This window comes from Eutrigla gurnardus (assembly GCF_963514095.1).
Source record: "Eutrigla gurnardus genome assembly, chromosome: 18".
NCBI lineage: Eukaryota > Metazoa > Chordata > Actinopteri > Perciformes > Triglidae > Eutrigla > Eutrigla gurnardus.
The window spans coordinates 15,080,520-15,141,467 of NC_139929.1; the positions used below are offsets into that span (position 1 = coordinate 15,080,520).

The 60,948-nt window shown below is 42.5% G+C and overlaps 3 protein-coding genes across 4 annotated transcripts; all 3 read left to right on the forward strand.

Moving 5' to 3' along the window:
* Positions 1 to 40,929: 40,929 nt before the first annotated feature.
* LOC311029270 (leukocyte elastase inhibitor-like) lies at positions 40,930 to 48,091 on the forward strand. Its single transcript, XM_084034340.1, has 8 exons — positions 40,930 to 41,128; positions 43,463 to 43,603; positions 43,874 to 43,991; positions 46,331 to 46,467; positions 46,570 to 46,647; positions 47,086 to 47,175; positions 47,249 to 47,429; positions 47,638 to 48,091. The coding sequence occupies exons 1-8, from the start codon at positions 40,952 to 40,954 to the stop codon at positions 47,862 to 47,864; spliced, it is 1,149 nt and encodes a 382-aa protein (XP_083890466.1). The 5' UTR covers positions 40,930 to 40,951; the 3' UTR covers positions 47,865 to 48,091.
* Positions 48,092 to 48,797: 706 nt separating this feature from the next.
* LOC311029269 (leukocyte elastase inhibitor-like) lies at positions 48,798 to 55,428 on the forward strand. Of its 2 annotated transcripts, XM_084034338.1 has the most exons (10): positions 48,798 to 48,936; positions 49,477 to 49,658; positions 51,672 to 51,782; positions 52,673 to 52,813; positions 53,058 to 53,175; positions 53,267 to 53,409; positions 53,804 to 53,881; positions 53,974 to 54,063; positions 54,236 to 54,416; positions 54,539 to 55,428. In XM_084034338.1, exons 2-10 carry the CDS (start codon positions 49,482 to 49,484, stop codon positions 54,760 to 54,762), a joined length of 1,263 nt encoding a protein of 420 aa, XP_083890464.1. In that variant the 5' UTR covers positions 48,798 to 48,936; positions 49,477 to 49,481; the 3' UTR covers positions 54,763 to 55,428. The 2 variants fall into 2 exon arrangements, with proteins under 2 accessions (XP_083890464.1, XP_083890465.1); XM_084034339.1 differs by lacking the exon at positions 51,672 to 51,782.
* Positions 55,429 to 55,968: 540 nt separating this feature from the next.
* pigm (phosphatidylinositol glycan anchor biosynthesis, class M) lies at positions 55,969 to 59,823 on the forward strand. The gene is made up of 8 exons (XM_084034028.1): positions 55,969 to 56,373; positions 56,834 to 57,007; positions 57,582 to 57,702; positions 57,836 to 58,085; positions 58,377 to 58,480; positions 58,722 to 58,876; positions 59,328 to 59,429; positions 59,585 to 59,823. Exons 1-8 carry the CDS (start codon positions 56,203 to 56,205, stop codon positions 59,750 to 59,752), a joined length of 1,245 nt encoding a protein of 414 aa, XP_083890154.1. The 5' UTR covers positions 55,969 to 56,202; the 3' UTR covers positions 59,753 to 59,823.
* The last annotated feature ends 1,125 nt before the right edge of the window (positions 59,824 to 60,948 follow it).

Here is a 60,948-nt window from a genome sequence, read left to right on the forward strand (position 1 = left end):
CCCCAATAACCCTGACACGTGCTACAAGTGTGGTAGAGTGGGCACACTATACCATTGCCTATGGGACTGCCCATTGATTCAGGCCTTTTGGAGTGAGGTGATGAATATGATTTTGCAGGTTACAGGTATAAAGCTAATATTAGACCCCAAACTTTGTATTCTTGGTATTTTACCGATAAATCTTAACCTTAACAAGGCAAACAAATCTATGATTATTTTTTGCATGTTACAAGCCAAATACACTATAGCCAAGTCATGGAAATCCACTACTAAACCAAGTATCAGTGTCTGGCTCGCAGGACTATCAGACTCGCTGGCACTGGAAAAACTCACCTTCACGTTAAAGGGTAAATATCTAATCTTTGACAGTATGTGGAGATCTTTTATGGTGTTCTTGGAGGGGAGGAAAGCATTGGAGGCTTGTTCCCCCTGTATGTAGGCCATCAACAAACGTAATTACCATGTATTTATTATACGTCTGTTTGTTTGTTTTTGTTTTCCGCTCCTTTTATTTCTATTTGAAATGCTTTTCCCCAAGTGAGATGATGGATTATTTATATTTTGGAATTTGTAAATAACACATGCTACTGCCCTGTGATGTTTGTACCATTTAAGATGAGCCATACTGTGACAGTTTTGTTCTGCACCTGTATTTTACTTGTTGTTGTGTGAATATTTATTCTGAAAAATTTAATAAACACACTTGTTTAAAAAAAAAACCTGCCACAGTGGCTGGTGGCCAAACTCTCTGAGAGTTTATATAAACTACATTTGAGTGTACATGTGAGACCATTGAATGTACCGAAAGAGGACCCCACCTGGAGCTTTTTCGCCTCCAATCCCACTCTTCAATCGCTATGAGGCCCTGTCGCAGCTGGCAGGCGCCCCGGGCGATGATCGGGGTCCGGGCTCGGCTCCTCCGACCGGCGCGGTGTCCACAGCTCCACTCCCCGGTGGCGCACCGCCACCCAGGCCCGCGGGTCCCTCGCCATCGGGGGGAAGCAAGGCAGCTGCCCTGCACCACCAGGTCGGTTTAACATCACCCCCGCTGTCCTCTGGAGGTCCCAAAAGCCGCTCTGCTGGGGCCTGTGTTGTTCCCCCGCTGACAGACACCACAGCCTTCCCTCCACTCACGGCTAGCTGCCCTCCAGCAGGTGGGTGTCCAACTCGGGGCTGTCCGCCTCCCCCGTCCTGCTCCTCATCCCAGCGCAGGCGGCTCGTCAAGGACGCGGTGCGCTGGCACTCATCCAGTTCCCGTTCTCCCCACCTGGCGAGGGATCACACCCGGCGTCCTGGCGCGGGTGGCGAGGTGGCTGAGCTGGCTTGCCCCCCTGAAGACCGAGCGGTCGCTCCCACAACCTTGGTCATCGGGGACTCGATTGTGAGGCACGTCCGCATGAGGGGGGCGTTCACCATGGCGTTTCCCGGAGCCACCGTTGCGGACATAACCGGGAAAATACCTGACATCCTGAGCGCACAGAGCAGGTGCCCGCATGCTAGCTGCCAACCTGGCATACGGGGTTCAGCATCCCAATCACCCTAAACCCGCACCAGCTGCTTTGTCCGCCACAAATTGATGTCCCCCAGGTCCATGCTCCTACGATTTCAGTTCCACCTCTGACCACTATACATACAACACCGGATTTGGACCTTATATTCACACCAACACTTCACCCATTCCCGTAATTATTACACACCACCACCACATCAGACACTACCACACCCACTCTGTGAACATTCATAATCTCAGACCACTCACAGAACAATCCACCACTCCAGTCAACAAACCACCTGTCACCATAAACTTGGCACTTTTTAATGTTCGCTCTCTTTTAAAATGATGTGATTTTAGATAACAAGTTAGACTGTCTTCTTTTAACTGAGACATGGCTTGGCACTGACGCACCTGCTGTTCTCACCGAGGCTTCCCCACCAAATTTTAATTTTTTATTTTCTACTAGAGAGGGTAGAAGAGGAGGAGGGACGGCATCGATTTTAGATAACTCATTGACCTCAAATGGAGTGTTTTTTAACAGTTACTCATCATTTGAGCACCATGCCTTTACTTTTAGCAGTCCTCCAATTCTTTGCCTTACTGTTTATAGACCACCCCATCACTCTAGCTCTTTTATCAGTGAATTTTCTGAACTTTTATCAATTATCCACACTTCTTTTAGCAGGATTTTAATAACTGGTGATTTTAATCTACACGTTGACGATATCTCGGATCCGATATCCAGAGAGTTTTTAAATATTTTAAGTTGTCTTGATTTTAAGCAGCACGTCGCACAGCCAACTCACAACAGAGGACACACCCTGGACCTGGTCATAACCCATGGCCTGGCCATCGGTGTGTCCTCTGTTGTCGACCTGGCTGTGTCTGACCACTACTCTGTATTTTTTAACATCACCAGTTTTAACCAAGAGGAGGCCCCGGTGAGAACGGTGAGGAGGCGCTACCTTACTTCTGAAGTGGCTGCAAATTTTATGGAGATTTTACAGAGCACTCCTGCTGAAGTTCTACCTGCACCTTGTGATTTTATCGTTGATAATTTTAACAGCAGACTGAAGTCAACCTTGGACTCAGTAGCTCCACTTTTAACTAAAACAATAAAAAGAAAACGTATACCCCCGTGGAGAAAAAACATTGAAATCAGTGAACTGAAAAGAAAATGCAGGAGTGCAGAGAGAAGATGGAGGAAAAGTAAACTGACAATTCATTACGAGATTTTACGTCAACAACTCAAAACCTACAATAATACAGTCAAAAAGGCACGAATTTCACATTTCTCACAACTCATCACCATCAATAAAAACAACCCCCGGTTCCTCTTCGCCACTTTTGATATTTTAACAGGTACTAATTCTAATAAAGTTTTTAAGACACCCACAGATGATCTTTGCGAGAACTTTGCAGACCACTTCAGAAACAAAATCAAAGACATCAGATCCTGCCTTTTATCCCATCAAATTTTATCTGTTAACACAGAACTGATGTCCTTGCCTGAGGAAACACTGGAGAGTTTTGCCCTGGTTGATGCAAGGACACTTGGTCGAGTTTTCTCCCAAGTAAACCCAACAACCTGCCTTTTAGATCCCATTCCCACATCACTTTTAAAATCGTTTTATGGATTCTTCGAGGTACAGTTTTTAAACATCATGAATTGCTCTCTTCAGACGGGTGTCTTCCCCACCGCCTTTAAAACTGCGGTGGTGAAGCCCCTTCTGAAGAAGAGCAATTTAGATCCAAGTGTTTTTAATAACTACCGACCTGTATCCAACTTACCATTTTTAAGTAAAATTTTAGAAAAACTGGTTTTTAACCAAGTTAACGACTTTTTAAACAGAATTAACATTTTAGAGAAACATCAGTCTGGTTTTAGGAAAAACCACAGTACCGAGTCAGCACTTTTAAAGATTTTAAACGACATCAGGTGGAATTTTGATAATAAAAAGCTCACAGTGTTGGTTCTACTGGATCTAAGCGCAGCTTTTGATACAGTAGACCATCACATTTTATTAAATAGGCTCAGACACCTGGTGGGCATCTCTGGTACTGTTCTTAACTGGTTTTGTTCTTATCTCACAGACCGATGTTTTTATGTAAGTATGGATACATGTTCCTCAAGAACCCATGAAATTGAATGTGGGGTTCCCCAAGGGTCAATTTTAGGTCCACTTCTTTTTAATCTTTACATGCTGCCCCTTGGGGACGTCATCAGGAGGCACGGCATCAGCTTCCATAGTTATGCTGACGATACGCAACTGTACATTGCTGTGTCTCCTGATGACATAGGGCCAATTGACGCCCTTTTTAACTGTATTCTAGACATTAAGTCATGGATGGCAGAGAATTTCCTACAGCTCAACCAGGACAAGACTGAGGTTTTAGTTATAGGTCCTGAAGGCCAGAGAGAGAAACTTTTACCAAAACTACAAGATCTTAAACCAGCACAGTCAGTAAAAAATCTGGGCGTGGTTTTTGACTCTGAGCTGAATTTTATTCCACATATCAAAAATATGACGAAAATAGGTTTTTATCATCTTAAGAACATAGCCAGAGTCCGCCCGTTTCTCTCTCAGGCCAGTACGGAGGTGCTGATGCATGCTTTTATCTCCTGTCGTTTAGATTATTGTAATGCCCTGCTCTCTGGTCTTCCCAAAAAGAGTATTTTAAATCTCCAACTATTACAGAACTCAGCCGCACGCGTGCTGACGAGGACAAGAGGGCGGGAGCACATTACACGTTTTAGCGTCGCTGCATTGGCTCCCTGTACGCTTCAGGATCGATTTTAAGGTTCTTTTACTAGTTTTTAAATGTCTTAACGGCCTTGCGCCCTCTTATTTAGCTGACCTGCTTTTACCATATCAACCCTCGCGGACCCTGAGGTCCTCCGGCACCGGCCTTTTATCCATACCAAAACCCAGAACTAAAACCCATGGTGAGGCGGCATTTAGCTACTATGGCCCCCACCTGTGGAACAGCCTGCCAGAGAGCCTCAGGACCGCAGAGACAGTTGATATTTTTAAAGGAAGGTTAAAGACACACCTTTTTAATCAGGCTTTTAACTAGTATTTTAAATTCTTCTTAACGTTCTTATGTGATTTTATCTTATTTTATGTGATTCTATCTTATTTTATATTTTTGCTTCTATCTTGTTTTTAGATGATATTGATCTTAAATAATTTTAGTTGTTTTACTTATCATTGGTATTGTTTTATGTTATTATCTTTATTATCTTTTACTAAGCTGGTCACTTATTTTTTCATGTGTTTTAGTTTTTAGCTTTAACTCCTCAGGGGGGTCTTCCACACTGGGAGCTGTGTCTGGGCTGCTGCTGGGGGCGCTGTCCCTGGGTCCCTTTGGCTCGGCTGACTGTTGTCTGTCGGTGTCGGGGGGCCTGGGCACTGATGCCCCTGTGGCACAGCCTGCGACTCCTCCCAGTGTGGATGGCCCCATAGATAGCGTTTCCTCAATCATCAGTGTCATGCCATGTCTCCCTATTGTCAGTAGTGAGAGTGTGCAGGTGTGTGTGTTTGTGTGTGTGTGCGTGTGTAGTGTGGAGGGTGGGAGGGAGGGGCTTTATTTGTAATTGTTTTTTCTTTTTCTTTTTTGATGTGTGTAAAGCACTTTGTGTTACATGTTTTTGTATGAAAAGTGCTCTATAAATAAAGTAAAGTAAAGTAAAGTACTCCAGGGAAAAGTGAAAGCAACTCTTTTCTGGAGTTAAAACTGAACACTTGTGGGAGTTAAAATACTAATCCCATGTGGGGTAAAATACAACTCTCACTTGGAGTTAATTTTAATGTGAACTCTTTCATGGTGTTAACAGTTAACACTTAAAAATGTGTTTTATTTTTTTTTCACTTTTCAGAGTTAATAATTCAAAACACAAAGAATATTTTGGGTGAAAATGACTACAGAAAACATTTATTACCACACATTTTTATTTTAAATTCATGTGTGACATTTTGAAACTGTGTAAACATGTTACAGCCAACCAACCAAACATATTGTGATGGAGCTGTGCGGCCCCACTTTCATATTTAAAACAAACTGCTTTAACAGCAGCTAAACAATTGGGACAAGAAAAAATAAAAAATCATGTCAGTACCACATCTCTCTGTAGTGCAGAAAGTGCAAACATTGTATTAAAGCATTGCACAAATGTCTGAAAAGAAACTTTTCTGAAATGCAGTAATGTATTAACATGAGGTAGACTTTAAACCTGTAATTTAAGTACATAAAAATGTACATAAAAACAAGGGTGAACTCCATATAGTCAGCAATGTTGATACATTAAAAAATACAACCCTCTGACACAACATACAAATGTGAATCACGCCCATAGGACATTTGAGCATCAAAAGATTTGAAATGTCTTAATCTATCCATTTCTAGAACCAGTATCTTTCTTGGAATGTTTTCACTTATTTGGAAAGCATGGAAGTGATCACGGAAACAAGTTTCATACTCAACCAAAACAAAAACAACTTTACCATCATGTAAAATGATAGAGATTATTTTGCTGAACACCGGCATGTTTTCATCAGTGCTTGTGCAAACGAAGAGGCCAACACGATATTCAACTCCACACTTTACCCAGTTTGTGAGTCTGACAGTGGCTTGTGAATCAATGCGAAGATATGCAGCTATATCTTCTTCTTCTATATAGTCCAGTGTTTCAAGTAAGCACAGTTTGACTGGACCAGATTCAACTGCTTTTGAAGAAAAGCATTCCCAATGATAAGCTACTGCAAACTGGTGTTTCTTTGCAAGTGATACCGTCAAATTCTTGAAGTTCTTCACACAGTCTTTGAAAAATGTGTGTTTGGCTCATGTCCAGATATGAATGAGTGGTCCAATTTTTCAAATGCAAAGAAGAAGAAGATATGGCTGAGGGTTTCCTTCAGTGGTCATGAGGTGATCCTCCAGGCTTTGGCAGGACTGAAACACAAAGAAAAGCATCTACATGTAAGTCATTGGTTTAAAAAAAGTTGCATGAACCACAATATTTAGCATTAGATCAAACTGTCTTCACAAACCTTTTGGAATTTTACCAGATGATCCGTTGCCTCTCTGACACTGATCTTCTTTGACCTCTTCCTTCCAGCTGGTTGTGGAGTGAGAAGATGCAGCAAGACAAGAAGAGAAGCCATGTCGCTGTCCCACTCTGCAGACAGTGTAAATAACACGATTAACTCAATAATATTTGCCTTCACATTTTTCCCTTGTGGAGGACAAGGTTACCTCGTCTTGTGCTATTCATCTAAACTCTTAAACCTCACTGATCAGAGTGGACCAGTCATTACAAACTTGTGCAAAATGACGGCATACACAGACAGTGGCGTCAATTCAGCCAAAGCTAAGGTATGGCAAGGTTACTAGTCACATGACTTAACTACAGTATCAATCAATATACATGCCCAGCAAATAATCATAACAAAAGTGACAAGTCTGCTATGTATCTGTGTGGTTAGGAAAATTTGAACTTTTTCAAATGCAGTCTCACTCACATCCCGCTAACATAACTATGGACACAAACACTTAACTACGCACGTCAATCAATCAATTCAGTCAAATGCGCCGTTACATTTCAGCACCATGGATAGCAAGCGGCAGGGTTAGAGAGCAGTAGTAGCCTTTCTGACAAACACAATTTCACTCATTCTGTTCACTTCATTCACTTTGTAATTGCAACAATATCACGTGAACAAACCAGGTCAACTTAAAACTGTTAAAGTCCAAATGCAAAGAGGAGAGGGAGGGAGGGAGGGAGGGAGAAGAGGGTGCAGAGTGGCTAACAGCCTCCTTAACAGCCTGAATCCCACCTTCACTACCTGGTCCTCCTCCCTCCCCTGCTGGGGCAACATTGGACCCATCGCCTGCCTCTTTTTTTGATAAAAAAGATTCAATTATCTGATTCCTTTTCATTTTAGTTAATTAGCTTAGCAAAACAAAAAACAAATAGAAACGCGATAACAATAATGACCCAGCTCTGACCTCCGTCGTCTCGTCAGGGGGGGCTGGGAGACACCACATTTCAAGATATGGAGGGGGGGATACAAGTGTTGGGAAAGATAATATCTAGAGAAATCGATTGTGTTGTTCTGATTTTCACTTGTAGTTAATTCATATGTATTAAATAATAGATTAATCAATACAAATTGACAGAGTAATTCCATAAATTTATTAAAAAAAACTAATATTTACATTTTCCCCTGGAGCCAAGGTGTGGCAGCTGCCATACCCAATTGACGCCCCTGTACACAGACTCTAGATTATACTGTCAGGCAGGATTGTCAAATTGTATGTTGAGGTCCAGCTGAAGTTACATTTAGTCATCCCTTTTGTAGTAAAAAGTTAATGTGTTATCTATATGTACTGTTAATAGTTGTTTATTATTAAAAAGGCAGAACAAAGGTGCAAGCAGTTGAGATTTTTTGACTGCTACAATACTACCTGGCTCATCTGCAGTGTCAGGTTTTTCATTCAGGGCAGATGTCAGCAGTGTTTTCAGGAAAGGTGTCTCTCTGAGGGTCCTGGCCTCTTGGATGACCCCGTCTTTAAAAGCAGTCTCCCATTTCCCCAGGAACCTGGAAGCAGTCTCTTCTCCAAACATCAACATGAGGTCTTGCAAAATCTAATACAAAACAGGAAGGACTACCATTACAATCACTGGAAGTAAATCACATATTTTCACAAATGTTGGTTTAAATTCACATTTTTTGCCTACCAGTCCCTTCATGTCCAAGAAACGAGGAAATGTTTGAAGTATATCTGCTGATTGCTGTGGGTCATGGAGCATCTGTTGATGATATTGGAATGTCTCTTTCATCTTCTGGAAGACAAAGTCACGGTCAGTGGTGTGGTGAAGAAGAGACATGGCCTCCATACATTCATCTCCTGTTTGCTGGTCATCTATGCAACTGAGTGTTCTTGATGATGTGGGACCTCCTTTTAGCTCCACTCTGTTATGGGATGTAGATGTGGTTCTGAACTGACGTTGCACAGTCTTGACACACCACTTAAGAAAGCCTTTGTTGCTCTGGATGTCATAGAAATGTTCCTGAAAGTAAAAGAGTACTTCTGGTTGGAGTGCAGACAATATAACGTTTTTGACGGGCCTGGTGCATTTATGCTGCTTAGACACAAAAGTTCAATGAACCAAAATGTAACTGCCAGCATTATTTCAGACCGTGGTTACAATGCAAACTCACATATCCCTTTTTTGAGTATGGGTCCTTCAAAGATGGGAAGAGCGACACAATCCCAAGGGCATGAAACTCCTTCGTCGTCTTACTTACAAATCTCCTACAAAAGCAAAAATATTGTTTGTGATAAGATTCTTGCCTTGTCTTCAAATGTGAATTTGATGTCATCAACATCATGGGCCCTAGTTTCGTAGACCAGGCGCAGTCAGCTTTCAGCGCACCTGCGCCGCGCCGACGGGGTGTGTCCGCCTGGACTTTGCAAGTTTCGTGCACTGCGCAGGCCGGCGCAGGCTCGCGCAGGCACACCTCCCGACTCGCCCACCGGCGCAAGTGGGAAAGAGGGAGGAGAAGAAGGCGTGAGTGGGAGACGAGGAGGAGACGAGGCGTGGACTGGGATAAACACAGCCGATTCAGATCTTCACCAATCAAATGAGCTCCTCTCCTCTCCTTTAATGCGTTAGGGGAGGTTCAGTGCAAGTTCCGTCACTTGACAACCCGATGACAGAAGCAGCGCCGCCGCTGTGCGCGCGTATCATAATAATAACAATGCCGATATTATAAAAAACAGGAGAGAGAGAGGGAGATGTTTTGGTCCGAGAGGCTGAGTTTCCGTTACGCGTGCCATCCGCCTTTGATCTGACGTCAGATGTGACGGGACAATCTATATAGATATAAATTCACGTGTTGATTCAGTTAGTTGCATTAAATAGTGTTTGTTGTGATTATTTATTGCATGTAAATGTGCCTGGAACTGTGGAAACCTGCCTGTGAGGTCTCGGTGACGTGTGCGCACTGCGCGCCGTCAACCAAACTTCCGATCCGCCAGCTGTGATTCGCATTGAATGAATGGACTTTTTCTACGCCTTACGCCTTGCGCCGAAAGTAGACCAGGTTGGAGCTGGCGAGCTTTCAGCGCAGTCTCGGCGAGGCTTTTTGCCACGAAACTTCCGCTACGCCAAGCTGAATCTGTGACGCCTCCCCCTGCTGGTAAAGCATGGTAGTTATCAGATTACATTTTTTGCGCGGGTGCTGTCCATGACAGGCTGAATCAATTGAGATCCAGCATCACTTTCTTGACTGCTTAGACTGCTTGAGAGGGACGACGTATCTGTTAGACTTGGGCAGGAAGACCCTTCACCATCTTGCTGCAGTAGTGTAAAATCTGAGGACCACAAATATCAACATTAGGTTACAGGGCACATACAATCATAAATTAACAAACACAAAACTGCCATATACAGTAGGGTACCACTACCAAGTAGTATCAAGAACTAGCACATTTTCATTCCAAAAGATCTCTTGACACCAAAGAAACACCAAGGTTTAGTTTACTTAAATCACAACTTGTCCCATTAGATGAGAGCCATTTTGTATTTCATAATAAACATTTACTATAAGCCTGCCTACCACAAGGTGTGAGTGTCACAAATTCCGTCAGGTTGGAGTAGTCTGCAAACTCTGTTGGGTGTGAGCAGTCGGGTCATTCCGTGTCATTTCATCAAATTTCTGAAAATCTTCCCACCTGACCATCTCAGAATGTCCTGAAAAAATTCAAGTACAAAGACACACTTGCTAATAGGACAAATCCAAAATATTAGGTCTCTACTGTCAATAGTTTTCTCATGAAACATCATTGAATGAAGGGTAGTTTAGACGGTTTTTGGCATCATGCTCTTAAAAGCCATTTTTAAACAGCAATATCTGGAAAACTATCTCACCTGTGGTCTTTAAATTTTTTACAGTGTATATCTGTTACTAATAGCCTCCAGACATGGAATATCAGGGGTGTAGCTCAATGATAACCTAGTATGGTAGGTACTTAAAATGTGGCTTGTTGAAATAAAGTAGTACATTTCAAGAGTGGCTGAGCTCCCATTTTTGCAGATAAAAGACTTCTATCTCTTCTGCCTCTATCTCTGGTGTTAGCTTAAACATTCTACAAGATATGGTTTCTCTCAGATGATTAGTTTCACAGATATTAAGGCTCAAAAATGGAAGTAAACACATCTTTGCCCAACTTCAGAGTCATATTCCAAAAAACTGACAACACGTAAAAAACCCCACCAATATCAGGATTTTAAAAAATCACTGCGACAAAATGAGGCAAATGAACACCCTCCTGATTTTTTAATATGATTTTAACAAGAATATGATCTTTAAAAAAAAGTAAGTTTGGACCTGATACGTGTTGTCAGTTTTTGGAATATGACTCTGAAGTTGGGCAAAGATGTCTTTACTTCCATATTTAAGCCTTAATATCTGTGAAACTAATAATCTAAGAGAGACCATATTTTGTAGAATACAGTGTATATCTGTTACTAATAGCCTCCAGACATGGAATATCAGGGGTGTAGCTCAATGATAACCTAGTATGGTAGGTACTTAAAATTAGGCTTGTTGAAATATATATATATATATATATATATCCATAGCAAAGGCCATGATCTTCTGCAATGTAAGTCTGCTGATTTAACCGTTTCTTAGAACACACTTGATTAGGATTTAATGAAAACTATTCCTTCACTGTTCTGATCACACCTGGAGATCTGTTTCTGGATACACGATATGGATTATTTGTGATTATTGCATTAACTCCTGGTGTTTAATTGTTCTCGTTATCTCCATTTTTTTTTTTTTTTAAAGCAATAGCTCTCAACAGGCCGGTAAGGGGCATTGTTCGGCTCACGCATCAGATCATTTCTGAATCGTGATGCTGCGGGGGCAGTGGTCAGTGCATATCTGCTGCATTCCTGCTTGCTTGCAGTTTCTGGGCAACATTGTTGAACCTCCTCCTTACGTCGTGCTGCGTGCCGTGGCTGCATGGCTCAATCCAATCCACCATAGAACCCTAAATGTCCCTGAAGTATACATTGGCAGCAGAGCAGCCCAGAGCAGCAGAGCAGCCCAGAGCAGCAGAGCAGCCCAGAGCAGCAGAGCAGCCCAGAGCAGCAGAGCAGCCCAGAGCAGCAGAGCAGCCCGAACCCTTGCCTGCCGGACACGCAGCAACCTCACCGGGCCCAGTCTTTGGGCCCGCGCCGGTAAGTCTCCAACCACTGTAGAGACAATCCGCTATATGCGCCTCTTCCACGCATCGGACACTACCTCCCTTGTCGAAGCTGCACTAGCGATCTAGCCAAATGCTAGCCAAACTGCTAGCCAACTGCTAGCCAAACTGCTACCCAACCTAGCATCGGCTAAACGCCACCACAAACACCTTTGCTGCCGGAGCTGTCCTTTTTTTCTCTTTTCACAGCCACTATCTGCTCCAACCATGGCACCTTGCACCTCACCACCAACCCATGCAATGACTGCCGGAAAGCAGAAAAACACATTACTCACCTCAGGGAAAACATCAGAAGACTCTCAGATCAACTCCGGAAAAAAGATTCCCTCCTCACCGACTTCGCTGACACCGCTGCCACACAGTCCAAAATCATCTCCTCCATGAACTCAGCCATTGCCGACACCATCCTCTGAGATCCTTCTTCACCACCCTGTCACCGACCCACCTCGTGTTCAACCCCCAGCTCTCAGGCCTCCTGGTCAGTGGTGGTGGGCAAAGATAGGAGTGGGCGTCCCTGCGCGGTTTCACCTCCGTCCCTAAACCTCACTAACCGCTTTGCCATGCTATCACGCGATGTCCCTGTCCACCCTGCCGATGTCCCAAAGGCCGATGTTGTTCCAGTGCCTGGTGTTTCTCCCTCCCCTCAGTCGGAACCGGACTCCGTCCCAGCTGCGACAGCTGTAGCAGTAGCGGCAGCGGTGGATATTGCTCCACCTGACGCGTCGACTCCTCCGGCGGCGGCAGCTGCGGTGACGGACTACAGACAGCTGGGGAAATCCTCAACATTCCGCCGCAGGTTGCTGAAGGAGGCCGTAAACAGGCGCTCTGGTGGTCTTCCCCGTCCTCAGCTACCGGAAAAGCTGCCTCCAAAATTGGAGCACAGCCACACTTATCGAGCTCCAGTAGCCGCGGTGGATGTCGCATCCCCGCGACCGTCTATGGGCGGCTTGGACATCCAGGACATGGAGGAGTTCCCCCCTCTGACCGGCTCCTCACGTCCCCCGCCTGGCCAGTCACTTATCCTGTCACCGGGTTCTCAGTTGTCTGATGCGGCTGCCGTGACCCGACAATCTCCACAGTCCCCACAGTCATCCACGCTGCCTCCTCTCATCCCCCCCACCGCCCTTGTAGTTGGTGATTCCATAATTAAAAATATTCGCTTTGTCAACTGTTGTGAAAAAAATAGTAAGCTTGAATATAGGAGGAGAGTCTATGGGTTGTATCAATAACAGCGCTTTATTAGCACAAATATCAGGAAAACATATTCCGGCAGTTATACGTGCACGGACCTAATAGTCAACTCAACATAGGGTTGAATTCACTCAAAAGGCGCTTACACAGAGTGCGCAGCGTATTTCATTGAGACTCCCCATGAGTCTGATTGGCTCATTCAATAGATGCAGGCGGAGCGTAATTTTAGCATGCCGCGGCCTGGTTGGAGCGCTGGGTATTTCCACCCACACTGGCTCATACGGGTTCTGTCATCTATGTATGTGTGTGTATGTTGTCGAGATGCACATATATCATATACTCCCCCCCTGTGCGGATTCCGCTAAGGAATGTGTCCTATGTATATTGTTTGGCCCCTACCCCCGCTGCTCTCTCGCCTGTGCCTGTGGGTGTGTATGTGTGTGTAGTAATTTAAAACATGTGTGATTAGCTTATATATTTACATTTTTCTCCACACAACGCAGTCATGCGGTGCTATCCTGGAGCCACGACCCCGGCCATTACTGAACAGCTCCCCGATATCCTGGCCTCCCTCCCGACGACCGTCAACAAAATAATAGTACACGTTGGCACTAACGACACAACCCATCAGCATTCCGAGCTGACGAAAGCCGAGTTTATCCGCCTCTTTGACCTGCTCAAACGTAGTGGAAAGTCTGTTTTTATTTCGGGTCCAATTCCCACACTGGGGCGGGGAATAGGTCGTTTTAGCAGGATGCTTAGTCTCCACACCTGGCTCCTGTCCATCTGCCATACTCACGACCAGTGTTGGTCAAGTTACTTGGAAAAAGTAATTAGTTACTGATTACTGATTACTTATCCAAGAAAGTAATCCAGTTACTTTACTGATTACTTATTTTCAAAAGTAATTAGTTACTTTACTAATTACTTTACTTAGTTACTTTTCAAAAATACACTAGCTATACACAACCTCAATACGCTTTTTTAAAACTTGTTTTTATTACTCAATCTTTTTAACTATGCACATTGCAAACAAAAAAATAAATTAAATGCAACAGTCTCATTTAAAGAAAATCGTTTTGGTGTGTATACACACCTTCATTCGAATAGATGTAAATAAAATACAGCAATAAAATAATTAAAACCAAAGTCTCTATTAACATTTACATCTTTTAACAGTGCAGAGAGGAGTAATGCGTTTACAAAAACAGAAAATGCTGTTGCATGCCACATTTAGGCTGTTCTAATCAAAGAAGAGTATGTGTTTGAACTGTGTGTGTGTGGAAGGATGTGTTTCTCTGAGTGTGTGGATGTGAATGTCAGTGTGTGTGTGTATGGAGGGGACTGCCCCTATGTTTGTGTGGGATTGAGGTTTGCTTCTACGTGTATGTGATGTGTGTGTATGTATGTAGAGGGATTTGTTAGTGTGTGTGTGTGTGTGTGTGTGTGTGCGTGTGTGTGTGTGTGTGTGTGGAGGGTAGTGCTTCTGTATAGGAGTGTGTGTGTGTGGAGGGGATCTGACCCCTGTCATATGTCTGCAGGTTCAGGCAAGCGGAAAAGTGTGTGTGTTAGTCAAGTCTCATTTTATGACAAGGCCCTATGTTTTTTTGTTTTCTTTCGGAGTGAAACAGTGGTTATACCGCATCAGCAGAAGCTTTTCAAACCTCCCAGCAGAGAGCCTGTTCCTTTTCGGGGAAAGCATCAATCCACCCAAACTGAACAGCCGTTCAACTTCGGAGCTGCAGCGGTGTGTGTGTGTGCCGCTGCAGCATGGCGGCAGTAGACGGCATGAGCGCAGCACTCTGAACATCTGATTACACCCGTCGTAACTGCCGCCGTTAATGTAGTCATGTGCACGATGATTTTGTGGAAGACGGTCTGGACAATGTGCTTGGTGTCGGCGATCAGAGTTGCTTACAAACAAGCACTCCGGAGTGGGAGAGTTTATCAACAACAATGGCACGCTCATGACCCGACGCCAAAACACCTGTTGGGCAGAGAGCCAGCTTTCACGGACCTCGCTGAGCTGGTGAAACCCCTGACGGAGCAGCAATGGTCGGCCTTTCAAGTCTATGAGAGGACCTTCCGGAGCAGCTTGGCGTCCAAGAAACATCATGAAAAACAATACTTTGTTTCATCGGCAGATCCTGGGAGGTGGATCCGCCTCATAGCCCTCCTGAACGGCATATTCTTCAAGAATGGTGTGCTTACAACTGAAAGCCATCGTGGAAGACCCTTTGGTTTCCCCCTTCTGAAGTTCGTAGTTCGGGTATTAAAAAAGCTCCCGACAAAACAGCCGCTCCCGGAGGATTTAACACCGGCGCTGGCCTCCAGCTGGATTGAGGCGCAGCTGCGTTTCCTCCGGGAGACAGTGCAGCCTTCGCTAACAACTACGAGACGGGAACAACGGAAGAAGGTGAGCAGAGATAAACTGGCCTATCTTTGGCAGCATAGACAATCTAAAGCCATTCAAATTATCCTAAACAACAGCGAATATCCCGACCCCCCTCCGTGCCCCAATAATTGCGAGCAAGTGCAATTATATTATCAGAATAAATGCCGAGGGCAAACGTCAATTCATGACCCACTCCCTCCACCGCCCTGGCATGGCGCTGTTTCACACACGGAGCCAGACTATCTCCCTGACACTGCGCAGTTCACACAGACTGAGGTGGAGGCTGTGCTGCGCACTCTACCTAACAATAAAGCAAGTGGCATGGACGGTGTTTCATATGAAGATCTCAAAGCCACGCAGGCAGCTGAAATAACATCAATTTTTAATGTCTGCTTGGAAAATAGGAGAGTACCTGAGTCATGGAAGGGGGCTCTCGTTCATAGAATTCCCAAAAAAGACAATATTCCGGACAATCCATCAACCTGGAGAGACATTTCCCTTTTGCCTACCATCTATAAAGTGTTCATGAAATGTGTTCTTGCCCGAATACTACCATGGCTTGTGGATGTGGACATTCTGTCGCCCAAGCAAAAAGCCTACATCAGCAGGCAAGGCATGAATGAACATGTGTTTTGTCTCAAAACAGGTATTGATGATTTTAAACATGAGTCCAGTAAATTCTTTGCAGTTTTTTTGGACTTTCGTGATGCATTTGGAACTTTAGCACATAATGTCATGATAACAGCTCTGGAGGAAATACATCTGCCTCAGGTTTTTATTGACATTGTTAAAGATGTTTACTCTGGTTCATTCATACAGGTTATCTGTGGTAAACAGCTCACAGACCCAATCCCTCTCCAAGTGGGCATTAAGACTGGCTGCCCCTGGAGCGCAGTTAACTTTGTGTTGGCGCTAAACCAGTGGTTAAAGTGGCTTTGTAGCTGTGTCACCTGTAATGTTATCTCCCCTAACCCCGTCCAGGGGTATGCAGACGATGTCCAGATTGCCTCTCGTCAAGAGGCTGTGATCAACAACATGCTCTCCAGAACAGACTCCTTTTTGGAGTGGTCAGGATTAGAGGTTAAAGATTCAAAATGTGCAGTTTTTTATGAAAGGCGGAGTGGGGGGAACCGTTGGTATCACTCTAAAACAGATACAATACCTGTGTTCACTGTTTGTAATAAGTCACTCAGAGTTTACTCACGTCATGAAACGTATACATATTTGGGTCATAAATTCAATGTGGCAGGTGAGTGGAAAGACCAAGTCGATGAAATTACATCAGAATATTACAGCAGACTTGAGTCTATAAATGTATCCCCACTGCCACTCATCATGAAGCTGGAGGCAGTTAGAGTAATTGCATTGTCCAAGGTACAACATCTTCTTTCTAATGTACATGTTCCACGAAAATCACTATGTGATTTGACGGATAAAACTGTATATTTTGTAAGACAATGGACTGGCCTAAATACACATACAACACGCAATATCATATTTCATAGTAAGAGTGAGGGTGGTCTGGGTGTTCCTAATTTTGAATGGACATATATTGCTACGAGACTTTCCCATCTGTTGAATATGTTGAACAATGATGATAAATATGTCAGAGAGCTTGCCCGAGCTTCTCTGTTCCTGGACCTAAGAAGACGCAAGGTCCCTCTGGCTCGTGGGTCGGAGCCTAACTTCCTGGGATTCAAGAGGAAACCCAGTGGAAAGCTGGACAGCCGCTCTCCTGGCTTCGGTGTGTGGTCAGACTGGCCTGACCTGAACGATCTGTGTTGCTGGGCTGATGTTACCCTGGAGTGGACGGGGTCTGACTCTGAGACCGTGGAGGTCTCAGAGGAGGTTATATCCGACCCCAACATCTCTGTAAAAGCAACTGTGAATGTATGTGGGACAAAACATCTACTCCCACTGAGAAATGCTCGAGGTCACCTCTTGGGGGCGCAACAACGGAGGCAGCGGCAGCAATGGACTGAGCTGAGACTTCAAGGGAAGATTGCATGTCTCCCAGCTGCAGACCACTCTGTCTCACACGCTGTGTTCAGAAATGCTGCCCTGGATGAGAACATTGTTACATTTGCTATAAAAGCGAGACTGCAGGTTTTACCAACTAAACTGAACCTGTCCATCTGGTTTCCAGGAAGTCATGCTCCTTACTGTATACACCATGGCAGTGAACAAATAGCTGAAACCATGTCTCACATCTTAAATGGTTGCCATGTTTACAGAGGGCTCTACATATGTAGGCATGACAGAATTGTAGATTTGATATCAGCAGATATCTCTTCTATCTTCAGGTCTTCCATCATGCTGTATAAACATTCTACTGTGAAGCCGAGTATGTTCAGCCTGTGTAATGATGTCTCAATGTTCTCTCATGTAACAGCTAATACTCCTGATGTTGTTGTTGTTAATGAAAATCATAGAGAGGTGCTCATTCTGGAGGTCGGCTGTACCTTTGATTACAGCCTAGAGGAGGCCTTTCTGACCAAAGTGCTGAAATATCAGCAGCTGAAGCAGACCATCTCTCAGCTAGGCTACAGGTGTAAACTTCTAGTCTTTATATTTGGTAGTCTGGGGCATGCGCATAAGTTGGTTGTGAGGGGCCTTCAGATGGCCGGCCTCCCTAAAAGAAGAGCTAAACAGTTGGCCAGGTACTGCTCAGTCTCAGTTATTATTGGTAGCCGTTCAATCTGGAGGAGACGTTGTTTTTTGTATCCTTAAATGTCTGTTTTCTATCTGACCTGTAGGTCATTTTGTATGTAACCGCGTTCAGCTGCCCAGGCGTTTTGTGTCTGACCGTCTTCCATTGTCAACTGCACTGGCAGTGTTTATGTCCCTTGTGCAAGAACCCTTGTACTTCTTTATATGTGGGCATAAATAAATATTTAAAATGTGTGCGTGTGTGTGTGTGTGTGTGTGGAGGGTAGTGCTTCTGTATAGGAGTGTGTGTGTGTGGAGGGGATCTGACCCCTGTCATATGTCTGCAGGTTCAGGCAAGCGGAAAAGTGTGTGTGTTAGTCAAGTCTCATTTTATGACAAGGCCCTATGTTTTTTTGTTTTCTTTCGGAGTGAAACAGTGGTTATACCGCATCAGCAGAAGCTTTTCAAACCTCCCAGCAGAGAGCCTGTTCCTTTTCGGGGAAAGCATCAATCCACCCAAACTGAACAGCCGTTCAACTGGTGCACTGGATGGAGTTGGAGAGTTGTATTTCATGTACATCTTTTTGAGGTTTGGGAACTGATTTAGAATCTCAAGCTCATACCCAGACCTTAAATAGTCAGTCACTTCTTTTTCTGCTGAGAAGCTTTCGGTGGGTTGGTTCTCAAAATCAAAAAAGTCCATTTCAGCTGGGCTGGCTGGCAGTTGGGACACATTAGCATTGTCCGCTGCAGGAGCAACTTTACGACACTCGCTTATCAGAAGCTCCTTCACATGCTCTCTCCTATGCTCATCTCTCAGCCATCGAAGTTTGAACTTGGGACAAGTGGCCGCTGCAAGAAGTCCCTCTTTGCTATCCAGTACAGGATCAAAACGAATCTTGATGGCCTGTAAAATACAATACGATATAAATAAGAATATAGTGTATAAGTGTAACATCTGCCCACCATGAATGGTATAATAAATTTAACAAAACCACCCAAATCAATTATCAAATAATAATCTTACCTTTACAATGGCATCTGGAAGGCTGGCTGTCATTCTGGAGAGGTCATCTTTCAGGGCAAGTGTCTTTGACATCAGGCTTGTGAGCGTTGGTAGTAAAGTCCCATAGGTGCACTCATCCCCTTGTAAGATGTCGAGTGCTACTGTCAAGGGCTTCATCACAGTGCAGTATTCTTGCAAAAATAGGTACTCCCTTTCATTAAGGCACTTGATTCCCAGTTTTACACACAGGGGATTCAGCTCGTTCATTGGAATTGTGATGATTCTGGAAATGGCCTCATACAGGGAATTCCACCTTACGGATGTGGGTACCATTAGCTTCCTGCGGCTGACTTCCTCCACCTGTTCAGAGGCCAATGTTGATCGACTTGCTTTAGTCCAGAGAGCGGTGCATTTTGCAATACTACTCCTATTTACAGCCTTGGTGTCTGCACAGGAATTTAGATGTTTGTCAACATCGCTTGTTGAAATCAGATTTATTGTGTGTGATGCACATCTGTAGTGTGGAGGAAGGCTAAACTGTCCATCACCAGATGAAAGAACTTCTATGACATCTGTAAAAGTCGGTTCCTCGTCATCATCACCTGCTTCATCATTTTCAGATTCAGACTCCAAATTACAGGGGGGCTGACATACTCTGAATGCTTTGGCAAAATTTGATGCATTATCCGTTACAGTGGCAACAACTTTGCTATGCAGTCCATATGATGAATGAATTTCTTCGATCTCTGCTCCAATTACATCATAGGTGTGCCTGCCTCTAATTCTCTTACATGCTAGCGCGGCCTTGTTGCGCTGTAAAGTGGAATTAATCCAGTGAACCGTCACTCCCATAAAACTTTTATTATTCTTCGTCCAAATGTCAGCAGTAGTGGAAACAAAGTCTACATCTCCGAGTGCAGTCTTCAAATTACCTTCCATTATGTCGTATTCTCTCTCAAGGTATCCTGCAAATGACTTTCTCTGCGGCAGCTTGACACCGCTTTTGGTTGGTATTTTTTCTACGATGCGTCGGAATGAATCAGAGTCTACAGTGGAAATGGGCAACATGTCCTCGACAATATAGCCAGCGACGAGCTTCTTCAGTTCAGCGGCACTAAGTCCTGTCGCTAACGCTCTTAAATCTATTTTCACCTGTTTAGCAGGAGAGGGTCCCTCTGTTGCTGCAGCGGCCATGTCGGGATTTCGGGGTGTCTCAGTGAGTTTCACATTCTTGTGCCGGCTTGCTAGGTGCTTGCTCAGATTTGAGGTGGAATTTTTCGCTGTAGACAAAATCTTTCTTCCCACGCAGAGTGTACAGCAGACGTTAATGTTTTTAACATCTTTCACCGAGTCAAACTCAAAGTAATGTCTGAACTTCCATGAATTAAATGCTCCATGTTCGCTCTCTCTCCCGCACTCCATGTCTTGCCCACACGTGTATGTTGTTTACTTCTAGACGTCGCGCCGCTACGTCATTGTCACGAGACTCATGAGTGTCACGTGGCAAAGATAAATCACGGTTTAGTAACGCAGTAACGCAGGCTGCTTGCAGGAAGGTAAAAGTAATCGAATTACTATTTTTGCAATTGTAATCCTTAACTTTACTCGTTATTTGAAAAAAGTAATTGGATTACAGTAACGCATTACTTCTAACGCGTTACTGCCCATCACTGCTCACGACATTGGTTTTATCGACAATTTTAACCTGTTTTGGGATCGCCCTTCTTTATTTAACAGAGACGGCATTCACCCAAACAACGTGGGCAGTCGCATGCTCACGGCCAACATGCAGCACGCTGTATTGCATTCCCCACGTGACTGACTATCGGGGTCACGCCCTCACTCTTCTTCCTCCTCACCCCAGTGCACAAAGGTCAGCCCTGTACCCTCTGCTGTCACTAGCGCCCCCATGTGGAGTGACAGTAGTGCTGCCCACAACACCGGACCTGGACCTCATCGGCTCACCCATCCCCGCAATCATTACACTCCGTCATCACATCAGACACTGCCATACCCACTCTGTGAACTTTAACAACCTCAGACCACTCAAAAAACAACCGTCCTCTCCAGTCCACAAACCACCTGTCAGCATCAACATGGCACTTTTTAATGTTCGCTCTCTTTTAAACAGAACCTTTTTAATGAACGATGTGATTTTAGATAATAAGTTAGACTGTCTTCTTTTAACTGAGACATGGCTTGGCACTGACGCACCCGCTGTTCTCACCGAGGCTTCCCCACCAAATTTTAATTTTTTATTTTCTACTAGAGAGGGTAGGAGAGGGGGCGGGACAGCATCCATCGCCCACATCTCCCTTACCTCAAATAGAGTGTTTTTTAACAGTTACTTGTCATTTGAGCATCACGCCTTTACTTTTAGCAGCCCTCCGATTCTCTGCATCAATGTTTATAGACCACCCCATCACTCTAGCTCTTTTATCAGTGAATTTTCAGAACTTATTTCAATTATCCACACCTCTTATAGCAGGATTTTAATAACTGGTGATTTTAATCTACACGTTGATGTTACCTCGGACCCGATATCCAGAGCGTTTTTAAATCTTTTAATTTGCCTTGATTTTAAGCAGCACGTCGCACAGCCAACTCACAACAGAGGACACACCCTTGACCTGGTCATAACCCATGGCCTGTCCATTGGTGTGTCCTCTGTTATCGACCTGGCTGTGTCTGACCACTACTGTGTATTTTTTAACATCACCAGTTTTAACCAAGAGAAGGCCCCGGTGAGAACGGTGAGGAGGCGCTACCTTACTTCTGAAGTGGCTGCAAATTTTATGGAGATTTTACAGAGCACTCCTGCTGATATTTTACCTGCACCCTGCAACGTTATTGTTGACAATTTTAACAGGACACTGAAGTCAACTCTGGACTCAGTCGCTCCACTTTTAACGAAAACAATAAAAACAAAACCTACACCCCCTTGGAGAAAGAACAACGAAATCTGTGAATTAAAAAGAAAATGCAGGAGTGCTGAGAGGAGATGGAGAAAAAGCAAATTGACAGTCCACTATGACATTTTACGTCAACAACTCAAAACCTACAATAATGCAGTCAGAAAAGCAAGAATTTCCCATTTCTCAAAACTCATCACCAACCATAAAAACAACCCCCGGTTCCTCTTCTCCACTTTCAATATTTTAACAGGTTCTGAGTCAAAGGAAGTTTTTAAGACATCCACCGACGATCTTTGTGAGAACTTTGCAGACCACTTCAGAACCAAAATCAAGGACATCAGATCCTGCCTTTTATCCCATCAAGTTTTAACTGTTAACACACCTGAACTGATGTCCTTACCTGAGGAAACACTGGAGAGTTTTGCCCTGGTTGATGCAAGGACACTTGGTCGAGTATTCTCCCAAGTAAACCCAACAACCTGCCTTTTAGATCCCATTCCCACATCACTTTTAAAATCGTTTTATGGATTCTTCGAGGAACAGTTTTTAAACATCATGAATTGCTCTCTTCAGACGGGTGTCTTCCCCAGCGCCTTTAAAACGGCGGTGGTGAAGCCCCTTCTGAAGAAGAGCAATTTAGATCCAAGTGTTTTTAATAACTACCGACCTGTATCCAACTTACCATTTTTAAGTAAAACTTTAGAAAAACTGGTTTTTAACCAAGTTAATGACTTTTTAGACAGAAATAACATCTTGGAGAAACATCAATCTGGTTTTAGGAGAAACCACAATACCGAGACAGCACTTTTAAAGATTTTAAACGACATCAGGTGGAATTTAGATAACAAAAAGCTCACAGTGTTGGTTCTACTGGATCTAAACGCAGCTTTTGATACAGTAGACCACCACACTTTATTAAACAGACTCAGCCATCTGGTCGGCCTCTCTGGTACTGTCCTCAACTGGTTTCGTTCTTATCTCACAGACCGATGTTTTTATGTAAGTATGGATACATGTTCCTCAGGAACCCATGAAATTGGATGTGGGGTTCCCCAAGGGTCAATTTTAGGTCCACTTCTTTTTAATCTTTACATGCTTCCTCTTGGGGATGTCATCAGGAGGCACGGCATCAGCTTCCATAGCTACGCTGATGATACACAACTGTACATCGCTGTGTCTCCTGATGACACAGGGCCAATTGATGCCCTTTTTAACTGTATTTTAGACATCAAGTCATGGATGGCAGAGAATTTCCTACAGCTCAACCAGGACAAAACTGAGGTTTTAGTTATAGGTGCTGAAAGCCAGAGAGAGAAACTTTTACCAAAACTACAAGATCTTAAACCAACACAATCAGTAAAAAATCTGGGCGTGATTTTTGATTCGGAGCTGAATTTTATCCCACATATCAGAAATATGACAAAAATAGGTTTTTATCATCTTAAGAACATAGCCAGAGTCCGCCCGTTTCTCTCCCAGGCCAGTACGGAGGTGCTGATGCATGCTTTTATTTCCTGTCGTTTAGATTATTGTAATGCCCTGCTCTCTGGTCTTCCCAAAAAGAGTACTGTAAATCTCCAACTTCTACAGAATTCAGCCGCACACGTGCTGACGAGGACCAGAGGGCGGGAGCACATTACACCAGTTTTAAAATCGCTGCATTGGCTCCCCGTACGCTTCAGGATCGATTTTAAGGTTCTTTTACTGGTTTTTAAATGTCTTAATGGCCTTGCACCCTCTTACTTATCTGAATTGCTTTTACCATATTAACCCTCGCCGACCTTGAGTTCCTCTGGCACCGGCCTTTTATCGATACCAAAACCAAAAACCAAAACCCATGGTGAGGCAGCTTTCAGCCACTATGGCCCCCACCTGTGGAACAGCCTGCCGGAGAACCTCAGGTCTGCAGAGACTGTTGACATTTTTAAAGGTAGGTTAAAGACACACCTTTTTAATCAGGCTTTTAACTAATATTTGCATTTTTATTCCATTCTTATGTAGTCATATTTTATGTCGTTCCTCTAGCCTATTTTTTAAGACGATATTAATCTTAAATAATTTAATTTGTTTTATTTACCTATGGTACAATTTTTTTATTTTCTTTCTTATCTTACCTATTCTTATCCTTTTAACCGTTCACTTCATTTATTTATCTTTTGTCATGGTTTTTATCCTATCTAATGTCTTTAGTTTTTAAGGTTTTACTCCAGAGTTTCCTCAGGGGGGTCCTCCACGCTGGGAGCTGAGTCCGGGCTGCTGCTGGGGGTGCTGTCCTCGGGTCCCTTCGGCCTGACCAGCTGTTGTCTGTCAGGGTCGGAGGGCCTTGGCACTGGCGCCCCCCGTGGCACGGTCTGTGACTCCTCCCAGCGTGGATGGCCCCAATGAAGGCACTTCCTCAATTCTCAGTGCCTTGCCATGTCTCCCTGTTGCCGGTATTGTGCATGTGTGTGTATGTGGGTGTGTGGGTGTGTGTATGGAGGGTGGGAGGTGTCTACTTTATTGTTTTTATTTTTGTGTAAAGCACTTTGTGCTGCGCACTCAGTGTATGAAAAGTGCTTTATAAATAAAGATTGATTGATTGATTGATTGATTGATGTGATTGGTACAGGGACGTGTGTTTTTCTTTACTTCCTAGTTCTACTGCAGACAAGATGCAGACTGCTGTATGTTCCCGAAGTGGTGAATAAAAAGTATAGTTAGCAGCACGTCGTGTGTTGGCTCAACTTATGTTCGACAAGACAGAACAAGACATGGTGTCAGAGTAAAAGGAAAAAAAAGCGTTGCAACGAGATGGACGTCGCCGGAGTTCCGTCACCTCGTATGGACTGGGATGTGAGCAACCTGCCCGAAGCATGGCGGAAATTTAAGCTCCACATGGAATTGATGTTTTCTGGTCCGCTTAAGAAGAAAGGAGAAGACGAAAAGTGCAGCTACCTTCTCATTTGGGTCGGCGAAAGAGGCCGGGACATATACAACACATGGACGCTTACAGACGACGAACGAAAGGTACTGAATACGTACTATGGGCGCTATGAAGCATACGTCATGCCAAAGTCAAACATCTTATTTGCTCGTTATAAATTCCAAGAAAAAGTCCAAGGAGCTAACGAGCCATTTGAACAGTTTTTGACGGATTTGAGACTGCTTGTGAAGGACTGTAATTATGCAAACAACGAGGAAATGGTGAGAGACCGTGTCGTGTTTGGGATCCATTCACCTAAAGTAAGAGAAAAGCTACTGCATGTCGGTTCCGATTTGACGTTAGATAAAGCTATAGACATTGTCAGGTCTCATGATATGGCCCAAGCACAGCTCAAGACTATAGCTAGCGGCAACAGCGGCCTGCAGGAGCAGTCTGTCCATGCTATCGGTCGCCATTATTCAAGGAAGACAGCCTGGAAAACGCGCCAAGACAGGGCAACAGGAAATATGGAGAGCACCTACAGACCTGAAGGGGACAGAGAGCGTCATAAAACCTGTGACTACTGCGGAAACAAGCCTCATGGAGGAAAAGACAGCTGTCCAGCGAAAGGTAAACAGTGCAAAATATGCAGCAAATGGAACCATTTTGCAAAAGTATGCCGCTCAAAGCAAAGTAAAGGAGTGCACACTGTAAGTGAAATTGACTCACACAGCAAGACAGACAATGAAGATTTGTTTATTGATGCAGTAACACAAGACAGTAATAACAAAAGACAAACTGAACAAGCATATGCAGATGTGTTGGTTGGACCTAGTAAAACTGCAGTCAGCTTTAAGCTAGACACTGGAGCCTCAGCTAATGTCATTCCCACTAATGTTTTCCAAAGGCTTGGGATACAGGACACACTACAACCAACAACACGCCCTCTCTATGGCTATGGGGGTGAGAAGCTATCTGTCAGAGGAAAGTGCAACATCAAATGCCAGTACAAAGACATTCATCTGACATTAAAGGTCCACATCGTTGACACACTGGCTCCTCCAGTGCTAGGATTAAAAGCATGTTTGGATTTTGGACTCATTAAACTCATACTGTCTGTGCACAGCTCACCTGAGACATCAGTTGATGAGTTTGCTGATGTATTCACAGGAATAGGACTGTTTCCTGGAGAGTGCACAATTCACATTAAACCCAATACAGTACCTGTAGTTCACCCACCTAGGCGCGTCCCTTTGGCCCTCCGCGACCGCCTCAAGGAGGAACTACAAAACATGGAAAAACAGGACATTATTGTGAAAGTCACTGAACCAACTGAATGGGTTAATTCCATGGTCGCAGCAGAAAAACCACGCACAGGAAAACTGAGAATATGCCTTGATCCAAGGGAGCTGAATAAAGTCATAAACGCCCGCACTACCCTTTACCTACCCTTGACGACACCACATCCAAATTGTCAGGAGCCTGTTTCTTCAGTGTAATGGATGCAAGGTCGGGCTACTGGGCCATTAAGCTCTCAGATGAGTCCTCAAAGCTGACAACCTTCAACACTGTTTTTGGACGATACAGATTCCTCCGCTTGCCTTTTGGATTGATCTCTGCTCAGGATGAGTTTCAGCGTAAAGTTGATGAGACTTATGAGGGTTTGCAGGGTGTCACAGCAATAGTTGACGATATCCTCATCTATGGCAAGACTAAGGAAGAGCATGATACCAACCTCCGTGCCATGCCGCTCCAGGGAGCGAGGAGTCAAGCTCAACCCAGATAAGAGTACAATCTGTGCCACTGAGGTCAGCTACTTTGGACACAGAATCACCAAGGATGGAATCAAGCCGGATCCAGCTAAGATTGCAGCTGTAAAAGACATGGAGCCACCAAAAGACAAAGGTGAGCTGGAAACAATCCTTGGCATGATTAACTATTTGTCCAAATTTGCCCCTGGACTGTCTGATGTCAATGCACCCATGCGTCACCTGTTAAAAGATTCGAGTGAATTCAGATGGGATGCACAGCAGGAGGAAGCATTCAAGAAAATTAAAGAGCTGCTCACTCAGGAACCAGGTCCAGTATTAAGATACTTTGACCCAGACAAAGAACTCAGACTCCAAGTTGACGCATCAAAATATGGATTAGGTGCAGTACTGTTACAAGAAGGAAAGCCCATAGGCTATGCATCTAAATCACTGACTGATTGTGAAGTCAATTATGCACAAATTGAGAAGGAGCTATATGCTATTCTGTTTGGATGCAAGCGCTTCCACCAGTACATCTATGGTCGCCACATCATCGTGGAAAGTGACCATAAGCCACTTGAATCCATTTTGAGAAAACCACTTGCAGCAGCGCCTCCAAGGTTACAAAGAATGATGCTTCAGCTACAGAGGTATAACTTTACCATCACTCACAGACCAGGCAAGGACATTCCTGTCGCAGACACTCTCTCCAGAAAGTCTCTGCCTGACCAGGACACCAGCCTCAGTGAAGGTATGGACATGCAGGTGCACACTGTCTACATAGGTGAGTCAATCTATGAAAAAAAAGGGCTTAAAGTGTAAGTTTGGCGGAAATTGAAAATAAAGCTATTTTCTGAATGAAAATATATCAACTAAGCCGTGGAGGAAGTAATTTTCGCTCATCACGCAGTTCAGAGCTAGCACGGGCGGAAGCTAGAGTCCAAAATCGCAAACAGTGGGTTAGCATGGGGCCAACAGCCACACGCTTTCAAAATCGCATTTTTAAACCACTAACATTGCTCAAAACAGCGCCAAACCTCGTCAGCAGCTTGCTCTGGGTGTCTACACATAAAACGAAGCACCAACAACTCAGTTCATGAACCCGAAGTTTATAACAGAAGACAGTTAAGAACACTCACCAATTCTACCCCTGCCAGCTCCTCGCGAAGGATAGTCCGTAAGTGTCGATTACCGAACGCAGCTCTCGTGTTCCCGTGTGAGATCTCGCGTGACATGTATGTGCTTCAGATAAGGCTGCTGTCTTGAATTGATTGGAAGTGTATACAAACTATCCCGACGTTTTTACCCACCGTTATTAACTCATATTTGGCCAAACTGCCACTAATTTAAAAGTATACTCGTTTTATTCTGGGCGAAATCTTCAGTGGTCTCCCTCGTTTTGCATTGCGTTCAGTAATCGACACTTACGGACTATCCTTCGCGAGGAGCTGGCAGGGGTAGAATTGGTGAGTGTTCTTAACTGTCTTCTGTTATAAACTTCGGGTTCATGAACTGAGTTGTTGGTGCTTCGTTTTATGTGTAGACACCCAGAGCAAGCTGCTGACGAGGTTTGGCGCTGTTTTGAGCAATGTTAGTGGTTTAAAAATGCGATTTTGAAAGCGTGTGGCTGTTGGCCCCATGCTAACCCACTGTTTACGATTTTGGACTCTAGCTTCCGCCCGTGCTAGCTCTGAACTGCGTGATGAGCGAAAATTACTTCCTCCACGGCTTAGTTGATATATTTTCATTCAGAAAATAGCTTTATTTTCAATTTCCGCCAAACTTACACTTTAACCCCAAAAAAATTGATACAAAAGGTTTTTCAATGGATTCTAGTAGTATTTGGTGTGCTGAATAACATACTAAATATATACCAAAATATACCTCCCAGAAAGCCCTAATTTCCAAGATGGCGGCCGAAATGGCGGCGGGGAGCTTGAAATGGCTATATCTCAAATTGAAAAAATGTTGCAAAGGAATTTTCAACTGATTCTGGTACCTCTGGACATGCTTACGAACATACTAAAAATCTAGGAAAATACACCTTCCGGAAAGGCTTCATTTTCAAGATGGCGTCCAAAATGGTGGCCGGCCAAGCTTAAAATGGCTATACATCTCAAAAGAAAAAGATTATTCGAATGATTTTTCACTTGATTCTGGTACCTGCAAATATGCTTGTGAACATACTAACAATCTAGGAAAATATACCTCCCAGAAAGGCTTCATTTTCATAATGGCGTCCAAAATGGCGGCCGGGAGTTTAGAATGGCTATATCTCAAATGGAAAATGTTACAAAAGAATGTTTCAACTTGATATGATTCTGTATGTTTCACACCCGGACATATCTATGCCCAGGATCCTCTCCATCCTCGAGAGCTTTGGTAAAATCTCAGGGTATAAAATAAACCTTCAGAAAAGTGAGGTGTTCCCTATTAACTCCCTGGCCCGCTCTTACTCTTTCCACACATTTCCCTTTAAGGTTACTCTTGACCAGTTCACATACTTGGGGGTGCAAATTACAAACAGTATAGGCAGACTTTTCAAAGAGAATTTCAACCCACTAGTAACCAAGGTAGAGCAGAATTTTAAAACGCTGGATGCCTCTACATCTGTCACTTGCTGGTAGAATAAATGCTATAAAGATGAATGTTTTGCCCAAATTTAGCTATCTTTTTCAATGTCTTCCAGTATATATTCCCATGTCTTTTTTTAAACGCCTGGACACTCTTATATCCAGCTTCATCTGGAATAATAAGAGTCCACGATTGAGCAGAGCCTATTTACAACGTCCAAAGGTGTTAGGTGGTATGGCTCTGCCCAACTTTCAATTGTATTATTGGGCTGCTAATAATCGACCTATTCTTCATTGGCTATATGAGGATCCAGGTGCTGACGCCCCCTCATGGTGCACTCTTGAGGCTAGATCCTGTGCCCCGTCCTCATTGTCAGCATTAATCCACGCTCCTCTAGCCTCAGACACCGCCCTGTATACAAGAAATATCATAGTCAGAACAACACTTAGAATATGGAAGCAGGTCCGCCGGCACTACGGATGGCATAGTTTTTCACTGAGATCCCCTATCCATGCAAATCACATGTTTCCCCCCTCTCTTCAGGACAGTGTGTTTCTGCAGTGGCGAAACAGAGGGCTGCGCACACAGCAGGACCTCTTCATAGACGGCTCCTTTGCCTCCTTTCAACAATTGCGCACTAAATTTCTTATTCCGCATACACAGTTCTTTCGATACTTACAATTGCGTGATTTCATCCGCAAACAGCTGCCTCATTTCCCAGAACGTCCCCCGAGCTCTGATATAGACTCTCTTTTGGCACCTGTGCAGTCATTTAAAGGTATAATATCTAACCTATATAGTGCACTTTCGTCCCAAAAAAACGTATCCCTTGACACCATTAAACATAGATGGGAGCAGGATTTAGGTGAGACCATACTTAATGAAACTTGGGATGCAATATTAAAAAGAGTTCACACCTCCTCTATCTGTGCAAGGCATGGACTAATACAATGCAAAATATTACATCGAGCTCACTGGACCAAAGAGAAGTTATCAGAGAAATTCCCAGACATAGATCCAGCGTGCAACCGTTGTAAAATGACCCCATCCTCATATATACACACGTTCTGGAGCTGCTTCAAGCTGACGACCTACTGGACTTTGGTGTTTAATACACTCTCTGAGGTCCTGGAGATGTCTATATCTCCCTGCCCCATCATAGCTCTCTTTGGAGTGCCGTCCAGTATTTACGGCCTAAATAACTCCCAGTGTGACTTTCTGTACCCTGCTCGCCCGTCGCTTAATCCTTCTGAAATGGAAAGATGCCATCCCTCCATCCCACACACTTTGGATCAGAAATATTTTATATTATATGAAATTGGAAAAAATAAAATACACGCTTAGAGGTTCAACTGGTAAATTCAATAAGATTTGGCAACCCTTTCTGAGATATGTGGAAGAGAAATCACAGCTGGATGAATCAAGTTAATTAGGACAACCACTGACTTCATTGTGTCCAGATGACAACCCGCTTAAATACTATCCTGTATGTACTGTACTTAATGTTTTTTGTTTTCTTGTTTTTCTGTAATATTCTTACCTTTTCTTGTTAATATGTCCCTTATTATGACATGCCTAACATACATTGTCTTAGATTTACTCATCTGTTTTTTTTTTGTTTTTTTTATCGTTATTATTACTATTTATTTATGTATTCATTTATTTTCATTTCATGGGGTGGGGACTCTGTTCTGAGTGTTCCTGTATGTATGTGTTTTATTGTGAAAAAACCTTAATAAACAAAGTTTAAAAAAAAAAAAAAAAGAATGTTTCAACTGATTCTGGTACCTCTATAAATTAAGACCGTGCGACAAATCTAGGTAAATATAACTGCTAGAAAGGCATCATTTTCAAAATGACTGAGGGTCTCTGATATAAACACTGTTTCTAATGGCATTTCACCCTTAACTAGTGAGGTATACATAGCTTCAGACTGTTCAACCATTGTTGCGAATCCATGACTATCATCAATCATCTCTGACACCAGCATGTGGTTAAGACATTTGTCTACAAGAAGATGGCCACGGAATGCTCTCTGAACTGATTTGCCAGTCATCATATGGGCTACTGAATTCTCCCCATAGACTACTCCTAGAATTTCCTTAAGTCCTGTGCCATCCATCAATGTACCAATCGCTCCTAGCAAATTCATAAATGTGTGAAATCCTCCTAGGAGCAGGACAATGGACTTGAGGTGACTACACTGTGGTGAATCTATGATTATCTCTGCTGCTTTCCAGTACAGCAGCTGGTCGAAGGTAACTACTGGGGCAAGGTGGTGCTTGGATGCAAGATTACAAATGAACTCCAGGGTTGAAAGAATGCATGTTTTGTCTCCGGAGTACATGTCTATCATGGGTAAGTATCTCACTGAAGACTGCCCTGGATGTTGATTTCCCTTGTGCACAATGTGCATCATCCCCTGCCAACTTGGTGTGGCCTGTTTGAAATTGAATGATAACTCCCAAAGCAGATCAACCATCTTGTTAGATTCTGTGAGTCTTGGAAGTTCTTTAAATGTTGTGTCTCTGCAAAAGTGTTTGGCAAAGTGATAATCTATTATCGCAACTTTTGAGCTCTGTACAATATTCAGTTCATTCATTTTGAACCTCGGGATCCTTTGGTTTGTCTTCTGTCCTGGTGTCAAGGCAGCTATCATGCCCATCCCATGAAATGTCCCCTTCCCATCAATTGTTAGAATGTTGCGATCTACATTGTCTGCTGCAAATAAGACGGTCGTGTTCGACACATCAATATCGTTACCAAGCATGTTGGGAGCAGTACAATTTGCAGCATTCGCTTCAAACCTCTGCAATTCAGCATAGGAAGAGCAGAATCCCATCTTATTCAACGTATCTAAAATGAACCTAGATCGGTTTAAATGGTGCATTTGCACTGCAAGGCCAATTTGCAAAGGGGCAAGTACAGCTCGCGGTCGGGCTGCTTGTACAATTGCGTGGCCAATGCTAGCAATTTTCTGCTCTGTCTCATTACCGACAAACAAAGCTTTTAACACAATATGGAGTGATTTTGGAATATAATCAAGGGCATTTTGGAGTGTGAGTGTGTCTGTAGTCGGGTACTCATTAACAGGTGGGACATTTGTCATTATGTCACTTTTTATGAGTTTTGCAGCTGTTTCAAGTAAGCGTCCCTTCTCAGACTCTTCTGTTTCAGGTAAGCGTTCATCCCTGGTTTGTTTTGTGTTGTTGAAGTAGGATCTGAGGATGTCTGATGTTTTCTCTGTTATTGTAACAATACAATCTAAGCCATCTCCTTCTGCAATAAATATGCTATTCGCATACCGTTGCATCAGCAGTGTTTTTAGGTATTGATTACCGTATGGGGTGGAATCAGCATTAGACAAATACTCTTGCATTTTACACCTAAGTGCAGAAACAGTCAGCTGTCCATCATCATTCAATTCAAAGTAAGCACACATTTTTGAGAATGCTTGTTCTTGGTCCTCATTCTTTGGCCTTCCAGCCTTCCTCCACTTTGGTTGACAATCAGGTTGAAATTGCGTGGGAACATCACGGTCACACCGGAAATGTGTGCTACAAGCGTTATGATACACGCAGTCTGCAGCATGTAGATCACTACGATAGTATTCAATTCTACATTTGACTTTCAATGACCACTCCTCATTTCGTTTATCACAGCTTTGCAATATAGACTTTGCAAAGTTGTCTGTTTTCACATAACTGTAGTCGGCACTTCCTTCATGGACATTTGTGCCGCAGAAAAGGCAATCAGTTTGGTTATTAAATGGATCTTCAGACTGCCTAGTAGTCCTTTTTTTGGTACTGGAATCACTGCTCTGTTTCTTCTGTAAATGTAAATAAATCTGTCGACTATTTGTGTACAATCTGCGGCACTCTGGATGAACTTTCATGCCAGCAGTAACAACAATACTGTCACCTCTTTTAACACTAGCTTCATTGATTCCATCAGCACCCTTCTGACGAATCTCAACTAAATCACTTCCATCTTTCAATTTGCAGATGGGACAGATCTGGTCACTGAATGCACTCATCTTGAACCTAGCGATAAAGCAAGGCAAGGTCTTGGACAAAATCTTCTCTCTAAGTGAAACTAAGCTGACTCAAAGTAAAATGACCACCCCTCAAAAGAAATAATAATAATAATAATAAATGGGTTCAGTTAATTGACACCAATGTAAGTCAATCTACTGTTTGGAAGCCTTTTAAAAGGCTGTTGTTTGAATGAATCGAATATGCTGCTGCTGCTCAAGTTACAAGTTAGGTCTTTACTCGAAGTAAGTCTAATGGGAAATGAACAGAAAATGAGAAGCAGAGCAAGTCATATAAAGAAGACACTCCCCCTTCCACTGTGTGTGCGTGTGTGTGTGTGTGTGTGTGTGAGAGAGAGAGAGTGAGAGAGTGAGTGAGTGAGTGAGAGAGAGAGAGAGAAGCTGTGTCCCAATTCAGGGTCTGCAGCCTTCGGAGGACCCAGCCTTCGCGGTCTACGGAGGCGACACCTTCGGAGACTCCTCCGAAGGCTGGGTCAACCGTCGGTAAATGGGACGGTCTAACCTACGGAGCATTTCCTGATTGCGTCGCGACGTCATCACTTCTGCCGGCCAAGCCCGGGAAAAACACCGGTCAAAACAAAAATACGACAGACGAACATGATGGAGAGTTTTTAATATATATATATATATATAAATATTTTTCTTTTAATTTAATTTTATTAATTTTTTTTTGAGCAAGAGGAGAGGCGGCTGCGGCGACACCGACGGCTTGTTTATCTCCGGCTGGGAGCGGTGCATCCTCCGAATACGGGGGAAAGGAGGACACATTTGTCGGCCGCATTTGGAGGAGCCTTCGAATTTAGACGAATTGGGACAGCCTTCGCGCAGCTCTGTGACGTAAGCGGCCTTCAAATGCAGCCTCCGAAGGCTGCAGACCCTGAATTGGGACACAGCTAGAGAGGGTGCTTTTCTCGCACAAAGCATGGGAACCTGTCCGTTCCCGCATCCAAGCACGAGAACCATGCTCCCCTATTCCATCAGGCAGTCATTTTGAAAATGATGCCTTTCTAGCAGTTATATTTACCTAGATTTGTCGCACGGTCTTAATTTATAGAGGTACCAGAATCAGTTGAAACATTCTTTTGTAACATTTTCCATTTGAGATATAGCCATTCTAAGCTCCCGGCCGCCATTTTGGACGCCATTATGAAAATGAAGCCTTTCTGGGAGGTATATTTTCCTAGATTGTTAGTATGTTCATAAGCATATTTGCAGGTACCAGAATCAAGTGAAAAATCATTCGAATAATCTTTTTCTTTTGAGATGTATAGCCATTTTAAGCTTGGCCGGCCACCATTTTGGACGCCATCTTGAAAATGAAGCCTTTCCGGAAGGTGTATTTTCCTAGATTTTTAGTATGTTCGTAACCATGTCCAGAGGTACCAGAATCAGTTGAAAATTCCTTTGCAACATTTTTTCAATTTGAGATATAGCCATTTCAAGCTCCCCGCCGCCATTTCGGCCGCCATCTTGGAAATTAGGGCTTTCTGGGAGGTATATTTTGGTATACTTTTAGTATGTTATTCAGCACACCAAATACTACTAGAATCCATTGAAAAACCTTTTGTATCAATTTTTTTGGGGTTAAGCCCTTTTTTTTCATAGATTGACTCACCTAAAAGGTGTGCACTATAAGTAGCCTCTCTGGTCCACCTTGTTTTATCCAGCACTGGAAATCAGTATTCTCTCACCAAATATGATTTGACTGTGAAATAATAAGATTAACATTAGGGATGAGCGAGTACAGCATTATCTGTATCTGTTAACCATATGAAATACGGAAATGGGCGGGGCCTAACCCGGAAGTGGGCGGGATTTAACCCGGAAGTGGGTCTGGTTGTCTTGAAATGAGCAAGGTTTTAACTGGTATGTTATTTTAAGCATGCAATTGATATGGGCTGATCAGATATTGTTATTTGTTGCTGATTAGAAAACTATTTACAGGACAGCATCAGCATTGAGCTTCAGATCAATGGTTTTGATCACGATAGCAAACGAACTATTTACAGAACAAGTTTTGCAACAATGAATACAACACATGCGGTTGCAATTATCAAGTAAAATGTAATGAACAAGAGATTTCATACTCAACAATAACTTTTTTCTTTTAACTTTAATTTTTTTTATGATCAGTGTGATCTTTTTTTTTTATATATATATTTTTGGGTTTTTTTTTTTTTTCCCCACACCAGGTGTGTGTGTGTGTGTGTGTGTGTGTGTGTGTGTACTAGCATAATTTGCGATATTTATACCACTACTAGCTTTATTTTTTCACGAAATACAGCTAGAAAGTGTTAGAGCCAGGCAGCCAGATGACGGTTAAAAAAAGAAAAAGAAAAATCTCCGACAGGCAGAGACGCAACGCGAGTCGGCACCACGTCTGAACGAAGTACCAGAACTCTACTAGTTCATAAGTAAGTACCAACCTAAGTAATAACAAACCTGAAGCTGAAGAAAGAAACCCTAAACATTAACGGAAAACGACCCGCGAACCTGAGTGACTGAGGGAGAGACAGAGAGCTGTTCTGTGTGTGAGTGATCAGAGCGGACACAACAACACATCTGCGAGTGTGTAGGGGAGGGGCTGTAGCATATCACAGGACGCAGACACAGTCAGCTACCCAATGAGGATTTTTATTTAATCCGAGCACAGATATTGACTCGTAGCCTATTACTCGTATAATACTCGTACTCGGCAAAAGTGCTTTATCCGTACCGGATACTCGTTTCAGCCGAGTATCCGGCTCAACTCTAATTAACATCATATTTAAATTTGAGGATCAGTTTAATGCAAAACATTTGCAAAAATACAATACAAAATATTTCCTGTTATTCTCATCACACTGCAACAACTCAGTAATTCGTAATGAGAATTTTTGACAAGAAATACTCAGAGCTACCAGACTTTGCTGCTCCCTGTTAAAGTGCATGTTCTGGAATAATGCAATATTCATGAAACTGTAATTCTCTAACAGTACCTCTGGGTAAAATTCAACAGTTTAAAACAACAAAAAGGACCAACATGTGCATTCAAAACATAAATGCATAACTTTGCTTTAGAATTTGCTATCTGGTACAATATAGGTTCAACAAAAATAACTTAAGTTTCTTAACCTTTTTGTAAACAACTTCAAGTTTTTGGGCAAAACTGTAAAATGTATCAAAATGCATTATCTCTGTAAAGAAAATTAAAGTTTCTTCAAGCATGAAACATTATGAAGTTATTCGGACATTGTTGGCTTTAGGTGAGCCACCGTTTCACCTTTGTAGTGAAAACACATCAATATTTACAAATCACAACAAACACAACATTGCGCCTCTAAGAACAATATGTTGTAGTCTTTGAAAATTCTTAGCCCTTAGTGAAATGTTTGTACATAAAATAGCATTTATGGTCTTCATGACACTGATGTACATGAAATACTGACACCCAGTGGCTGATTGTAGTTAAGGGGTATAATCTATGATTATGCTCCCTGATGGATGTATACATGTGCAGGTTCATAGCTAAAGATCAGTGCAATTTCTTAAGAACATCACAACCATGACCATTCTGAGGTCTTCACTTCACATAGCATGTTTAGTCCATATCCATCACCCATATTCCGCTTTGCAACACAGACAGAAACTCTGACCTGAATTCTGAATAAGTGCTGTAGTTGCATGCAAGTTCCAGTCCACAAGCGCAGGTGTGTGCCACAGGCCGCCTGGAGAACTCAGACATGTTGGTGAATGTAACCTTGATGGTTTTTAACAGAAAAAGGTCAGACCCTGTGCAGAACCTAAGGAATTGTCCAATCTCTCTCTGATCAATTTCTCTGACAAATCTCAGAAGATGAAGAGAGGTGGTCCTCTCTACTGGTGACATTGAGTTTGGAAACTGAATGTTTTTTGTGATACTTCTTGCCTTTGGTTGGAGATCAGCAAGGATCTTGTCCAGCACTCCACCACTCAAAGACTCTCCAATAGTTTCCAGGACTGGCTTCCAGCACTTTATTATAAATGATGGCTGTTGTACCAACTCCTTGTGTGCAATTTCTTCCAACAATCTTGGTAAATTTTGTTCTGTTGGTAGAGTGGTGCAGTTGTGACTGCTCAGAATGGTGAGAAGCTCTTCCATATCAGCTCCCTTGAAATCAGTCAAAGCCTCTGTAAGTGCATCCTTCTCAGTGGGGCTGACATAGTTGAAAAATACCTCCATAAGGCTGCAGTTTTTTGAAGATATGGAAAGGACTTCATGAAGAAATGGCAGAGCCAGCTGAACTGGTAAGTATTCAAATCTCTGCCATCCAAATGCCAGAATACGGGCAACAGCTTTCCACTCCCTTTCTTGAAAGGCATGATACAATGTGGGGATCTTGTAAGTGGTTCCAGAGGTTCTTGATGCATAGAAATGGTTCCAGAAATCAGTGAGGCAGTCCATAACAAGCCCACCTCCAACTCCAGTCTCCAACTCACCATTTTCCAGCACACGCCTAAATCCAATATTGGCATCTAGTATATTCTCATCTGAAAATGCCTCAATCATGTCAGACAGACAATGCACTGTGCGAATAATAATGGTCTGCTTCTCAACTACGTTCTCTGGATTCTCATAGAAATTGACAGATGAGCTGGTTGTTGAGGTGTGGTTTGAACTTGCTTCCTGATTTATGACTTCAAATGGAGGCTGACTATCAGCAGAGTTGTCACATTCGCTGTTTATGGGCAAGTTTATGGGTTGAGGATTCTCGATTTCTATCACTTGCTGGATCATTGTGCAATCTCTGGTACTGGAGGCAGGGTTGGAATCCACTTGAAGTTCAATGTCATTATCTGATGCCTGCTGCTCAGAAGCATGGCGAGGCTGATAAATCAATGTGTCACAGAGAATATCCAAGGAAATATTTCCATCATCATCAAGGAAAATAACTTCATTATCAGGAGATAGACTAAATGTCTGGGCCATAAATGGTTCAGATGTCTGAGAAGTTGAGGTAGAATCAGAAATCGAGGTTGATGGTACACATGCATGCATGATAGGGCTGGAGCTAGACAAAGGCCCATCCGAGGACAGAGAGGACAGAGAGTTCCAAGAGCACTCAGGTGACATGGTATGAAGGGAAGATTTGGGAGAAAGATCTGATGAGGTGGGAGCCTCTGCTGCCTGGGATCTCTCTGGTGACTTGGCTTGTGCTGATGAGTCACTCAAATCTGAATCATCACTTTGTCTTTTCTTTGAGCAAATGTACAACCTGAGTATTTTATGATGAGTTGTATCGTACAAAGCCCCAACTGTGAGTGTGTCATCTAAGGGCTCCTCTGAGCCCATAACACAAAGTGTGAAGTCAAAGTCCTCAACTCTTCCTTCTGACGATTTCCCCTTGGGAAAGAATATTTTCTTCCCATCTCCTAGAAGTTTGTTCACAGTGTCATCTTTCCTGGCAATGATCTCTCTTGTGCCCCCACCAGTTGGTCTTCTAACCTGCCTGAAATAACCATCTTGAAAATTCATCCAACCCAGTTAAATTTTTCTTGTTTTTCGTGCAGCATTCTTGTTTCCCAAACCAAGTCCTGAGCAATGATGATTTGAGGAGCTTGTTGTTGCTTGGCCAGAGCTTGGAAGTTTCATTTTAGCTCGTATGCGTTCTATAAGTTTATTTTTCTTATCTGCATTGCTCCCAGCTTCTGCTGAGGCTGAGCCTGTCCAATTTTTGGCAAACACACGGTCTCCAAAATGAGGAAGGTACTTTGACAGGGTTTCCTCATCCAGCATCCTGACAACATCTTGGTCCACCTGCCAGGTTAAAAAACAACAACAATAAAAAACGCATTAGTATTAACATGAACGTGAACTATTCCTTTACTGTAGACCAATAAGGGGTATTTCACAACCGATTGGCAAGATTCGGGGTTTGTGTTTTCAGAAGGATTTTCATTACTATTTCGTTGGGTTACAGTATTTTCCAATTCTAAGAATTTCAAATTATAACATGACACATTTAAATAGCTGTTCCATCACTTATATCTAAGGATAAGCAAACCATTATGAGAAATACGCTGGGGCAATGAGGATTGTCAGCATTTTTAGCAGGATTTAGTTTAGGCTATGTGAGAAAAAGAAAACTAAACAGAAATATGTCTCTCTTTCTATAACGACAGCATCCTTATTGATGTCGAGCATGCAATATTTACATGTTCCCTTTTTTTGTTCAATTAACTGCAAAACTGCAAAACCCAAAAAGGTTTTTGACATGAGCTGAAGGACTTTTGGCTGTCTTGTAGATAATCATTGAACAGTGAAAAAGAAATTAGCTCACTGCACATAACACAACAACACAGCCAATTTACCAGGACAGCAAACATTTCCTTATCAAAGCAGGTAATTTCCCCTTTATCATCAGTCTTACTCATTTTACAGCTTGACCAGGTAAGTAAAAACGTTTCTCATCTATTAATATTTCTCTTACATAAACATCAGGTAAGTAGCCTATGATCTTTTAATAACAAAATCATCATCAACACCTAGACCTCCAAGGCATCCATTGGTCCCATGTCATGATAGCGTGTTGGGAAGTGTTGTTATTGTGTTATGTTGATGTTATTTACCTTGTCCTGTGACATTTTCTCTAGGTTTGCATCAGGTATCCCTCTATCCCTCAAGGCAGCAAGGAACGAATCATCCATTTTGGCACAGCTGAATGAATGACAGAAGTGTTACACAGGATACACAGGAAGTAAGATAACCTATACTTAGGTACTAAGTGGAGAAGCGGTAGGAATTAATAAGCTAAATGCTTCTTGCTTCTCCTTGTCAAACATACGGCTTTTATCGACTAGTTCATCAAGTGTAATGTATCATTCACATGTTTGAAATACATTCATTCATTCATTCATTCATTCTGGGGGGCTCAGAAAACAAAATACCCGGATGAATTAATTCCTTGCACAAAATACAAATCACAAACAAACAGAACTACGCTTAATGTTACCTGTGTTCAAGGGGATGTCACTCATGATATCTCGCCTATTGCCTAATGGATGAAAATGATCTTGTTATCACGAGAAAACGGAGTAAAATTATCTCGTTATCACGAGAAAACAGAGTAAAATTATCTCGTTATCACGAGAAAACGGAGGAAAATTATCTTGTTATCACGAGAAAACGGAGGGAAATTATCTTGTTATCACGAGAAAACGGAGGAAAATTATCTCGTTATCACGAGAAAACGGAGGGAAATTATCTCGTTATCATGGGAAAACGGAGGGAAATTATCTCGTTATCACGAGAAAACGGAGGAATTATCTCGTTATCACGGGAAAACGGAGGAAATAAAATGTATGTATGCATGGCCGTTTAGGGCTTCCGTAAGTATGTATGTATGTAAGAATACTTTTCTTGTGCTATCCGAGAGCACGGGAAAATCCGGAAGTACACTTTCTTGAATATATGATGTTTTGTGAATATATTTACAATCCAATACAATATATTTAGTTGGGTAAAGGTTAGGGAAATTGAACCAATTACAAAAAAACATATTGATTTAACTGTGTTTAGTCTATTTAATGTTTGCTGAATCTTACCGGTGTAGATATTGTCTTAATATGGTGTGTCAGGAATTTATATACAGAGAATAAGTTAACACGTTTCAGTGGAGTTTGGCCCAACAAGAGAATATCAGCTTAAGAGATAAAAACATGATTTTAATTTGTACTGTCATAATGAATGCGTTGCCCTCCCTTCGTTGTAGGCACAATGGCATCACCAACCCCTCTGTCCAAGGCCAACACCACCTTCGCTTTGGATTTGCTCAAAAAGTTTGGAGATGACGACAAGACCGTCAACGTCTTCTTCTCCCCTTTCAGCATCTCTTCAGCTCTGGCTATGGTGATGCTTGGGGCCAGAGGCAACACATACTCACAGATGTCAGAGGTACAATACTCTCTCTCTCACACACACACAGACACTCACACAAACATGCTCTACTCCTGAAAAGTAGCCTCATTGCTTTGTGTTGATTAAATGATGCAGGTTTCACACAGTAAAATGCACTCCATTAAGGGCATCTCCACAGACTGTGTCTTCTAAAATGATCTTTCGAGGGGGGGAGGGCTGGGGGGTGTGTGGGGTGTGGACAGGGGGGGGGGTTGTAGGATTGAAGGGCAGAGCCTTAATTCATCCTAAATCCACCAGGTTTCTTCCAGTCATTTGAAATGAGAATATTGTGGAAGATTAGAGTATTACAGAAGGTAGTGACTACAACATGTATTTTAAAGCTATTCATTAAAGAAGAGTTATAAGGATAGCAGCAGTTTCCAGTATTTTGTCCTCATTATTTCCTGCTGACTTTTAACGCAGTGACAGATGGTTTATTAGCAGGCTGTTTGAAGCGTTGGTGTTATATGTGCGGCCTTTTAAAAGAGTTCACTGTGCAAAGCAGTGTGGACACAGCTCCTTACTGTTATGAATGAATTGTGTCTCCAGTATAAATGCTGGAATTGTTCCAGAAGATAGAACTATTGCGCTTCAGCCAAGAAGACTTCAGCAAGGCTGCACCAGAGATAAAGCAAGAGCGAAAGCATGGGGAGGAAGTGTTGACACCAATAAGACAGCTAATGTGGGATGCTGACTCTGTGATAAAGTTACCGGACACAGTTTGTAGTTCCACAGTCCAACTGATTTCTGGTAGTTTTTTGTAAGGTGTGTCATGAGTTCTGGTGATTAAAAAAATGTGTGCATGCATAACCTGTTGGGCAGCAATATCATAATCCAAGATTGGAGAACTTGTCATTTATCTTCCCGCCAACATATGATGATCATCTCCCTATTGCTTTATGCTGGAGATGGGTTTGAAACGTCTTCCCAATCTAAGGGTAATGTACGAGTGGTCGACTGATATGGGTTTTTCATTGGCTGATGCCGATATTTAGAGAGCAGGGCGAGCGATGGCCGATCTATAATAACGATATCATGTTTTAGTTGTTATCATGTTTAACGTTGTATCTCTGGGCACGTGACAAATAAAGAACCTTGAACCTTGGTTTTTTTTGCATCTGATAAAATACAGCAATTTAATAAGAAGAAGAAATGAGACACTACATTTCGGAACTTAAATTAACATTTATTTAACACTTGAACACAGAAAAATATGTGAAAATCTAAAATGTGCATTGTCTGTTTGCTTAACTAGTTTATCGGCCTTGTGAGCGCAGGCATTGGCCGATGCCGATTATCTCAAAATGCCATTAATTGGTCTACCACTATCATGTACCACACAAGGCCTGCAGAACGCGACTCAACCCACACATCACCACTTAACAGTCAGTTGCACCCCTACTGTAGGTCCTCCGCTTTACTGAGTCCAGAAGCCACAGCTTACAGAAGCAGACATGGAGCAGATGATGATGATGTAGCAGGCCCCGTCCAAAATGCCACCATTTTTGCAGAAGGTGGTAACAAAGCCAGAGGAATGATAAGCTAACTGAGGGGCATTTAACTAACGGTCTGGTTTCATCTGGTGAGGGGATCCTGGAGACAAAGAGCTGCTGGTTCCAAAGAGAATTTTGGGGGGAGAAAACACGACAATGCCAGGGAGTCATGGGAGCCGCTCAAGTTGAATGGTGTTCCCTGAAGGTTTAGTGGGTGTGTCCATCAACTTGAAGCCCAATAGTATTACATAATACACAGAAATGTGGTCCTGTCTTGTTTTAATAGTGAAATCTTTTTATCTCTTGAACCTGCAGGAAACCAAAGTGTGAGACTTAATTCTCACTTTCAAAAAAGTAGACATTTATTAAACAGTTTTGTTTTGTATGTATAGCTTATCTTAGTGTTTTGACCTTCATAGCACTCTTGTATGTGGTTAATACCACATTTAAGGAGTATCACAATGACTTTCTACCCAAAATGATGGCTCATGTCTTCTGATTTGGACGATTGGACATTTGTTTTTGGCGGTAACCATGTAAATACCAACATGGTGGAGGGATGGCGTGTGCGTTCATGTGAAGGTTTCTGGAAAATCTTGGGAAGGCATTTCCATGGGTTCTTTAAAGTCGGTGTTAAAGTGTTCCTTGTCCTGTTTTCACGTCGGTCTTCTATTTAATGGCTGCTTTGCCCTTTGCCATAATTTTCAGTCCGTGTTGGGATGTTGTGCGTTAATGTAAATGACTTGCATGTTCTCTGCAGTCTAATATAATGTTTATTATAGACTGGTCCATCATGTGCTCAGTGCATCTCTGTAACACTTGCCTACTTTGTCCACAGACCCTGAAAACCCAGGATTGTCAGGATGATGTCCATGCTAGCTTTGCTGAACACCTGAGAGAGTTCAATAAGGCCGATGCTCAGTATGCCCTCAGTGTCGCCAACAGACTGTACGGAGAGCAGTCATACCAGTTTGTTGAGGTTTGTTTCAGCATCTTCATGAGTAGGAGTGTTTTTTTGTTGTTGACATATTCTTAGGCTGGGGTGAATGAGAGGCATACATAGGAATCTGTAAGTTTGTAAGAAGGAATGATGAATGAAGGAATGGACAGTAGGTCAGTATACAAAGTATACAAGCATGTGAGCATTACACTACTTTTTCTGGCTTTTAATTCCACAAACTAGAGTTTAGCGAAGGGATTATTTTGATTGGGTGATCAGAATCAGTAAATGTGTCGTTGATGATTCCAGGATTTCTTAGCACAAACCAGAAAGTTCTACAACGCTGAGCTGGAGACTGTGGACTTCAGAAACAGCGCGGAGGAGGCCAGGATCAACATCAACAACTGGGTGGAGAAGCAGACAGAAGGTAGAACTCACATTATTATATAGTTTGGGAACTACATCTAGGGTCGAGGCTTTTCCATATCATGAAAAAAAAAATTGTATTTTGAGTTGAGCAACCTGAGTCTGCCATCTTCCAACTCTTCGTTTGGCATTATATTTAAAATTTTTAGTTGAACCTTTAAAGCCATTGTGGTGGAAATCAGTGTATGATTTCCTGGTGAGAAATAAAGATGCGGATGGACGAACCACTCATTGGTGTCCGTAGGTCCATGTTGACTTGCCAGCTGTACTGGTGTCAGGAGGTCCATTCTACAGCTCATGTAACATGTGACATAAGTGCAAGTACAGGTGACCTCATGACACTGGAATATTATAAGTCGAAGCTACTCAACCCAGCAGGGGTTGTAGCCGATTCCGTGGTCTGTCCAGGGACCATGGTCTCTGGCACGGCCAGTGGTCACAACCACTAGGGGCGCTAAAGACACTGGTCCCGACCAGCTCCTCAGTGGTCGCGACCAGTAGCTCTGTGGCACGGACCAGCGGGTCTCTGGCACGGCCAGTGGTCACAACCACTAGGGGCGCTAAAGACACTGGTCCCGACCAGCTCATCAGTCGTCGCGACCAGTAGCTCTGTGGCACGGACCAGCTGGTCTCTGGCACGGACCAGTGGTCACAACCACTAGGGGCGCTAAAGATACTGGTCCCGACCAGCTCCTCAGTGATCTGCCCTGTGGTCCCTGTGGTCTGTGAAGCAGCTTTAGTATTTTCTCCCCTTTACACTCGTTTTGGCAGCACTGTCAGCTGGACAGTGATATTTTTACTATCAATAGAAATCATACTGACTGAAGTTATCATTTTTCCTGACTTCAACCAAGCTGTTGAACAACTAAACTGTTAAAATGTATTGTGTTCCATATTTTGAGATGTTTTTATAATTGTTTTTTGTGTTGTTTCTGTGAAGCAACAAATATAGCACTGTGCCGAAGGCAAATTTCCCCTCGGGGACAAAGTTATTTCTATTCCGTTATGATTTCTATTGATAGTAAAAATATTTGTCAGACAAAATAATTATTTTTACATTGATTCAGCACAGTGTTGCCAACACAATGAGAAAAGGGAGAAGGTGTATTAAATGTACAACTACTCCAAAGACCACTCGGTAAGACAACAGGCAGATGACAAGGACCACAAGACAGACCAGTGTCTTTAGCGCCCCTAGTGGTTGTGACCACTGGCCGTGCCAGAGACCAGCTGGTCCCGACCACACCGATCTTCATAATCAATAATAATAACAATATTAATCATAATAATTCTATTTTATAGACAAAAGATTATGATCTCTGACATTTATCCAGCTGACAGTGCTGCCAAAACGAGTGTAAAGGGGAGAAAATACTAAAGCTGCTTCACAGACCACAGGGACCACAGGGCAGATCACTGAGGAGCTGGTCGGGACCAGTATCTTTAGCGCCCCTAGTGGTTGTGACCACTGGCCGTGCCAGAGACCAGCTGGTCCGTGCCACAGAGCTACTGGTCGCGACCACTGAGGAGCTGGTCGGGACCAGTGTCTCTAGCGCCCCTAGTGGTTGTGACCACCGGCCGTGCCAGAAACCAGCTGGTCCCGACCACATGGATCTTCATAATCAATAATAATAACAATATTAATCATAATAATTCTGATAAAGTGTATTTTATAGACAAAAGATTATGATATCTGACATTTATCCAGCTGACAGTGCTGCCAAAACGAGTGTAAAGGGGAGAAAATACTAAAGCTGCTTCACAGACCACAGGTACCACAGGGCAGATCACTGATGAGCTGGTCGGGACCAGTGTCTTTAGCGCCCCTAGTGGTTGTGACCACTGGTCCGTGCCAGAGACCAGCTGGTCCGTGCCACAGAGCTACTGGTCGCGACCACTGAGGAGCTGGTCGGGACCAGTGTCTTTAGCGCCCCTAGTGGTTGTGACCACTGGTCCGTGCCAGAGACCATGGTCCCTGGACAGACCACGGAATCGGCTACAACCCCTTCTCACTCAACCTACTAATTAACCTATAATAAACTGCTTAGTTAAACAATCCCATCACAGCCATTGCAATACTTCTCAAAATCCAATGAGAGTACATAAAACTCTAGTTAGATAAAAGTAGGTAGCATTCTCACTGAGATTAGACAAGTAAGTTCTTCATCATTTATTTTCTACTTTTCAATTTGTTTTCTGAGTTTACATTTAAGCGCTATATGTTACTCGTTTTTTTTGTACATCTCTCATTTTCCTGAGCTCTGGTTGAAAACATAGAGCTATGTCTGTGTCTTTGTCTCTCTATTAACGACCATGTCTTTTCTCTTCACCGCTCCTCAGATAAAATCAAGGACTTGCTGGTATTGCTCGACGACTCGACCAGGCTGGTATTGGTCAATGCCATCTACTTCAAAGGCAACTGGAACAAACCGTTCAACGAGAATAGAACTACTGATGCTCAGTTTAGAATGAACAAGGTAACACTGCAACAGCGGTGGATGGGGAACACCATAATATAATAATCATATACACTACTGTATCTGACATGTTGTGCTTGTTCTGTTTGCTGCTGCCTTTAGAACGACACTAAGGCGGTGAAGATGATGCACCAGAAAAGTGAGTTCCCTCACACCTCCATTCCTGAGGTCAACTGTCAGGTAATGTTCATTTTTTACAACGGTGTGGTTCTGCCAATGTCTGTTTGTCTGCTAGTGTAGTTTATGAACGGATTTACATTTACATTTACATTTAGGGCAAGCAGACGCTTTTGTCCAAAGCGACTTACAATAATTACATTTGGTGAAAGAAAGAAACCACAACATATCATTGCCGATAATGTTAGAGTGAAAAAATGGAAACAAGTGTTAGGTCCTCATCTGAGTAAAATAGTAGATGTTCAGCAAGGCTACCTTAAGTAGAACAGTGCTATGATCAAAGTGCTACAGGTAAGAACATTATTTTAATTACATATACTGGACAGATTTATCCTGATCCAAAGAACAATTGGTTCCACTTTGACAACGAATGAAACCATCAGACTTATGTTTTTTAAGATAATAAGATAATATTATGAAAAGCGGAATTTATTCATACAGATCCTGGAGATGCCCTACGTAGGGAAGGATCTCAGCATGCTCATCTTCCTGCCCAATGAGATAGATGACGACACAACAGGCTTGGAGAAGGTAGCACACCTATTCACATACATAACACACATTTCATACAGACAGAATAATACTGCTGTTGTATCCACATTAGCTGGAGAGGGAGCTGACCTATGATAAATTCGTGGAGTGGACTCGTCCAGACAAGATGGGTGAAACAAAGATTGAGGTGGGGCTTCCTCGATTCAAGATGGAGGAGCTGTATCCCCTGAAAGAGATTCTGATCAGCATGGGCATGGTGGACGCTTTTAGTAGAGAAAGGAGTAACTTTTCTGGTGAGACATGTGCCATAAATGTATATACATAATTATGTCTGGAGCTCAACATACCTAACAGATAAATGAAATGATCCCCTTGATACCAAATATATAGAAACATCATTAAATGGTCTTTCAAAACCCAAAAGGTTGCATTTGAAATTCAAACAACATGCTCTGCACAAACACAAGACAGTCTGCTTAACCCTCTCTCCTCTGCTGACAGGCATGTCCCCGGCAAACGACCTGGTGCTGTCAAAGGTCATCCACAAGGCTTTCGTGGAGGTCAACGAGGAGGGAACGGAGGCTGCTGCAGCCACTGCTGTTATAATGGAGTGCCTTTCCTTCCAGATCACTCCCAGATTCATCGCAGACCACCCCTTCCTCTTCTTCATCCGACACAACCCCTCCATGAGCATTCTCTTTGCTGGCCGATACTGCTCCCCTGAGTGAGCACTACTGTGCACCCTGTACTGAGTAAACCAAAGTGACAGACCCTGAGACTATGTTATGTTTAAACACTGAAACACCTATTTGATTGTCACCATTCAAAGTGCAATCAAATGTGCTATTATTTTACCATACACATATACTGAATGTGGAGTAAAAATTGTTTTTTTTTGCTGCCACTGGATACAACTGTCTGCCTTGCTTTAACAGAATAAAGGGTGTGATATGAATCTCTTTGTCATATTTTATAAGTCCTTGTTTTATAATAGGATACATAGTTGGTTGTAAATACACTTAGGGAGCACAAACAGACCCAGGAAGTGACCTGTGACGTAGGCCTAAGTAAAGTTAACTAAGGACGTTTTTAAGATATGCTGACTGTAATATAAATGCACAGAATGAGATGGTCATTTAGTTTATATTTAATTTAGTAGATTAGTTAGACTTAGACACAAGACTAGAGACAAGATTAACAGCGAGGTGGAAAAGCAGACACAAGGTGTGTCACTAACCTCCTTCTTTGCAACCATGATAAAGACAGGTTGAGATGAGCGCCATCTGGTGGAACATCACATTAATGTTAAAGTGCACCTCTGCATTCCCCCAGCTATAAAGCACATTTCTCATCTGAGTTTGCCGTAATCCTGGTAATTTAGCTGCGTGATAAATACTAGGTGTGGCGTGTGAGCGTGTGACCAGGTTGAAATGTGACTTGAGAGCCCTGTTATGATGACATTTTGGATGGGATTTATTTGGCAGTGCCAGAGAAATTATTTGTCAATTCCAGTGAAATGAAGTCGACTGTACCATCTAAGAGGCTGCCTCCATTGATTCAAGCCATGCCCAATGTTTTGTTATCGTTGCCAAAGCACCCACACACTGATGGCGAGTGGCCTAAACGCCTCCCTCCCCGTTCGGCTTCCGTAAAATTACGTACGAGAATACGGAAGCTCGTTGGACGGAGCAGTCGGGGCGTGTCAGCCAACTTGTAAATAATAAAACGAGGGTTCAAGCAGAAGTCTTCCTGTGACTGAACACTCCGACCACTTGAGCAACACAAGACAAGTCCCTGGCTGTAAGTAGAGAATGGTTTTCATTCAGTTAGAACCCACTTTGTGGACAGTTGCTTTCAGGAGTGCGTTACTTGGCACCGGGGACAGGCCTGCAGCAGACAAGTCCCGTGGTTTTAAAGACGTCACACCTGAGAGCTAGAGTATAATGTTACTTGTTATTTATTGTAGTATGTATGTATGTAAGAATACTTTTCTTGTGCTCTCCGAGAGCACGGGAAAATCCGGAAGTATACTTTCTTGAATATATGATGTTTTGTGAATATATTTAGAATCCAATCCAATATATTTAGTTGGTGTAAAGGTTAGGGGAATTGAACAAATTACAAAAAAAACATATTGATTTTACTGTGTTTAGTCTATTTAATGTTTGCTGAATCTTACCAGATTGTCTTAATATGGTCTGTCAGGAATTTATATTCAGAGAATAAGTTAACACGTTTCAGTGGAGTTTGGCCCAACAAGAGAATATCAGCTTAAGAGATAAAAACATTATTTTAATTTTGTACTGTCATAATGAATGCGTTGCCCTCCCTTCGTTGTAGGCACAATGGCATCACCAACCCCTCTGTCCAAGGCCAACACCACCTTCGCTTTGGATTTGCTCAAAAAGTTTGGAGATGACGACAAGACCGCCAATGTCTTCTTCTCCCCTTTCAGCATCTCTTCAGCTCTGGCTATGGTGATGCTTGGGGCCAGAGGCAACACATACTCACAGATGTCAGAGGTACAACACTCTCTCTCTCACACACACACACACACACACATGTTTCACACAGTAAAAATGCACTTCATTAAGGGCATCTCCACAGACTGTGTCTTCTTATATGACCTTAGAGCTAATGCCGCACCTCTCTGAGAAATGTTTGAGAGAGAGAAAAGCATTGAAGGGCGGAGCGACGTACTGCAAGTGTGTAAACCCTCATTCAGTATGAATCACCAGTTTGTTTTTCCAGCATCAGCAAAAAAGACAAAGATCTGTTCAGACGCTGACTAGGATTTATGGGGTGTGGGTGGCTCTGTGTTGTGTTACTATAGGAACGTGGAACCTATGAAAGCATGAGGGCAATAAAGATATAGGTAAAGGTGTACACCTTATCAGTTCCCATTATGTTATGTGCAGCAGTGGACTTTTCTTGTTTGCCTGGGTGTCATACGCTGAATGGAAGCTGGAAGAATACTTGCAGTTCTCTGTAATTTAATTATTCCCAGTTAGACCATAAATAGTAATGACTATCACCATCATTGCAATCCCAGCTTTTACTGTTACTATGCTCCCATGTAATACATTGTAAGTAAGTACAGCAGCTGTAGAATGAATTCCTAATTTATTAAGAAATATTTCCAAAGCTTCATTTATATCTATCCAATATAATTATTTATACACCAGAAGAAACGGCAGAAGAAAGGATTTAGTGAAATACATAGTTAGGAGGTTTAGGTTTAAGTTAACATGGTGTAAAATAAGAACATTTTAGTGACAGTTTTCTGAAGGATTGCTAGAGCAAAAGCAAAAGCCACACCCAGATAACTGTGGGCTGGTGGAAGTATGAGAGTGTGGGAGTGGCAGGGATTTCACCCTAAATCCACCATATTTCTTCCAGTCATTTGAAATGAGAATATTGTGGAAGATTAGAGTATTACAGAAGGTAGTGACTACAACATGTAGTTTAAAGCTATTCATTGAAGAAGAGTTATAAGGATAGCAGCAGGTTCCAGTATTTTGTCCTCATTATTTCCTGCTGACTTCTAACGCAGTGACAGTAGGGTTATTAGCAGGCTGTTTGACGCATTGGTGTTATATGTGCAGCCTTTTAAAAGAGGCAAAGAGCTGTGTCCCAACCTGTTATGAATGAATTGTGTCTCCAGTATAAATGCTGGAATTGTTCCAGAAGGTAGAACTATTGCGCTTCAGCCAAGAAGACTTCGGAAAGGCTGCACCAGAGATAAAGCAAGAGCGAAAGCATGGGGAGGAAGTGTTGACACCAATAAGACAGTTAATGTGGGATGCTGACTCTGTGATAAAGTTACCGGACACAGTTTGTAGTTCCACCAACTGATTTCTGGTAGTTTTTTTGTAAGGTGTGTCATGAGTTCTGGTGATTTAAAAAAAAAAAAAAAAAAAATGTGTGCATGCATAACCTGTTGGGCAGCAATATCATAATCCAAGATTGGAGAACTTGTCATTTATCTTCCCGCCAACATATGATGATCATCTCCCTATTGCTTTATGCTGGAGATGGGTTTGAAACGTCTTCCCAATCTAAGGGTAATGTACGAGTGGTCGACTGATATGGGTTTTTCATTGGCCGATGCCGATATTTAGAGAGCAGGGCGGCTGATGGCCGATCTATAATGCCGATCTATAATGCCGATGTCATGTTTTTATTGTTATCATGTTTTACGTTGTATCTCTGGGCACGTGACAAATAAAGAACCTTGAACCTTGTTTTTTTTTTTTTTTTGCATCTGATAAAATACAGCAATTTAATGAGAAGAAGAAATGAGACACTACATTTCTGAACTTAAGTGAACATTTATTTAACACTTGAACACAGAAAAATAAAATGTGCATTGTCTCTAACTAGTTTTTCGGCCTCGTGAGCGCAGGTATTGGCCGATGCCGATTATCTCAAAATGCCATTAATCGGTCTACCACTATAATGTACCACACAAGGCCTGCAGAACGCGACTCAACCCACACATCACCACTTAACAGTCAGTTGCACCCCTACTGTAGGTCCTCCGCTTCACCGCGGCCGAGAAGCCAGAGTTTACAGGAGCAGACATGGAGCAGATGATGATGCAGCAGCAGCAGGCCCCGTCCAAACTGCCACCATTCTTGCGGAAGGTGGTAACAAAGCCAGAGGAATGATAAGCTAACTGATAAGCTAACTGAGGGGCATTTAACTAACGGTCTGGTGTCATCTGGTGAGGGGATCCTGGAGACAAAGAGCTGCTGGTTCCAAAGAGAATTTGATGCTTGTTTTCACTTTGCTTCGCTTGCTGATCTCCAACCTGCTGCTGTCTCAAACTGAATTTTGGGGGAAGAAAACACGACAATGCCAGGGAGTCATGGGAGCCGCCCAAGTTGAATGGTGTTTCCTGAGGTTTAGTGGGTGTGCCCGACAACTTGAAGCCCAATAGTATTACATAATACACAGGAATGTGGTCCTGTCTTTTGTTTTTATCGTGAAATCTGAACCTGCAGGAAACCACAGTGTGAGACTTTATTCTCACTTTCAAAAAAGTAGACATTTTAAACAGTTTTGTTTTGTATGTATAGCTTTATCTTAGTGTTTTGACCTTCATAGCACTCTTGTATGTGGTTAATACCACATTTAAGGAACATCACAATGACTTTCTACCCAAAATGATGGCTCATGTCTTCTGATTTGGACGATTGGACATTTGTTTTTGGCGGTAACCATGTAAATACCAACATGGTGGAGGGATGGCGTGTGCGTTCATGTGAAGGTTTCTGGAAAATCTTGGGAAGGCATTTCCATGGGTTCTTTAAAGTCGGTGTTAAGGTGTTCCTTGTCCTGTTTTCACGTCGGTCTTCTATTGAATGGCTGCTTTGCCCTTTGCCATAATTTTCAGTCTGTGTTGGGATGTTGTGCATTAACATTGACATGTAAATGACTTGCATGTTCTCTGCAGTCTAATATAATGTTTATTATAGACTGGTCCATCATGTGCTCTGTGCATCTCTGTAACACTTGCCTACTTTGTCCACAGACCCTGAAAACCCAGGATTGTCAGGATGATGTCCATGCTAGCTTTGCTGAACTCCTGAGAGACTTCAACAAGGCCGATGCTCAGTATGCCCTCAGTGTCGCCAACAGACTGTATGGAGAGCAGTCATACCAGTTTGTTGAGGTTGGTTTCAGCATCTTCAAGAGTAGGAGTGTTTTTTTTTGTTGACATATTCTTAGGCTGGGGTGAATGAGAAGCATACATAGGAATCTGTAAGTTGAATGAAGGGATGGACAGTAGGTCAGTATACAAGCATGTGAGCATTACACTACTTTTTCTGGCTTTTAATTCCACAAACTAGAGTTTAGCGAAGGGATTATTTTGATTGGGTGATCAGAATCGGTAAATGTGACGTTGATGGTTCCAGGATTTCTTACTGAAAACCCAGAAGCACTACAACGCAGAGCTGGAGTCTGTGGACTTTGTGACCGGCTCGGAGGCGGCCAGGCTCAACATCAACAAATGGGTGCTGGAGCAGACACAAGGTGGGTCATTCACACAGCAAACATGGAAAGCATTTGACATGCTTTCAGTCGGGTGTTGTTGCTTCACGTTTGTGTCAATTTGGATTCCCAGGTAAAATTAAGGATTTGCTGGTCATGGGTGTAGTGGACAGCATGACCAGGCTGGTGCTGGTCAATGCCATCTACTTCAAGGGCAACTGGAACAAGCAGTTTAAGGAGAGTCAAACAAAAGAGATTCCGTTCAGACTGAACAAGGTAAAATCATTCATTGATTAAAGTCAGTAAATATGTGTTTTTTTGAAACTGTATTGCATGGTAGCATGTACCACTTAGGAAATGGAGGCTAATTTTGACTTCTTCATTGAAAGCAGTAAAAGAAAGTGAATGAAGAGAGTTCTTTGAACTGGTTGGACAAAATGCGTTGAGTGAATTTCATTTCATTTTAACGTCTGAAAAACACTGGGGACTCAAAGCAGCTTAAAATATATACGGTAGTGTGCCGCAGCTGCAGCGTTTTGTTCCCCTCTCTGGTTGAAAGTTTCAAGTTCGTAGCACCTCTGACCACACCCTGCCGTACACTGCAAAAAGGTGACGTGTACAAGACTTCAGTTTCTCTTTAAACTTGCGTTTTTCTGCTTGTCGGTTACAGAATGACACCAAACCAGTGAAGATGATGCACCAGAAAAGCAAGTTCCCTTTTACCTACATTCCTGAAGGCAACTGCCAGGTAGTGACACAATTCAGTTCATCAATGGGTTCATACAGTGTGTCAGTCAACACACACTAGTTTGTTGTAATATTTGAAACTCTGTTGGACAGATCCTAGAGATGCCTTACAAAGATAAGGAGCTCAGCATGCTCATCCTTTTACCCAACAACCTAGACGAGGGTACAACAGGTCTGGAGAAGGTAGGACACACACACACACACACACACACACACACACACACACACACACACACACACACACACACACACACACACACACACACACACACACACACACACACACACACACACACACACACAAAGAAACCTTTACGCAGACAAACTAATAATTGATTGTGCGTCCGTCCCCCAGCTGGAGAAGGAGCTGACCTATGAGACCTTTATGGAGTGGACTCGTCCAGACATGATGGATGAAGTTGAGGTCACGGTGGGGCTGCCTCGGTTCAAGATGGAGGAGAATTATGACATGAAAAATGTGTTGGTCAGCATGGGCATGGTGGATGCCTTTGAGATCTCAAAGAGTGACTTCGCTGGTAAGACCTGGATATAGTCGTAATAAGTGAAAGAATGGGCGGTTAAAGCCTGACCTGGCCCTGTCAACGTCCTGTCATGTCGGGAAATTTAAAATATGCCGTCTCTTTCTCTTCTGTGCCAGCCATGTCTCCCGGCAACGACCTGGTGCTGTCCAAAGTCGTCCACAAGGCTTTCGTAGAGGTCAACGAGGAGGGAACTGAGGCCGCTGCTGCTACTGCTGCTATCATGATGCTGCGGTCTGCCATGCCAAACAGATTCATCGCAGACCACCCCTTCCTCTTCTTCATCCGACACAACGCCTCCATGAGCATTCTCTTTGCCGGCCGATACTGCTCCCCCGAGTGAGCACGTCGTGTGGAGCAGTGTTTCTCAACTGGAGGGGAGGGTCAAAATGCATCTACTATTGTAACAGTATAAACGGTTTTGTTAAGTTTTACTGGAAGAATATTGAGAATCACCACTATAGAGCTTCCTACAGTTAACCACACCTTGAATTACCGTCCTATATTTTTAACATGTGAATGAGTAAAAACGATGGTGGGGAAATCTGTGGTTTATCCTGAGCATCCTTAGTCATTGGTTTACTTTATGTCTGTATTGCATGTATGGCCCTATTTGCTGCACAATTACCCCTTAGCCTAGTTAATCTATACTGTTAAAGTCAGATTATCATATTTTAAGCCTTTCACCCTTTGAAAGAATTTGCCTTCATCACAATGTTGGATATGCCTTTTTTTCAACGCAGAATCTCTGCACTTCATCTCCAGAGCCTGAAAGTTCACTGTTTTATATATTCAGTCAACCAAAGAGAATAATGTGATGAAATCACATTCTTAGATAGATATATCTGGATAATTGTAAATGTAATCAAGGAAAGTGCAGTTATTTGTAATTGTGTATATATATTATACATAATGAATATAAACTATAAAGAACAAGCGCTTATATGAAAGTCCAAGACCGTGCTATTTCCTTATTTCACATATGGAATGAAAGTGTCTGGTTCCTGAATATCATTTGTCACCTTTTTAAAAAGAGATAATTTTATGATATTTTATTTCATTTCATTTAGCCACGTGTGATAGGATGAATGACCTGTGTTATTACTACACTTGTTATCTATGAGATGTCTTAAATTTACTGTTAATTTTTAACCAGAACGGTTTGGTCAATTCTATATGAGGAAGGATAAGTGTATTTCAGGAACTACTTTTAGTAACCTTTTTGTTCCTGAGACTAAAAGAGACGAAACTGCTGTTGTTACACTGTTCAATCATGAAGGTCTAATAATCATTTACATAACATATCATGATAATGAACATATAATATAACTTGAATTATGCCGAACAGATAACCTGAGATATATGCTGCAGACTAGAGCAGTGGGACATGAAATGGTGTGTTAAATACAGCACAGAGCGACATAAGGCGTCGTAATTAATATAGGGCCACGATGTATGCCATCTCACTCCGGCACAGCAGGTGGTGCTAATGCATCGCTAGGCTAGTGTACCGAGTAGAAGGAAGAAGAAATGTTAGGACAGGCACTTCCGGATAACTTCCCTGTTGTCAAGTTTGAAGTCTGCTAAATCAAAAACGAATCGCTTATTAACAGTATATAACGACTGTATTGCTAATGGCGTCTCTGTAACAGTGACGTTTAAGGCAAACGGAGAAGAGAGAAACGGACATGTTTGGCTAACGTATTCCAGGTCAAAGACGACAGACTAGCTAGTTTAGTGTCCAGTGTTGCCTGCTAATCTGGTTTCTCCTGCTTGGTTGTTGATGGAGAAGCTAATAACCAAGCTCACAGAAAAGCATGTCCTTTTCACGGTTTCCTTCGCTATACGACTGGCCTTGGTCGCTTATGGAGACTACCAGGATAGGACTATGGTGGTGAAGTACACTGATATTGACTATCATGTGTTCACGGACGCAGCCAGATTCATCACTGAGGTAACGTTAATAGCAGTAATAAATTATGTAAAGTGGCCAGGTAAAGTTGTGAATATGTGTACTAAACCAATGCTGGGGCATTAATGAAACAGACCAGTGGTGTGAAGTATTCGGGTACTATACTGAAGTAGTCTTCAAGATACTACTACCATGTAATGCAAATGTTGTGATAAGCTACGTATCACGTTAACTTGCTTACATCTGTAAGTTATGGTTGCTACTGCTATGATGAACATGATCAGTTAATAAAACATGATGCATTTTTACAGGTCAACCTCCCTAACATGGCAGCATTAAAGTACTGCTTATTACATTTTAATACACCAATAATACTGATCCAATAATATGATAATATAACACAGATTGGAGCCATTTTGCACAGAGTACTACTGATACTTTAATATTGATGCCTACTTCTGTGCTGTACTACATAATTTCCATGTGGGTAACTGTTGCACAGGGGGAATCACCGTACAACAGATCAACCTACCGCTACACCCCTCTCCTTGCCTGGTTGCTCACCCCTAACATCTACCTTGGATTGGTATTTGGTAAGATCCTCTTCGTTGTGTGTGATGTGCTGTCAGGACTGCTCATCTTCAGAATCCTCCGACTGAGAGGTCTGAGCTCTGAGGTATGTCTTCACACACTTTTTTTGTTATCCAGAAATCCTTTATTAGGAAAGATTATTTATAATTGCTGATTATAATTGCAAATATCTCCATTCATGTTCCCTGTAAGACAACACTGTAGAGTTTCCTTGGAAATACAGAGTTCAGTTTTTTTTTTAATGTATTTAACCTTTATTTAACCAGGAAAAGACTCATTGAGAATAAAAATCTCCTTTACAAGAGTGTCCTGGCCAAGACAGGCAGCAGCATTATCATTCATACACACAACTAAAACACAAACATTAAAGACATAAAAACAAAACAGCAACATTTGAAAGTCAGCTACAGTAATAAAAAGCCTCAGGCAAAACAACTACAACCAGATGTTTCTGCCTCCAAGTCATCCAATTTCACCTTAAAAGAGTTCAACGAGACCAATTCATTTTGCTTCAAAGTTTTTTTGTAATATGTTCCAGGCAGAAGGAGCAGCAAATCTAAAAGCTTTCTTTCCCAGTTCAGTTCTGACTTTAGGGACAGACAGCAAGAACAAATCCTGAGACCTCAGATTAAGTTGTGGTTTTGGGGGGTTGTGTTCAGACTGCACTTCGTGTTTGTTCTCTGTGGCTCCTCAACCCACTGCCCATGGGAGTGTCCAGCCGAGGGAACGCTGAGTCAATACTGGCAGCCCTGGTGCTGGGGACATTACTCTGTATGGAAGGTAAGGGTGTGTCGTATGTGTGTGTGTAGCTTTTGAGTTTTAAAAAGGACATTTTATCTCTGTACAATAATGTAGATGTTGTTAATAGTCTAAGGTAATGAGCTAATCATTTTGACTTGTTTTTTTCTTCTAGCCAAGCATCTGATGTGGGCAGCCATACTTTATGGTCTGTCAGTCCATATGAAGATTTACCCCATAACATATGCTCTGCCCATTGCACTGAGTCTGCGCACGCCAGAGACCAAATCAGAGAAGGACCAAACCCGTTGGAGGTGGCGGAGGTTTATTGGGTTTATGAGAAGCTTCCTCAACCAGGAGTTGCTCCTCTTTGCAAGTGTGGCCGGAGGAGTTTTCTGTATGCTCACAGCCCTCTTCTATTACATGTGAGGTGAACAATGGAAGTATACGCAAACACAGTAAAATATAGTCCATATAGTTTACAGGTTTTTGCTTGGAATAAAATGTCTCAAAAATGTAAGAAAAAAAGTGGGAGAAAGTCCAGACAACAGACAGAATGCATATTATTGATATACATTGCTAAAAAGTATTAATGTCCAAATGTTCAAAACTTCTCATTTTTAAGTTATGTACTTTGTTAGTCTGGCTACTTGAGATATATTAAAAATCCCATAAAGTCTTATCATAAATATTTTAACCCTTTCCTGCATTGTCAGGTATGGTTGGGAGTTCCTTCATGAGACCTACTTGTACCATCTGACCAGAAGGGACATCAAACACAACTTCTCTCCATACTTCTACATGCTTTACCTCACCACAGGTATTCACTGCTCCAGCTATTCATAGTTAGTGTGACACCATTCTGCAAACCACTACAGAACAAAGACCAGTGGAAAGGTCAGACTCATATGCAGAAGTACATGGTCTGCAGCATGTTTATTAATTAAAGTTATAAAATCGGATGCATGTTTTAGGCATTTTCCTCACACCTGTTAAGTAGGAGTCTAAACCTGCAGATGATGCACTTTTCTAATCTGTGTCTCATTCTTGTATCTGTGCAGACAGCAGATGGAGCCAGTGGCTTGGCCTGGCAGCATTTCTGCCACAGCTCATCCTGCTGTTGGTAGCATCATGGGCCTTTCACTCCGATCTGGCCTTCTGCTGTTTCCTGCACACCACCATCTTTGTCTCTTTCAACAAAGTCTGCACTTCACAGGTACATCAACACACAGTCTAAACGGAGTCGTTATCAGATTAAGTTGTGCTCAGGAGATATTAATCCCATTGTCAACACTGTTTTTCACTTTTCCCTGTCAAAATTATTTTCAGAAATGAGACGAGTAAAAAGAAAGGGGGGTTTGTTTTGTCAAATAGGACCCAACTAAGAGGTGGTGTTTTTTTTATGTATGTGTGATCATAAGGTAAATCAAAACATTAAAGGAAGTGAACTCACACATTTCATGTCCGAGGTCAAAGTGAGGAACGCAGCATATAGACAGTCATTGAGTGAAAGTGATTGCACCTGGGGGGCATTTGTTTTATCCTCCCTGGCTCAGATGAGGTCATGTGATCTCTTCCTGGGGACTTTTAACTGACAGTATCTACCAGCCGTATAGCTCACACCATTCTCAGCGCTTTTAACATCGTTGCTTGTTGTCCTTTCATAGTACTTCCTGTGGTACCTATGTCTACTCCCTCTGGTCATCCCTCACCTGAGTCTGTCACTCAAACAGGGAGTGGGTCTGCTGCTCCTCTGGTTTGCTGGACAGGTACATCAATTTAACATATTTGGGGTTACAGTTAAATATGAGTTACCAATGCAATGTTGTTTAACAACATGTTCAAATTAGAAAGAAGTACCATTAGTAATACTGACTTTAAAATGTGTTTTGAAAGAAGAATTGTATTTTCTCTCCATTGTCAGGGTGTCTGGTTGGTTCCAGCCTACTTCCTGGAGTTTGAAGGCTACAACACCTTCCTGTTGATCTGGCTCGCTGGTTTACTCTTCTTGATCATCAACTCCTCCATCTTGATCCAGATCATAGCCCATTACAAACCATCAAAAACTCCACGGAGAAGGAAGGTTGAATGACATTCCATTAATTTGAACCAAAGATGATGGATGTTGGATGATAAAAATAAATAAAGTGTATATTTTGTTAATCATCTGTCTTCCCAGTACTTATTTATTTTCTGTAAGCAAAATAATTTTAGAACATAACAGATTAATTCAGTACTATTTTCTGACTAAATCCACAGTTTAATTATCAGTGATTCAGAGTTACACCCACTCATTAAATGCTTGCCACTGTAGTGCAAAACACTCAAATCCACAATGACTCAAAATGGGAAAAATAGAAAGCTACTGTTGGGAGAAACTTTGGAGATTTTTCCACCTGTGGCGTGCCACAGAACAAAACAGATGTTTTCCATTTGCTGTCAACACCAGCTGTAGATCAGAGAAGACACACATCCTCTCCCCAGTTTACCAGCTTTGATGTTAAACAGCTCGGCACCAAAATACTTAACAAACCCATCAGAGGGTTTTGGTTGGGGTTGTCACATCTTGGGGATGGGAAGCACTTTCTCATTCCAGAGGGCGAAATTTGGCAGATTGTGTATGACTGGATGTCACTCATGCCTCAGTCTGAGTGTCTCACTTCTCACATTTTTGATTTGGGATCAGATATTTACACAATCTAAGGAAATAATCAAATCTAAATCATTGTATGTTTATGACCTGACTGGGATTAATAGAACCGACACATGAATTAGGAATGTTTCTATATATGTATATGTACATATGTACGTGTGTATATAAAATATGTATATACAGTATATGTATATGTATACTGTTTTCTCTTTATATGTTTTAACTCATCAGTCTTGTCCAGTAATGAAAACAAACCAAAAGCATTCCTGAGAATGTCATTGGCATGTAAGTGGAGAACTACTTTATTAAATATGTTTTCCTAAATACTTGACTGTGATAAAGTGCAGGTACAGGTTCACGCTTTTCTTCAAGAGCCACTTCCATGTTGCACGTTTCACGGCTTTAAAAGCTCATGCCAGGCGATGTGATTTAAGAAGACCTGACTCTGCAGGGAGAGCTGCAGTGTGCCGTTGTGACCAGCAGGTCGTAGCATTCCCCAGCAGAAGAGACGGCTTGAGCCTCTATCCTCATGTAACCCTGCAGATTAATCAGGCAACTGGAGCATGAACACAACCCAAAACAGACAGCGCTGGCAGTGGCTCCATAAGCTCACTGTACTCTCCCCCTAATCTTAC

Coding starts and splice junctions, on each gene's coding strand:
- LOC311029270 (XM_084034340.1), top strand. CDS start 40,952: ATGGCATCACCAACCCCTCTGTCCAAGGCCAACACCACCTTCGCTTTG. Junction 41,129..43,462: donor CATACTCACAGATGTCAGAG/GTACAATACTCT, acceptor CTTTGTCCACAG/ACCCTGAAAACCCAGGATTG. Junction 47,430..47,637: donor AGAAAGGAGTAACTTTTCTG/GTGAGACATGTG, acceptor CTCTGCTGACAG/GCATGTCCCCGGCAAACGAC.
- LOC311029269 (XM_084034338.1), top strand. CDS start 49,482: ATGGCATCACCAACCCCTCTGTCCAAGGCCAACACCACCTTCGCTTTG. Junction 53,882..53,973: donor TTCCTGAAGGCAACTGCCAG/GTAGTGACACAA, acceptor TCTGTTGGACAG/ATCCTAGAGATGCCTTACAA. Junction 54,417..54,538: donor CTCAAAGAGTGACTTCGCTG/GTAAGACCTGGA, acceptor CTTCTGTGCCAG/CCATGTCTCCCGGCAACGAC.
- pigm (XM_084034028.1), top strand. CDS start 56,203: ATGGAGAAGCTAATAACCAAGCTCACAGAAAAGCATGTCCTTTTCACG. Junction 56,374..56,833: donor CAGCCAGATTCATCACTGAG/GTAACGTTAATA, acceptor ACTGTTGCACAG/GGGGAATCACCGTACAACAG. Junction 57,008..57,581: donor TGAGAGGTCTGAGCTCTGAG/GTATGTCTTCAC, acceptor GGTTGTGTTCAG/ACTGCACTTCGTGTTTGTTC.